This window comes from Protopterus annectens, chromosome 2.part0 (assembly GCF_019279795.1).
Source record: "Protopterus annectens isolate FY-2018-M chromosome 2.part0, PAN1.0, whole genome shotgun sequence".
Classification (NCBI taxonomy): Eukaryota; Metazoa; Chordata; order Ceratodontiformes; family Protopteridae; genus Protopterus; species Protopterus annectens.
The window spans coordinates 752,737,320-752,809,408 of NC_056728.1; positions in this window are offsets into that span (position 1 = coordinate 752,737,320).

Sequence of the window (72,089 nt, forward strand, 5' to 3'; positions counted from 1 at the left end):
GGAAGGCTGGCACAGGTTCTCCAGCTATGCCCCCTTCTGCCCAGATGATACACTAGTACCACCTACCACCAGTCACCCTTATCAGCTACTATAAAGGCCCTTACCAAAGTGTTCCAATTCTACTGTGCAATGTTACTGTTATCCAATTGGTAAGTGTGACTGAGACTTGAAGGCTATTTAGGAGTGGCCTATACATTATCACCAAATACATGCAAGTATTCTAAGAGCTTAAATTATCTCTACACAAAACAGCCACAGTTAAAAGTTTTGAAAATATTCAATAATAAATAATAAAGGCACAAGAAAATACTTATTAACACAGTGACACTAGACAGTTCAGAAATCACAGGAAATACTTTAAAACAACATTGTAGGATAGTCTCACATACATATAGAAGACATCTACACTAATCTTACTATATTTCTATCTATCTGTAAGAGAAATCACTGTTCTAAATAATTTACTTACAGAGCAAGGCAAAGTGCTGGTGGGTTGTCAGCTTCAGAACAAAATACAAAATGCAATCTCTTTCTCTTGAGATAGTTCTTAAAATTAATAATATGTATTACTGCTGAGTCATTTCAGATTGCATTATTGTCACTTCTGCTGAAGTTTCCCAGGCTCACAGAACTTAAATTGTAACATTTATTTGTGATGTTCAGCTGCCAGGAAGTCACAGCAATAAAATACACTTTGCATGTGAAACCTAGTAATTATCTCTGTCTTAAGACAATAGAAAGAACCTCCTAGCCCAGACATCATGTCTCTTAACTTGAGATCATGCACAGTTGTAAAATTCTTTTTTATCACCTTATTTTCTTAGAGTTTGGAAGTTAACTCTATATGTCCCAGTTTTCTACCATGGAAACTTACATTACATAGGCATATGTAATTTATACATATTTTTGCCTTCTTCCAGCAGGGTGGACTGTGATTACATTTTTGAAGCTCAGCACATAACAGTTTTCTTACATTTGTAAAACAAGCCTGTGGATCATATTAATATTTACAATGACAGAGAATTATTTACAAAATTCTATCTAGCTAGGCTGGCAGCCTTCACATTTTATCACATTTATCCCCCCCTCCCCCCGAAGAACTCAAGCCAGTTTTTTAAGGACCCTTGAGAAACATTGCTTGAGAGGGTTAGGTCTATCTCAGTATACCTTACCCCATTCCCTGTCTTGAGAGGCCATCTGTGTTGGCATTGCTAATCCCACTGCAGTCCTGCACTGACATATATGCTTACAACCCTAGGCTCCACCCTAGCAGCTTGGCATTTTGCTGGCTGGCTCAATGTAACCATGTTAGGGAATTGTGATCTGGAACTACAGTGCATTTCCTTCCATACACATAAGGCTTAAGTTTCTGCAGTGCCCACACTATGGCTAGACATTCCTTTTCTACATCTGCATAGCATTTCTGCCTGGGTTGGAGCCTACAACTGAGATAAACCATTGGGTTCTCTTCTCCCTTTGAAGAAATCTGGCTAAGTACAGCCCCCACCCCATGGTTCAAAGCATCCACCTACACAACAAATTATTTGCTGTAATGTGGACTGGCTAACACAGGGGGTCCTCCCAAAGCTTCTTTAAGCTTCTGGAGTCCTGCTGACATGCTGGGGTCCACACTACCTTATCTGGCCTGTTTTTCCTTTGTCAGGTCTGTAAGGGGAGCAGCTATGGTACTATAACTGGAGACAAATGTTCTGTAGTATGCTGCTGTCCCTAAGAATGCCCTCACCTGCTTTTTGGTAACAGGTGCAGGCCATGCCTGAATGGCTTCCACTTTGGTAGGTTCTGGCCTGATCTTACCACTCCCCACTCTATATCCCAAGTAGGAGACCTCTGCCATACCCACCTGACATTTGCTGGGCTTAATGGTCAACCATGCCCTCTGTAGTCTGCCCAGCACCTCACTGACATGCTGAAGGTGCTCTTGCCTGGAATGGCTGTAGATGGCAATATCATCTAGGCAAGCTAAGGCAAAATCTCCTGGTCCTCCTAGGATATGATCTACCAACCTCTGGAAAGTTGCTGGGGCATTTTTCATCCCAAACTGCATCTTTGTGAACTCATACAAGCCAAAAGGAGTCACAAAGGCTGACCTCTCTAGCACTGGGAGTCAAGGGTACCTCCCAGTAACCCTTGGCAAGATCAATGGTGGTAAGACACTTATCCCCATCCAGCTGCTCTAGGGCTTCATCTGTCCTAGGCATGGGGTAAGCATCTGACTCTGTGTGACTATTTAATTTCCTGTAGTCCACACAGAACCTGGTGCTGCCATCCTTCTTGATGACTGTGTATGACTGAGACTTGAAGGCTATTTAGGAGTGACCTATACAGTATCACCAAATACATGCAAGTAGTGTAAGAGCTTAAATTATCTCTACACAAAACAGCCACAGTTAAAAGATTTGAAAATATTTAATAATAAATAATAAAGGCACAAGACAATACTTATTAACACAGTGACAATAGAGAGTTCAGAAATCGCAGAAAATACTTTAAGACAACACTGTAGGATAGTCTCACATAAATATAGAAAACATCTACAATAATCTTACTATATTTTCATCTATCTGTTATAGGAATCACTGTTCTAAATAACTTACTTACAGAGCAAGGCAAAGTGCTGATGAGTTGTCAGCTTCAGAACAAAATACAAAATGCAGTCTCTTTCTCTTGAGATGTTTCTTAAAATTAATAATACGCATTACTGCTGAATCATTTCAGCTTGCATCATTATTGTCACTTCTGCTGAAGTTTCCCAGGCTCACAGAACTTAAATTGAAACATTTCTTTGTGATGTTCAGCTGCCAGGAAGTCACAGCAATAAAATACACTTTACATGTGAAACCTAGTAATTATCTCTGTCTTAAGACAATGGAAAGAAACTCCTAGTCCAGACATCCTGTCTCTTAGCTTGAGATCACTCACAGTTGTAAAATTCTTTTTTATCAGTTTATTTTTCTTAGAAATTGCAAGTTAACTCTATCTGTCCCAGTTTTCTACCATGAAAACATACATTACACAGGCCTAGAGTTTATAAACATTTCTGCTTACTTACAGCAGGGTGCACTGTGGTTACATTTTCGAAGCTCACCACATAACAGTTTTCTTACATTTGTAAAACAAGCCTGTGGATCATATTAATATTTACAATGACAGAATTATTTACAAAATTATATCTAGCTAGGCTGGCAGCCTTCACATTTTATCACACAAGTGATAACCTCTGTCATTACCATGCAACTGTGGTAACCTTTTTTTAGATCGCTGATATGATACCATGTTAACTGGGGCTGAACACTACAATGCCATCCTTATTCCATGGTAACTGTGGTTATCCTACAATGTACTCTGGTACCATGTTAACATGTTCTGAGATCTGTGCTATATTATGCTATGACATGATTGCCTATGCTGAGCCCTGTGATATACCACACTATACTATACTATACTATACTATACTATACTATACTATACTACAGCATAATAAACCATGCTGAACACAAGAATTTATTGTGGAATACCTTAGGTAAATGGATACATGTTAACTGAGAGCACTTTCATCAAGTGCTGAATGATCAATAGAAAAAGAGTCAAACAAGCTTCACCAAACCTTGGAGGTAATGTCCCTGCATCACCTAAGAGGAGGGACAGCCCCCACACCCCTGAACTTAAATATACTTATTCCAAGGTCACACATCAGTGGAGAAAACAGAAAACACAACTGTTGGTAAATCTTGTTTCACTCCTTTTCCATCAATTGCACAGCACTCTAGGGAGGTGCTCTGAAACGATCCAAAGGAAATTATGGTGATCTTCTTCTTCTTTCGGCTTTTCATGGTTAGGGGTCACTGCAGCGGATCACCTGTCCGCTCATGATTGGCAGTGGAGTTTTATAGTGTCGAGTTGCCAGCCAGGCACCCAACCTTCCACAGAAGGCACACACACATGCACTCACACCTAGGGCCAATTTAGAGTGTCCAATCCACCTACTCCATGTCTTTGGGATGTGGGAGGAAACCAGAGCACCCGGAGGAAACTCACACAACCACAGGGAGGACATGCAGACTCCGCACAGAAGGCACCCCAGCCGAGGATTGAACCGGAGAACCTCTTGCTGTGAGTTGACAATGTTAACCACTGCACCATCGTGGCTGCCTTAAGCAAATTATGGTGATATTTATGATGTAATATGGCATAGCATTGTAAGCTATTATGAGTATTGTGATCAACTGTTATACACCATAGTCATATCTGATGAACCTTGTGATGCATTCTCACATTGTAATTACATGTGGTGATCCTCATGATGTGCTATTCTCTATCATGGCCATTTCTGTATAGTACTGTGATGGTTTGTTCTGTATCATCGCAACTTCTGTATAGCACTGTGATGTTCTGTATCATGGTAATCTCTGTACAGCATTATGATGTTCTGTCTGTGTAGTGCTGTCATGCTCTGTTCTGTACAATGATAACCTCTTTATAACACTTTGTCCTGTTCTGTATCACAGTAACATCTGTATAAGCACTGTGATTCTCTGTCATGATGTTATTATGGTAACCTCTGTTGAAACCTGTTTTGTACTGTTGCACAATGACAACTGGTGATGAATCCTATGACATACTCTGAATTCCATGGAAGCTACACTGAAAATGTATTTCTTACATTCCTATTTGTTGACTGTGTAAGTCCAGTGGACAAAACTGTCCCTTTTCAGGGGTGACCCGGGAGCACTGTCTGGTTAAGTGACTTGCTCAGAGTCCCACACTAGGCAAATGAAGGTGGAAGGAATCAAACCCTATACCCTGGGTGAAAGAAGTAGTACATTAACTGCTCAGAGCTTTAGTCTTTTGCATTAACAGACCAAGCCCTTAATTCATTATGGTGTGCTGATTCTTGTGATGTACTATGACACAATGGTTAACTGAGCCCTATGATGTACTTATTCTGCATCATGGTAACCTCTGCTGAGCTCTATAATCTATTTTACAGGTAAGTGAGAGATAGGCCTTGGACCCTTTTTCACTTGATGAGGCTTTGCTTCCCACATAGCTACTTATGGCATACTATAAAAACTTGTGCTTTTTCTTGTGATTAAACCCTAGTGACGCCTATAGGCATCTGTCTAAGATCAGCTTAGTGACATCTACAGGCATCTTTATATTGCTTTCTCCTATTTAAATTAATAACCTCACATCCATGCTATGTACAAGCTATTGAAATATATAATCTTAAAGATTACATGATGGACAGCACAACTCCATTTGCATCTGACCTCTGCCTACTGCAGTTAGTTATATTAAAGTTTGTTCATATTTATTTATTTTGCCATCATTTTTATATTTTTATAAATATCTCAACAACTAAGCAACACAAGCACAACTACATGGACTCATAGGAAAGCTGGAGGAGCAAACTGTACTGAGAATATAGCCTGTGTAGCCTGAGTGTTTACTGAGGTAGTGTAAATAGTTTAGAAAAAATAAAATAATTAGTATTTATTGTGACTTATAAAACACACTTTAAGACCTAAAATGTAATGAATGTCACCTCTACAAGGCTAGCTGGTGGTGAATAGTTTGTAATTTATACTTCTTTAGTAAATATTATGATTCTAGAGATATGAACATTTTTTTTTCATTTTTTTTTGTGCATGTGTATGTTTTTGTGAGTTTTGACATTTCCTTGATTTCTGTGGTTGCACCTTGGGTTTGTCAAAGTCTCAATATGCAACTACCGGGGATCAGAGTGCAAACTTCCACATCTTCACTGAAGGGAGTGTGTTTCTAATGCAGACTTGTAGAGAGCCGTGTGGTATTGTTTGTTTATAACACAGTAGCCAGTACTGAGCCCTGTGATGCAATAGTGTATGTCACGGTAACTGTTGCTAAGTTCTCTAAGTTCTGTGCTGCTGCAATGACTTTTGTAATGGCATGTGATATACTATGGCATCACAGTGATCTTTACTGAGTACAGCAATGTACTCCGTGTTCCATGGTAACTAAACTAATCTTTTTGATATTTTGTATTTCTTGGTATCCTGTGCTGATCCCCGTGATGTGGAATATATTGATTTTTTCAGACTTTTGTTTGTTCATTTGCATATTTTTTCACTATTCTTATCATAATATTTTAATTTTATTGTACAACTCATAGAACTGAGCCTCTTGGATCATTTTTCATTTGGGTTGTTTGGGTAGATTTCAGGGATTAATTAAAAAAAAAAAACAATTCAGGAGGTATTGAAGAAGGAATGAAATTAGTCCCTCTTCACTGTGAGTTATTTAGGGTACATCACAGTAACCTGAGATTGGCTTCACTGATGTAACTGTAGTATGCTATGATGACCTTTGCTGAGATCTGTGATGCATATGATACTATTTTAACCAGTTCTGAGCACAGCGATATACAAAGTATCCAATGGCATTGTCTCTATCATTAATATGCTTTTCTGATAACTTATCCTGAGGTCTGTGATGCATGTGATATGGTGGTAATCAGTGCTGAGTACAGTGATATACTACTAGTATTTCATGATAACTTGTCCTGAGCCCTGTCATTAATATTCTACTGTGATAAACTTTCCAAAGGTCCGTGATGCTTGTGATAACATGCATGGTAACTTGTATTAAGGACTGTGATTTATTGCACTATCCCATGTTAACCTATCCTGAGCCATCTAATTAATATGCTGCTATTGTAGCCTTTGCTGAGATCTTTCATATACTTTGATACCACAGTAAACTGTGCTGAGCACTGTGATCACTACAGTATCCCACAGTAACATCTCCAAAGCTCTACCATTAATATGCTGTAAGGCACCCTTTCCTGATGTATGAGATAATTGTGATACCATGGTAATGTGCTGAGCACTGTCACATACTAAAATATCTCACAGAAACTTCTGCTGAGACCTATCATTAATGTGCTTCTATTGCAACCTTTGCAGTTGTCTATGATGGCAATAGTGGTAACCTGTGCTGAGCAGTGTGACATATTACTAACCTGTGCTGAGCAGTGTGACGTATTACAGTATTCTGTGGTAACCTGGCCTTAGCTCTGTATCTTGGTAAATTTTGCTGATCCCTATACCATTTACTATAGTATGCCACAGTAACCTGTACTAAGCATTGTGATAATATATATATATATATAATGATGTCATGCTGTTACTGAGATAACCTTTGCTGAGTTCTGTACTATAGCATTCTGTGTTGAACATTGTGATCTTCTGCAGTATCCCATGGTAAACCACAATAAGCCTTGTGATTACTATGCAGTTATGATAAAATATGCTGAGGTCTGTGATGTACTACAGTACCATGGAAACTGTTGATGAAAGCTGTGTTTCAAGGTAACTGCATTCCCCTCTGTGATGTAATCTGACACTGTGGTAGGCTTTGATGAGATCTATCATGAGCTATGATGTGCCATGGTAACCTGAGCTAAACCCTGTGATGTATTACTGAGCTAACCCATGTTGAGCATTGCGATGTATTCTGGCATACCATGGGTAAATGTTGGCGGGCTCTGTAATACAGTATGCTATACCATAGTAACCTGCGCTAAGCCTTGTTATGTGCTATGCTGTATAATACTAAGTCATGCTGAACTTTGCAATGTACCATATCATATGATTTACCTGCAGTGTGTCCAGTGATGTACTATTCTGCATCACAATAACTTCAGCTGAGTACTGTGGTATACTATGATGCATCTTAACAATCTCTACTCCTGATGTCATGGCAACCTGGTTTAAGATGCGTGATGCAATCTGATATTCTTCAGTAACTGTTGCTCATCCATATAATGTACTGTTTATTTATTTATTTAAATGAGTCTTTGCTTGTTGTTTGATTACTTATTTGTATGCAAGTATTTATTTATTTTTCAGGTGTTATTTTATTTTAAAGGAAAGTGAACTGAAGCACTTATTCTCTTTTGTCACATGGATAAGTTAAGAGATTATACAGATGTATAAGAAAAATGCATATAGTGAGACTGAGGGAGGAAATTAATTCAGCTTTCACTTTCCACCTAATTGCTTGTCATATACAATGGCAACTTGTGTTTTGATCTGTGAAAATGTGTGCTATATAAAGGAGACCTGTACCCAGACCTGCATGGTTCTTTGCTACACCAAGATATGTTGTGCTTTGCTCGGTGTTATATTTATGGTATGTAAATGTACAAACCCCTGCAGTGTTCTTTGGTTTACCATGGTCACTTATGTATAGCCCTTTTATGTATCACACTATATGTTGGTACACTTTGCTGAAGCCCACAGTGTAATACAGTATACCATAATTATCTTAGCTAAATCTTGTGAGGTACTGTGATGTTTCATGCAACTGTCTCTGATCCCTGTGATGTACTGTGCTATAACATGATAAACTTTATTACATCCTGTGATGAGCTTTGACGCTATGATAGCCTGTGCTAACCACTGTAGGGTATTACAGTATTCAATGATAAACTTTTTTGAGCCCTGTGATTTCTGTGCTACCACGGAAAAACTTCTTGAGGCCTGCGATGTACTGTGGTACAATGTTAACTGGTGTTCAATGCCAGGATATAATTTGCATTCCATGGTAATTGTGTTCAGCTCTGCAATGTACTCTGACACTATGTTCTGCTATCCCAAGATGTGTGATAAGTTGTGGTTTATCTTTGAGTAAACTGTAATGATACCTATGATAAACATTAATTTACAATGAGAATTGTGATATGTTGTACAAGAGTAGCTTTTGGTTTTGACTGCAGGGATGTAGACTCACCCCACTGAAAAAAAAATGTCATCTCGGGTTACCATGGTAGCAAAGTGCATCATGGGACTCGGTAAAGATCATAATGTTGTCTCATAGTACAATACAGGGCTCAGTGCCCATCACACAGATCAGCATAGGTTGTTAGTACATACAAAATGAATTCTTTGTCCAGTGATGTAATTTGATATATACTAGCAACCCAGGCTGATCTGTGCAAGGGACTATTCTTTTTTTATTTGATTATGCTGTATTTTACAGGTAAGTGAACTAAATCACCCAGTCACTTTTTCATTTACTCAGGTTGCATGAATTGCACTCCTTCACTGGGGGAAAATGTGCTCAGTAAGTGCAGAAGAGAGAAGTAAGATAGCCTAAGATAGCCTTTGCTTCCCACTTAACTACTTATGATGTACTATTAAAACTTGTGGTTTACTTTGTGACTAAGTCCCATTCAGGCCTTCAGGCATTTCTCCAGAATCAGTGTGGTTATGTCTGTAGGAATTTTAATACTTCCTGTTCATGTTTACATTTATAACTGCAAAACCACATAACTTACAGGCCATTGAAAGTTATAATTTTAATAAAGTTTACATAATAGGCAAAACAACTCTTAATACCTGACCTTTGTGACTGTCTGATGCACCTAAAGAGATATGAAATGTTGATCATATCCTATATATTTATATTGGCATAATTTTTATATTTGTCTATTTCAACAAACATCATATATAGAAGTTATTAGCCTCATATGAAAGCTCACATCTGGATGAACAAAACATTCCTGAAAGTATATGTATATCCTCATTTACTGAGGTAGTGTAAGTTGTTTGAAAAACTACATAAATTAAAATTTATCGTATTTATTGTGATTTATAAAATCCACTGAATGCTGCCACTATAATACGTAGAAGTAGAGCCAGATCCAGCACTAGGTGACCTAGGCACTTGTCTAGGGCCTGCTGGTTGGGGGGGTGCTGCCAGTACATTTCATTTTAATTAAACAATTAAAAAAAAAATTACTTTTCTTCCTTAAAGGATGCACTCTATATCAATGGACTGTGCATGCATTCTTAGTACAATGCACACACAGCAACACAAGGGATATGATTTCTCAAATGCACATTGGAACTTCCTTTTATGGCTGCCTTGAACAGGAGAACTTGGAACTGTTGCATTTGGAGCACATGGAGTCCTGCCATGAGCCAGGAGACAAATGTTACTTTAGCAGGTATACTCAGTACCCAGTGCATGTTTGTGTGTGTGTGTGTGTGTGTGTGTGTGTGTGTGTGTGTGTGTGTGTGTGTGTGAAATGCCCTAATTAGGGATGACAGGTTAGTTAATTAGCTTGCTCAGGCTGAAACCCTGTACCTTGGCCACAGGAGACAATAACTTAGTCATCAGGATTGATTGAAATGTTCTGAAATGGGTAATGTTGTCTTTTATTGGTTCATATAGTTTGTTTCACTGCTTAGTGGAAAAAATCTTCAGAACTACAGGGTGCATTTTTAATGAATGTGAGTTTCAATGCATTCTCAATGAATGTGAGTTTCAATGCATTCTCAATGAATGCAAAATTCAATGCATTTTCAAGGAATGTGAGTATCAATGCATTTTCAAGGCATGTAAGCCTCAAGGGAAGAGAATTTTACTACTATTATTCATACTGTGTCTGTTTTCAATGTGCAACTGTTTTGTTTAGCAAATGGCTGTCAATGTTTGTATAAACTTGCCAAGCAGTATCGGTAGCACAACAGATAGCACACTTGTTTTTTGTGTGGAAGGTGTGGGTTCTACTCCCACAATATGTGGTTAGATTGCTGATACACTTTCTCCGTGTGTCTTCCTTTAGATGAGATGTTAAACTAAGGCCCCATATGTCTCTGTTAAAAATTTCTCCTAATAGAATAAATACCCCCAACGGTCTCTCCTGAAAGGATGCTACTAGCTTAGTGGGACTAACCTGGTCAACAAAGGATATTTGAATTAAAAGTTTTAAATTAAATCCATGTCTCTGCCTTCATTTGAAAAGTAAAGAAGAAAACAGTAGGCACACTGACACTTTGAGCGGTGTTTATGGTAACTGGGGGAGAGAGACAAGTAGTGGCACACCAGAATGGTTTGGAGGGGCTGGTCCATTCCCCTGCCTAGGGCCTCATTTGACCATGAGCCGACTCTGCCTAGAACCCACTGAATGCTGCCACTATAAAGATTAGCTAGTGCTGAACAATTTGTAATTTACATTTTAGCAGCCCTTAAGGCTCATATGATATGAGCATTTGATTGGGGTCTATATCAGCATTTCAAAATTTTAATAGTTCGACTCACTAAAGGTCGAACTTTAATGATCGAACTATTAAAATTTCAAATGCCTACAAAACCACATCAACACCAAAAAAAAAAACTAAAGGGTGTAGGCAGGGGGGCAAGCCCCCTGCACCCCCACACCCCCCGCTACTTAAATATACCAACTCCGAGACCACACTACATTGAGGTAAATGGAAATCTCCCCTTACTGAGATTTCCGTTTAATCATTCTACATTCTGCATGTTTGCTATTCTCGTGGCAACAATATCGGTTTCAATATTGTCAGCCTTCGAGATGGTGATATAGACCCTTTGATTGAACTGTGACGGTAGAACTCAATTTTGACAGAAGGTTCAGGATGCAAACTTTGGAAGCTACTATAAAACATTGCCAAACTACTTTACAACTGAGTCATGACAAAGATCAAATTATTATCCAATGATTAAAGAGTACAAACTTGCAGAATTTCCTTGAGTTTGAGTTTGATCTGTATGGAGCCCCACAGTGGAGTCTGTTTAACACAGACACCAGTACTGAGCTTCAAGATGTGCTAAGTCATGTCATTGTAACTCTCACTGAGCCATGTGATTTCTGTGCTTCCATGGTAACCTTTGCAGTGGTCTGTGATGTACTGTTGCACTATGGAAATCGTTTTTAAGTGTTGTAATATACTCTATATTCGATGGTAACTGACCTGAGAACTGTGATATAACTTTCTGTTTCTTGACAGCCTGTGCAGATTCCTGTGATGTACTATATATTGAATTGCTCATACTTTTGCTTGCTTGCTTATTTTCTCATTTATTTAATGTATTAATATTATGTTTAATTTTATTTTACATGTAAAATAAGAGATCCACTTGGAAAATGTTTGAATTAGTCTGTTTGTGAGGATTTCATGGATTAGCTAAGAAAAAGCAGTTCAAACAATCAGATCTATAGCTACGGTGAGACAAAGAGGGCAGCTGTCCCAGGTACAAGCTGTCCTCAGGTGCTGATAGCATAGCAGTACAGTACTAGTATTGCTTTATGAAGTTGAGAGGATATTGCAGCATCATAAATTAATGTTGATGCTGTGTTTGTGCTCAGTGTATTGTGATTTAAGCAGCTTGCTACTTTTTTTTGTTTTCATCTTTGAGAAGACTATTTTTTCTTCCTCAGCTTTGTATGGAGAGAGGCAGCAGTTCCTAGCTGTGGTGCTGCAGAAAATATAGAAAAAGGAAAGAACTTAGCCTTCTGTTCCCTGTCATTTACTTAAGGCATACAATGGGAACCAGAGCTTTGGCTCCATGATGTAGGCATGAAATATAAAGGAGAATTGTAGTGAACCCTGCAGAGTACTTTGGTATACCTTGGCAATCTATGCTGACCCTTGGAATGTAGCACAATATATCTTGCTAACCTATGCTGTGCCCTGTTCCGTACTATAGTACACTATGGTCACTTTGAGAAAACTTGCAATGCACTGTGGCATATAATGCTAAATGGCAATGAGCCATATGATGACTATATTCATCTTACTAATCCCTGCTAAGACCTTGTGATTTATTCTGGTACCATGGTAATACATAATAAGTCTTGTGATGTAATATGGGATGTCATGGTAACTGTCAGTGAGCCATGTAATGTACTATTACACAACATGGTAATTTTTATTGAGTCCTGTGATGTAGTTTGATACTGTGGTAACTTCACCTGAGCCTTGTGATTAGTACAGTATCCCATGGTAACCTGTCTCTAGTCCTGTCATTAAATTCCCATCAGTTACTCCTGCCAGCCTGGTCGACATGGGCATACTGAGACAGTGTAGCAATTGCCTCATGTTTACTGACACCCCTCTTCTCCTAGCACATAATTCTTCTACTTGTGAGAAATGCATGTACATCAGTAACCTGGATTCTATGCTCTCTCACACCACAGTCAGTACTCTTGACAAAGAGGAGATTGCCAGTACAAACACCACGCCACCCACATCACATAGCCAAGCACAACACACACCCACCTATGCAGTGGTCCTCAAAAAAAACATACCTAAACAGCAGTGACCTCCAAAACACATACACAAACATTCCACACACAACACTAAACACATCACAGACTGCAGATAACACACCAGTGTCTCACAAACACAGCCCATAAGGCATAACAATAAACCAGCACAGCCTACAAAGCATAACAATAAACCAAACATACTAGTTATTGGCGACTCAGTAGTGAGACACATTGATGTCCCCCTCACCAGGCTTGACAAGGAGAAGGTCACAGTCAGTTGTCTGTCTGGTGCCAGAATCTGCTGCATCACGCACGCACTTAAGTCTCTCCACAACAGGTACAAGTACAACTCTGTCATTGTCCATGTTGGTGTGAATGACTTGAGATGTACCTCCCTAGACTATATGAAGAGAGACATGACTGGAGTCTCAGAGTATGTGTCCCAGGCAGGTATGACCCTAGACCTAAGCAGCATCCTACCTTCACCAAGAATGATACCACAATACCAACAAAAAATAATTGACTTCAACAATTGTCTTGGCTTCTAGTGTCATTCAAAGGGGATCCAGTATCTGTCTGCTTGGGATGACATGGTCAACAGGCCTCGATGCTTTGCCAGAGATGGCCTCCACCTGTTACCACTGGGTTTCCAGATCCTGGCCAAGGCTCTCGCCTCCCCATTTGTGCCTTTTTTAAGAAATGTCCCAAAGACAAATCTTCCAACATAAAAGATCTGTCAAAAAGCAAATTGAAGGGCATGCTGCTTAACGCTAGGAGCCTTAAACTGAAAATGCACTCACTGGAGGCTGTCTTTGCACTGGAAGATGCCGATGTCTGTGCAGTCATGGAAATTGGGTTCAGGGCTGCAGAGAGAACCCCTGCCTTACCAGGCTATACCTCATTCCACACATTCTGACCCCAAAATGAGGTCGGGAAGACTAAGGGTGGTGGAGTTTCTATCTTCATTAAGAACAGATACACCTCCAGACTGGTTTGCCAGCATGATGCACTGGAACTACTCCAGGTGCAACTGACAGTTGGCAAGACACCCATCCAAGTTATAGCCAGCTATAGACCCCCCTCCATAACTCAGGATACCCATTCCTCTTATCAGGATCTACTTGACTCCATTAAGGTACCCCCTAACACCCTGATCCTTGGTAACTTCAACTACCCCACAATAGACTGGGTGAACTGTTCCTGCACTAATGCACTCACTCAACAGTTCCTTGACTTCATCAATTCTAATGAACTAGACCAGCTTGTCTCATCTCCCACAAGGGAAAATAACATTCTGAACTTGGCTCTCACCAACATAGGTGACCGCTGCACCACTCCCATAGTATGTTCTTCCCTGGTGAGATCAGATCATCGGACTGTCTCATTCAAAGTTTCTATTCTATAGAAGGTTCTATGATGGGGGTTCAGTGGTAACCTATACTGGGTACTGTGATCAACTACAGTAACCCATGCTAACCTACCCTGAGCTTTGTCATTAATATACTCCCATGATGCTCTTTTCTGGTGCATATGAGGTATTTAATACAATGATAATCAAGTCTGAACATTGTGATGCATTACAGTATTTCATGGTAAGTGATCATGAGCCTAGTTATTAATATGCTACCATGACATTTCCTGAGGATTGTAATTTCTGTAGTTCACTGGTAACCTGGGCTGAGCACTGAGATGTATTACAGTATTTACTGCTATCCTGTTCTGAACTCTGCCATTAATATGCTACTATGATAATTTTTCCACAGATCCATTGCATATGTGATACCATGGTAACCTGTGCTGAGCACTGAAATGTATTTATTATCCCATGATAAATTGTCCTGAGTCCTGAAAAAAATATATACTACTGTGGCAACCACTCCTTAGGTCTGAGATAAATGTGATACCATGGTAACATGTGCTGAGCATTATGACTTCTTATGGTACAGTGTACATGAGCTCTGATGAGCCCTATGATATGCTATGGCATAACATAGTTACCTGTGTTAGACCTTTGATGTAATGTGACACCAAGGGTACCTGTTCTGAGCCCTGTGGTGTAGTATTGGATTACATACTAACCTGTACTATAACTTAAAATGTTCTGTGACACTGTGTTTACATGTGGTAAGCCTTGAGATTTACTATTCTGCATTGTGGTAACCCATGCCAGGCCCTATGATGTACTATGGTATACCATTGTAAGCTATGCTGAACCTTATTATGCACTGCAAAAATGTGGCTAACTGTGGTGAGCCCTGTGATGTACTATAGCATAACTCAGTAATGTACTAATCCCTTTAATGTACTGTGAGACCATGGTTACCTGCAGTGGGCTCTATGATGTACTAGGGCATGACAAACTAACCTTGCTGAATCTTGTGATGTGGTGTGACACCATGGTTATATGTGGTGAGCCTTGTAATTTACCATTCTGCAACATGCTAACCTCTGCTAATCCCTGTGATGACTGTGCAGCCTGTGCTCAAACTTCTGATTCTTTGTGACAGCAGTTATCTGCAGTGAGCCTCATGCTGTACTACTGCATAACAGAGCAATCTGTGCTGAACCTTATGGTAAAGTGTGACACTATAGCTACCGGTGGTGATTCTGGTGAACCTTGTGTTGTATTGTAGCACAACATAGTCAACTGTTGTGAACCTTGTGATATACTGTCACACCCAGCTTATTTTTGGTGAGTTGTGGTGAGAAATACCCGTGCTGAACTTTGTGATGTACTGTAACATACTGGTTACCTGTACCAACTCAGTGATGTATTATGGCATAGCATACTAACCTGTGGCAAACCCCATGGTGTTGTGTGACACTTTAGTTACCTGCAGTGGGCCTTGTGTTGTATTTTTGTGTGTCATGATAACCTCTACTTAACACATGACTCTACAATAGTGCATTTTGGATATATCTGGTAAGGCCTGTTAACCTGGGCTAAGCCCTGTAATGTGCCAATTATTTACTTACTTGGATTCTTTTGTTTGCTTATTTATATTTTATATGAAAGTGAACTGAATCACATGGCCCCTTTTCACTTAACTATCTGAGATGGATATTACAGATTACCTGGGAAACTCTGCTCAGTAAGAGTCAAACAGGGAATGATGCTACCCTTTGCTTCTGACTTAATTATTTATGGTATGGAATGGTGACCTCTGTTACACCCTGTGACATACTTTTGGTATGTAAAAATGGCCTGTACTGGGCATTGCAGTGTACTTTGATGTATTATTACAAGCTGTGCTGAGTTCTCTGAGGTACCACTGTATACCTGGTTAAGCTGAGCTGAGCTCTTTGATTAGAGACATTGATTTTTAATTTTTCTCAGAAAAGTAAGTCTTGAATTTGCAGGGTCCAAGTATAGGAAAACAATGTTTTTGGTCCTCTCATGCAGTGCTAACTTCAGACTCTCTAACCAGATCTGCTATACTTCCTTCCTCCGAAGTTTCCCCACTGTGGTGGTATAGAGCTGTTCCCACAATGAGGTATCTGAATTCTACATATATAGGTCCTCTGGATTCCTTCTGCCATGTATCTCCATGTGGGATAGAACCAGGAAAAGAGCTGTCATACTCCAGCTTTTATATGGGTTTTACATGTAAGACCGATCTCTCTCTCTGGCCTGCTGGGCCTACATCACCCAGGGAGGCTTTCAATGGTACCTCTCAACTGTCCCTGATTTTCAGGGACGTCCCTGATTTTGACTCAAATTTTAACTCTGTCCCTCTTAATCCCTCCTAAAACTAGTGACTTTTGCAGGAAAGGTGGTGAATTACACTTAATAATGACAATAATTAAGAGTTATAAACTTCTTTTACTTCAGAAAATGTGTATTAATTCATATGTTCTGATTCTGTCAATGTTTCAAGTTAATAGCACTAATATTTTAAAAGTATCCCTGATTGTCCCTGATTTTTTTCTTGACTTGTCCCTGATTCTTTTGAAATTTTTCCCCAATTGGTTGAGAGGTCTTATGGTGCTGTAAAGGAAATGCTTCCACATGCATGGTGACATTTCCCTTGTTTGCCTACCTCCATGCTAAGACAAAGACTTTTATACCCAATTATCACCAGTGGGACTCAAAAAGCTGTCACTAGCCCAGCCCACTCCAGTACCGTCCCCCAGTAAGAAACAGGCAATGCCTCATTATTTCCTTTCCATATGTACCAACACCACCTTAGTTACTTATAGTATGCATTATAATCATTCTGCTTTGTAGTATATCTATATACCTATTCTGTAACTGTCACTGAGCCATGGTACACCATAGTAATGTATGCTGAACAGTGGAATATACTGACATGTCATGTCATGTTAAATGCTCCACTATGTCATCCTCCTCCTCATCATCATCATCAACAACCCTCTTTTTCCCATTTTTACATGGGATCAGGGTGCCATATCAGCAACAGTCAATGTGACAAAAATCACCTTTAGCCAATATTTTGGACTTTTTGGTGTTCACATTCAAAGTGAAAAATGTTGGTATCACTTTTCTTAGATACTTCTTTATGCAAGAATGTGAACAAGGATTGATATGAATCTGACCTGCATAGAAAAAGTAGGTTTTCTAACAGTTATCTGCATTTTGATAGTGCATGTTTGTCCAGAAAAAAAAGTATTTTAAAAGGGCACTATATTTTCTACACAAAATGATCTCCTGATAACAATGTTTGTCAACATAAAGTACTCCCTCAAGCTGCTAGGTGAAATGTCGGTCTTAGGTCAATCTGGTAAGGGTGACAAATATGCACCTATTCTGAGTAAATCACTGGTAGGCAAAATTCAGAATAAGACTGACAACTTTTCCAGAAACATGGTTCGGCAGCATTCTATTGATTCAGGGGGGCTGTGGGACATTATGGTGAGGAACTGGACCTTAGTCATTAATAATAACCTTGATCTCCAGAAACTGGAGCCAACTCTCAGTTTCACTTACAAATCTGCATAGTAGTATCAAAGGCATTTTCTGTGAAACAATACTAAGTACACCAACAATGGGAGAATGGCAAAGTGTGGAGCTCGCACCTACTGCTGCTTTGTATTTAAAGGACCAGATGTGGCTGTGCATAATTATCTTAAAGTAAAAACCTGTGCAGGTAATTTCAATTGTAATACAAGTAGTGCTGTCTGCATTGCCTTCTGTTAAAAATAAATGGTACCCTCTGCAAAAAGTAAAATGTAACAAGCAACATGACTTAAAGTTCTGTTCTAGGCCCTGTCCTATTGTTATCTATTACTCTGAACTAATAACCTCTGGTTTACTAAGCTTGTAGATGACTGGAAGCTAGGAATCGACTTTAACTTCTCTCAGATTCACTAATACTCTCCAAGACCTTGATCACACTACTAAAAGGTATTCTAATCCTGGTCTCACTCTAAATACAAAGAAATGTAGTATAGTCACCTTTAGCTAGTGCTCATAATGTATGTATGGTATAAACATTGAAAGTGGCACTGTGATCTGGAATTTAGGGACTTACACAGACACCAAAGCTGTACTTTAATCATCATATCTTATGCATTGTTGGAAATCCTACTACATCTCTTGTCTTGTCTGTCACAGATTCTCATCCAGATCTCACTTCATCTTAATTCCACCCTTTAACCATTTATTCTGACCTCATTTGCTACATCATAGAATATAGTACTCCATTTCATATGTATAGCTCTGAATACTCTCAGAATAGAAAGACCATGGTGTTTTATAAGAAAAAGAATCCGATGATTATAGAACTACTCTTATTCAAATAAATTAAAATCCCTTTCCTTATTTTCTGTGGCCTGTAGACTCCTGCCTTGCCTTCTCAGCTATATCAAATCCTTCTCTCTGTTGCCTCGTTTTAATTGAAAAGAAAAACTCCTCAGTTAATATTTATTCCAAAGACTTAGGTTTTGCCAAAATATCAAACAGTCCTAATTCAGAGATAAATTAATCTCCTAGTGCCTCTCAAACAAACCTCACCTACAAATTAGACAGCAACCATAGGAACATATAAACTTCAGTTAGATGAATGGATGAAAATCCCTGGAATCACTGGTACAAACTTCTAACTATGCCAAACTAAACACTATCATATGTCGGACCTGTCTATTATTTATTTTTTTCTCTTTAACTCCATTTTGTACAACTTCTTCTTATTTGTTTTCCCTCTAACATAATTCAAGTAAAAATATTTGGTCTATATATCGCAAGTTATCTCTACCTCCTACAAATCATCTTCTTAAAGGACAACAATGGGATATTCAAGCAGATTGCTCAATCTGTTGTCTCTTTTAGTCCCAGTTAGTTGATACAGCCTCAAAAAATCAAAACCACAGCTTTAAAAAGTAATCCACTCAACTGTTTTACCTCTTAGGCTTGCTACCTTTCCATACTGTTTTACTTTCACTTTGAAAACCAAGTTGAAAATCCTCTAGCTGGCTCTTAAATGATGATGATGTCACATCTGCCAGAGCTCTTGCTGTAGTTACAGGGACATTTCCTCCTCCAAAGTGATGTAAGCACTGCCTGATTTGCAAGCTCTGTAGAAGAGCCAGTGGACCTCCCACATTGTGATGTCAGAGCTGCCTTGCCCAGCCCAACAAAAGTCTCACTTCCATTGATTGTATATAACAGATTTATGTGAAATCTTTTGAAAGAGTTGCCAGTTCTGGGATTTGGGAGGCTGCATTTTTGAAGCCAGTAATCATTTTATGATAAATCTCTCTATCAAACTATAATGGCAAGTGCTAAGTAGACGTCTTTGCTGAGCATACATGCATGGCAATAGCTGGGACTGAATCCAAGTTTACATCTTTATAGAGCAAAGGGGTAAGTGTGTTTGTGTGTGTGTGTGTGTGTGTGTGTGTGTGTGTGTGTGTGTGTGTGTGTGTGTGTGTGTGTGTGTGTGTGTGTGTGTGTGCGTGTGTGGGAAAATGCAAGCAAAGGGCAAGTTTGTGTGTGTGTGTGTGTGTGTGTGTGTGTGTGTGTGTGTGTGTGTGTGTGTGTGTGTGTGTGTGTGTGTGTGTGTGTGTGTGTGTGTGTGTGTGTGTGTGTGTGTGTGTGTGTGTGTGTGTGTGTGTGTGTGTGTGTGTGTGTGTGTGTGAATGCAAGCTAGGGGCAAGTGTGTGTGTGGGGGGGGTTATAATGTATCATTTGTTAGCTATTTAACCAAACAGGAAGGAAAAATAAGTGGGGGGGTTTGATGCTTTGCAAAGCAGTGATTATTCCCAGTGCTATGGAGATTGATTCTAAATTTGACAGGAGGAGTGCAACAAAAAAAATTCTCCCACTGTAAGGAAGGAAAGGCTGGCAAGAAAACAGTACATTAGTCTAATCACCTGCTGTGAGCTGTCAATCACATGCAGATAATAGGTCAAATTACCCTTAGCTCTTTGACAGCTAGGGAAAGTAGGTGTGAAGGGGGAGGGGAGATACATTGAAGAACTAGATTTCAGCCTTCACAAAACAAATCAAGTTAGCATTTCTAAGAAGAAAGACCAATAAAATGCACTTTTCAATTCTGTTCTGTAGCATTTGCACTGCTTGTGTTTGAAGTAGTCATTGAAAAAGGATAACATTTTAACCAAAAGTAGGTGACTAGAATGCAGCAGTGAATGCCTGTAAAATCAGTGCACTGACAGGAGCTTTACGGAAAAGTGGCAGACATGATGCAATTTTTTGGAGACAAACAGTGCATTCTGGGATACTTAGAGGCAGACTAAACAATCAGAATTATTTCAAGATGCCAGTTACCACGTGGTCAGAGTCAGAAATTGCATATAAAAGTATCTAAAAAGTGGTGGTGTTAAAATGTAGGAAACACCAAACCATGATGAAATAAACATGTTTTTGAGTCTGTGGGTGTGGTTCTTCTTTAAATACTCTCTCACCTTCAAATGTTCTTCTGTGACATTTTAGGCTAAGTCTACAATAGATGACATGCTTCTGGCTTAATATAAACCTATGAACATTTGAATTTAAAACAGCATATTAAACGGGGGCCTCCATTATATTTTAGATTCGGATGTATATATCGCATAGCTGTCTATTTCAGAATATCCTCCAAATCATATTTTACTTCCATCAGCAAGCAATGATAATCACAATCACTTCTATGAAGTGTCTCCCCAGATAGGCATCTTTGACTTATGAAAATACAGCACAAGCCTTACACATCACAGGTATGCTATAGCATATCATAAGGATCTCTACAGGTAAACATGGTGCTACATTATATCGCAGTGCTTATCACAGGTAGTTACAGTGTCACACTGCATTACAAGGCTCATCATAGGATACTACAGTATGCCATAGCATATCACAAGCCTCAGAAAAACTGACAGGCCAAAAAAGAGCCATAAAAATAATAGGGTGGACTACTGAGGATAAGAAAAGAATTTCCAAAAAGAAGATATACAATAAAATTAAGATAGAAATTAGAAGATAGAAAAATACTTGCACAAGAAAAACTGTCAAAAACTTCAAATCCAAATTTGTGTTCATTAATACAACAGATTCATGAAAACCATTATATTGGCCAAGAACCATGGGACATTTGGAAAAAGGAGCAACTGAGGAAGGGTGAAAACATAAAAAACAAAATCTAGAGATTTTTTAAAGGTATAAAAAAGAAATATGGACATGGGAAAGAAGGAGAGAATGGATACAGTGCAACATTTATGCAAAGTAGAAAGCCAAATTAATTAGTTCAAAAAAGCAGCTCCAAAGATATTCAAAGAGAAATACAAGCAGAGGTACTCAGATATAGAAATTTCACAAGGGGGAATGTAGAACAGAAGATTAGTAGAGTAGAAGTTAAAAAAATTGAAGCTGGTGAAGTTATGGAATACCTGCAAAGTGAAGGTTATATATCACAAAATTATGGAACAATGAGTCTCCCAATTAAGAAGAATCATGAGTAGTGGGATATATCTGAAAAAGAAATATGGATATGGGAAAGAAAAATAGATTTAATATGGTGCAATATTTATGCAAAGGAGAAAGCAAAACTAATCAATACAAAGAAGCAGCACCAAAGATATTAGAAGCAAAAAACAGACAAAGGCATCCAGATATTGAACATTTTACAATAGAAAAAAAAAGAAAACAAAGGAGGAAAGTAGAAAAGAGGATTAGTAATGGAGAAGTTAAAGAAATAGAACCCAAAGTTATGTATTACCTGTGATGTAAAGGATTTAGTGTAGAAAATCTCTCTCTGATAACATCACAGCATGATAGAATAATGAATCCTCAAACTAAGGAGAAACCAGTGGAGCGGAAAGCATCTGATCAGTTGCCATATGAAGATACTTTGGAGCCTTCAGTAGGAAAACAGTACAAGAGTTCAATTGAAGTCATGCAACAATGGAAGGAACAGGAAACTGTGGCAACTCTGATTCAGTCAATGTTGTGGAGTGATAGGCTAATGAGTTTCCATATGAAAGAGCAATGGATGATACACTGTGAAATGGAAGAGAATATGGCACAGGAAGATTTACTGGAACTTTCTGTAGAATGCCCACAGGAAATGGAGAACAAAGAATGCACCCTTAGTTTAGAAGAAAATAATCTAAGGGAAGAATTGCTTGATTTAATATAGATGGATAAACAGATTAAGATCAAAGAAAGAAAGATTACAGAAAAATCAATGAGACCTAAAATGCTAGAAGTTTGATGGAGCAAATGAACACAGTAATCAAGACTGTTCACAGAAATTCATGCAATATAACAGAAGTAAATAGGATATATTACTGTGCAGTTAAATTAATAACAGATAAAGTCTTACCAGAAAAACACAGGGCAGTAGGGGAAAGGAAGGGGAGAAATCAAATGCCATCACTGAACTATCGAACAGAGAAAACTATAAAGCAATGAAGACAAAAACAGTTGCTATTAGAGAACAGAAGAGGGGAAAAAATCAACAAAAATACTCAGAAATATAGATGTGATAAAAGCAACATTCATTATCAGAACAGACCAGGATCTATTGTAGACTTTTGCAAAGAATAAATTAAAGATTTAAGCAGAAGCAGAAAAACTTAGATGATATGTAAATAAATATAAAGGAAAAGTACAAAAAAGCAAGCTATTGATGACCCAAAAAGTTTTATAGAGAAGTAGGAAACAAGGCAAAAGGGATAGAAACACCACCAAAAAGAAGAAATAGACACATTTTGGAGAAATATCTATGAAGATCATGTGGAACATAACAAAGATGCTGAATGGATAGAAAAAGTAAAAGAATGAGTAAGAAGTTCAAAGGTAGAGGATATGAAATGGGATGCAGTAAAGGCAAGAGAAATTGAAACAAAATTAAGAAACGCTCCTAAATGGAAAACTCCAGGCCCAGATGCAGAGGCCTCAGGAAATGTTAGCACATTTACATAACAACTGTTTTATATTATGGTGTTCAGCACATTTGCCTAGTAACATTGTGCATTACATGAGTGGCTACCATTTTATATCATAGTGTATCACTGAGTTCAGTGACAGTTACCCATGATACACCATAGCACATCACAAAGATCAGCACAGATTGCTTATAGTATACCATAGTACATCACAGGGGTCAGGAGAGCTTATCCCACATGAAATAATACATTACAGGGCTCAACATGATGGTCATCACAGTATCAAAGTGCATGACAGGGTTTAAAAAGGAGGTCACCATGGTATCAAATTTATCACAGGACTCAAAGCGTTTACCATGGCATACCAAAGTGTACTGATGTAATGTATAGGCCTTCTTTATATACACCATACGTACTGTATGTTACAGTGAAAAGGACAGGTTACTAATAGTTACACTCTAGAGAAGCAGATCAGTAATGCTGGGTGTTTATTTTCTGCATAAAACCAATGGTGCAGCCTGAACTATTTTTTAGATAATCTATTTTTAAGGCCATATTTGAAACAAATGTTCATAACTACTGGAGTGGAACAGCCAAGCAAAAAGTATAAACATAAAAATTGCTAAGTAGATACTGCTCTTTAAGGTGGTATTAGTCTAACATTCCAACTTATAAATCTGATTTTATAGCCAGCTATTATCTTGAATTTTATGAGTACATTATTTTTGAGTAGTAGTGGTCTCAGGCACATTTTCATTGTATACCACAGTACGTGTAGAGCTCAGCAGAGCCTACCAAGCTGTACTTTAGTGCATCACAATGCCAAGCACATGTTACAAAGATACAATACTGTATATTGCAAGGCAACATGCTGGTATCCTTTATATTCCATTCATACATCACTGAATCACAGCACAGGTTACCACCATATACCATAAGTAACTGAGTGGGAAACAAACTTTCTTCCCTGTTTTGCACTCACTGTATATGTTTTTTCTTATCTAGTTTGTGAAAGCCAGCTGAATTAACCAAGTAAAAAAGGGATTAACTGCTTCAGTCTATTTACCCCTAAAGTAAAATAAAAATAAATTAACAACATAAGTACTTAACAAATAAAAATCTAAACTAATAAACAGTACATCACAGTGATGAACACAGGTTACCATCATATGCTAAGTTTCTGTAGTTCAGCAGTTATTTAAAAATTCTGATGTCATCTTGGGTTGCTGTGTCTGTTTTTGGAGAATAAGAATCATTTTGATTAATGAAAGTAGATTATTCAAGGTAGTACTTGGTGTGCTAATGTCAAAGACATGTTCTGTAGATTGATGATGGAGAAAATGGATAATGCATGACACTACACCAAATCTGAATTTGTTAAAGGAAATTTGTAGTCATGGTAACTGTCAATGAGTCCTGTGATATACTATAGTATGTCATGATAACAGTCAGTGAGTTCTGAGATGTACTATGGTATGTCATGGCAACTCTCTATTGTTCTCAGTCATGCCATGTATGTAACATTGTTTATTCTTCTGAGGAGTTTTCTCCCCGGGCCTACACTGAAAAATGCCTCTAGCACAGTTGGGCTTTCCCGGTTAACAAATGTCAAATAAATAAATAAATAGAAACTGTCAATGAGGCCTAACAAGTATTATAATATGACACAGTAACCTTTATCGAGCTTGGTGGTATAATTTGATACCATAGTAACCTAAACTTAACCTATGGTGTATCATGGTAACTATCACTGAGACATGTGATGTACTGTGCTATAACATGGTAACTTTATTTGATCCCTGTGATGTACTACAGTACCCCATTTAGTAGCCTGTGTAATACATTGACTTGATAATGACATCACCATCACTACATGAGCGGAGCCTTTGTTATCTTCTGAGACATAGCATAGTAAACTGTGCTGAATCTTGTGTTGTAATGTGACATTATGGCCACTGTGTGAAGCCTTTTGATCCATTATTCGACATTGCAGTAACCTGTGAGTACTGTGATCTCTTATACCATATCGTTGTAATCTCACCTATGAACTGTGATATATTCTTGTACTGTGGTAATCTGGCTAGGTTTAGTGATGTAATTGGGTCTATGCTGGTAACCTCCACTGATCCCTCTGATGTGCCATTTATTTTCTTATTTAGATGTTTCTTTATTTATTTATTTTATTTTATTTTACCAGTAAATGAACTGAAGCACTTAATCCCTTTTTCAACTGGTTAGGTTAGGAGTCTTTCACAAATTAGCAAAGAACACAAAAAGAAAAATTTGGCAAAGCTAGACTTTCCACTGTGTGATACCTTAAACCTTTTGTATCAGAAGCAACGTGGGATATATGCAAATTACCCTTTTAGGATATCAGATCTTTTAGCTAAATGGCAATTCTGAATGTCCATGACCTTTTCTTTTATTTTTAAGTCTATTTACGGACAATTCATGCCAATAAAGCCAAACTCCTCTAGCTGTTGACATACATATTTCTGCCTTCTTATAGCATCATCAACACAACACAAGAGGAATGTTTGATTTTTGGAAACACAAGGTTGTCATACCCAACTGATATTCATAAACATTAGGGTGTCTACAAAATATTCCAACTAACAAACTAAAACAATGAGTAAAAAGGTCTCACAGAAAAAAGCAACTGCTTAAAAATGTTCCACTGTGAGATACCTTAAACCTCTTGTATCAGAGGCAACATATGATATATGCAAATGACCCTTTAAGGATATCAGGTGTTTCAGCTAAATGACAATTCTGAATGTCCATGACATTTTCTTTTACTTTTACTTTTGGACAATTTCAGGCCAATAAAGTCAAACCCCTCTAGCTGTGGACATGCATGTTTCTGCCTTCTTATGGCATCATCTCTTTTTACTCATTGTTTTAGAGAGAGAGAGAGAGTAAAACATAAAACAGCAACAACATGCATTTTGTAGTAAAGCTGTATCCCCCCCACACCTCCTTATCTATATATTTAGTAACTCCACAGCCTCACAGTATGGAGAGGTCAGCAACAATATGAGATGCTTTTACAGTCTGTTCTGTATACTGATACAGAAACTGTTCATTGAAACAAGCTTTCAATACTTTCTTTATGACTCCACAGCATTTGAAAATATAGGGTCAAAGCTAAATATTAGGTTAGCTGCCTTTGAAGGCCATTTTAAGCCTAGCTAAATTTCCTTCTAAAGGTGAGAATCAAATCCTGTATCATGTGTCTTTGAGGTAAACACCTTAGCCATTATGCTAACTCACAACATGGCATTCAAGATAATAACATGCTCCCAACAGACAGAGATACAGGCAGGCAGACAGACTGACAGATAAATTGGTGGCTTGATAGATAAATTACATAGATAACAAAGAACACAAAAGCTATGAAAGGTTGCATCATTGAAGAAGGAGCACATCAAATTCATTTTATTTCCCTACCCTGTGGGAAGAGGTCATGTTGGTCTGAGAAAGACAAACAGGCTTTTATCTTTGATCCACATTCTAGATGAGACTAACTGTCAAACAAAAAGACTAAGCAGGTATATTCCGCATGAATATTTTGTATCTCCACAATAAAAATAGTATACTAGAACTGGGGTCAGCAAATCTGTGATCTTTTCATTTCTTCCATAAACAGCAAGCATTAGATGTTTTTAACTATAATTCATCTCTACAATTAAACAGCAAAACAGACCACAAAGATGGGAGGAAGTGCCACAATAGTATCCTGGCTGGCGGGTGCCAAAAAGTTCACAAAAACAAGCGGTGAGGTACCCCCTTGAAAAAACAGTAGAAAGCGCGCTACTCGAAGTAGTAAAAAATAATAGTTTAATAGAAACTGTACCACAATCCAAAGACAGAACAGTATCGTGTGGCAGCTAAAACATAAAATTTTTTTTTTTCAGGTCCTGAACTTCATCAGATCACTCTCAGACAAACTGCAAACAGTCTCACCTTAAATACTCTTCTTCCTTAGGAATAAATTTAAAAACACAGTACATCATTTAAAAGGTAGTACATCGTTTAAAAAGTACGGCAAACACTCAATGTCCAGCCTTGAATGTGTATAGAACTGAACAGATACTACATACAAAGACAAAAAAGCAAAAGAATTGTGTAATGCATTAATAATGTAAAAAATATATATATATAATGTTTGAAATAAATTAAAATTATTAAAAATTATTAAAAATGAAATATCGTATGTAGGTTCATTAATGATGTTTCATGCTTAACAGTTTCAGTTGTTAATGACCTTATAACAAAAAATATATATATAGTTCAGACTAACAATGCCTACCTAACCTGTAATTATACAAAACATGTATATATAAGAAAATTGTATATGATGATTACAAGAATTAATATATTACATATGTACATTTAAATTATTAATTATGAAATTTGATAAAAATGTTGAGTAAGAATTTAGACAAATCAATACCTAAATACAAGTATGAATGTGGTAAGCTATTAAAGTAAATCACCCAACTACACCATATTCAAAAATTGTACAATTCCAATGGGGTGTTGAGGAAAATTACAATAAAGTGTTACAAGAAAGTACTACAAAAGGATACTGCATGAAAATGTGATGGTAAATAACTAAGATTGCAGTAATAGAGACCCTCAAAATAGTTATGTTAACAGGACATGTACCTATCTAAATAAACTGTTCAATTTAAGAATACAAATGATTGAACAGTATTCATTAAGGCCAGGTTCTCTATGTGCTGCTAAACGTAACTGCCAACATAACTCTTTCTTTTCTAATTGTAACCTAAGTAAGTTTTCATTGGGCAAATTGGTATTGGTAGGGCATACTTGATCGATGACCATGAAGTCAAAGCTGTGGTCCACATTAGTGCCACAATGTTTTGCAAGGGCATTTTCATCCTTTCTGTTATTAATCGCATAACCATGCTCATATACCCTATCCCTCAGACGTCTGTCAGTCTTCCCTATGCATTGTTTGCACTGTGCTAGATAAACTACACGCCTACTGTTACAGTTGAAACGTTTCCAAATTCTGAAAGTATGTGAACCCATTGAAAATGAATCTGCTGTATTAATGAAAGCACACTGCCTACATGCCCCACATTTTGAATTTATTTATTTAATTTATTTCAAACATTATATATATATAACATTATATATATATATATTATATATTATATATATATATTTTTTACATTATTAATGCATTATACAATTCTTTTGCTTTTTTGTCTTTGTATGTAGTATCTGTTCAGTTCTATACACATTCAAGGCTGGACATTGAGTGTTTGCCGTACTTTTTAAACGATGTACTACCTTTTAAATGATGTACTGTGTTTTTAAATTTATTCCTAAGGAAGAAGAGTATTTGCAGGGACCTCCTCCCATCTTTGTGGTCTGTTTTGCTGTTTAAAACCTTTCCTCAGTTCTTAGTTTGTCTTAGGAGTTCATCTCTACAATTACACGATTAAAGATGCATTGACAGAAGGATGGCCAGAAGATTTTCTCTGTGCCTTTCCTCCACCTCCACTCATATCAGAATTCCTTTTCAAAATTAGGGGGTCAAAAGCAACAATTATCTTAATTGCCCTTATTGACTATGACAGAACTTGTGCACATGGTTCAGCCTGTCATTCTTACACCTCTGTTTTTTTCCATGATCTCAAATATTTGTTGACTCAAACATCCAAGAAAAGCCATTCAGATATCTATTCACTTAAGCTGCTGACCTGGCTACTTCAACTTCACAAGCTGTTATAGCTGAACAGCTCTCATCTAGAGTGGTTTCACATATTATATCTGCCTAATGGCTTTCTATTAATAAAACTTACAAAAACAGATGGAAATATTTTTTAATATGGACTGCTGCCAGCGTCACTTTCCTTCACCATTGTATTTTGTACTTCAGTACCTTCTGGAGATGTTTGATGCCAGGCTCAGTTATTCCTCCATGGAAGTCCATTTAATTGCTGTGTCTAACATCCACATAAGTGAGGACTCCAAACAGACATCAGATGTATTTTGTACTCCTTTTTCTCAGAATGTTACTTCATTATCATACAAAACAAGGCTACTGCAACACCCCCTGAGCGCTTACCCTTACCAGGTGAATTTTTTCTCTTATTGTCATCCTCCCTTAGAAGCCAGTAAAGGGCTCTTAAATACACAACTTGCACATAGTGAATAATAAAGGGCTAGGAATATACATACCCCCCCTCCAACAGTGCTAATAAAAAGGGCTGATTATTTAATGTTTTAAAGTTGTATATATTGCTGCTGGAAAGTGTCCATAAGTACTTACAAACTCTGATGTAATTAGCTTTTCTAATGTGTTGAATAGAGCAGAATTGCTTTAACTGCTTTATATATTTACTGGTTGATAACTACTGCTTTGCAATCCTGCATCACTGTGCATTGCTTTTTGTTGTTGAGGCTTTACTTTCTGCATGAATGTGTGAATCATTGTCTTTGTGAAGATATGAATCATTTTCTCAGCAAACATGTCAATCACTGACTTTGCAAAAGTGTGAGTCACTGCCTCTAATGTCCCGTTCAGTCATTTGCACACTATATTTTTTCTGAGTCATGTCCATCAATTCACATGCAGACTTTCATAAAATATTACACAGTTGAACTGATAGAAACAACAGGTTTTTACTCTCATTTTTTAAACATACCACAGCAGTATTTGACCCAGATGCTTGAGTTTGTGTGCCCAGAGTAAGTCAGCAATGTACGTTTAGATACAGACAGGGAATTTCTTATTTCCAGCTGATTAAAGAAACTCTCGGTGATAATACAAAACATAGCATTGGTACATTACTTAAATTTGATATATCTCTCATTTATGCTCAGCCTTTTAGTCCAGTCAGTTTTACATTCATGTATTTATTTATTTATTTGACATTTGTTGACTGGGATAGTCCGACTGTGTCAAAGCCCTTTTTCATCCTAGGCCCGGGGTGAAGAGCTCATAGTACAAGTTATGACAGAACAAAATTACAGTTAATGTGCAATACAATGAGAAATACAAAGCTCCAAAGTACAAACAATAATAGATCAAGAATTACAGTAAATGTGCAATACACTGTGATTGCCAGCAGAAGTATTTACAATAATGAAGGGAAGAGAGAGTTAATCACAGTTAATGTTTGAGGGAGATAGTTTTAAAAGTGACATATACTAGAGGGATAGTAGATAGTTCTATGAGAGTAACAAGCTAGAGGGAATAGCATACAGTGTGCTGAACAGCCAGTTAGAAAGGTAATGTACAGGAGGAGCAGTTAGGAGGAATAGGTTTTAAGACATTAACATGTCTTGTGCATTTCTGATCTTTATGTAGAAATTTTGTGCACAGTCTCCATATACAAATCAAGTGCACTCACAAATAGATTGGTGCTTGTCTGTGTGACACTGATCAGTTAGGGTACTGGGCAGATTGCCACTTCAGTTACTATTAGCTCTATTGGCTTCACCTACTTTCTTTTAGATTTCCATGCTTAAGAAAAATAATTAGTTTGACCACATTTGTGAAACTCTCTTTTAAGAGCTGTGCTGTGCTGATTACCATATCTGGAACAAGATGGTTGCAGAATAAGATACCCTTGATTTTAACTGCATAATCCATTGCAAGCATTACTGAAGCTTTCTTTGCTGCAATATAGTTAGGCACATTCCTCAAATTATGCCTTAACTTCATAAGCGTAGCTAGGGTGGGGCAATGGAGGCAGCCATCATAGGAGCAAAGTGTTAGGGGGTACAAAACGCACATGCTTATCAGTCTTAAGTGTATTACCAGCTTTCTGAAATGAAAGTCAGTATTGCAGTTATGGTAAAAGTGAAGCTCATTAGCTCCATGTGAAACTATAGCAGCTGCTTATTACAAATATACCAAGGAGTTTGCTAACATTTAAAAAGAAAGAAGTATCTTTCTTTGTTCCCATGATTTGAAGAACTGACCTGGCTTGCTCCAGATTGAGAAAGGACATTTTTCTTTTTTTGCTCAACCTAAGTTGAGGTGTGGAGCAGATCGGGAGATAGCACCAGGTGTCACAACAGGTTATGTTATCTATTATCAACAAACCAAACGTTTGCTTTGTTTTAGTTGTACACACATCACATTTTCAGTAATGTCTTTCATATGAACTCTAGTTAACTTTTGCTACATTACAGACATTTACAGCTTTTCCCAGTGTCAGCTTTGTTTCACATAGTAGTTTACTTCTTACTCTCTCTTTTGTGAGATGCCACATATAATTCTGTCTCTTAACAATGCAACATACAAATCACCAAACCCAGTCTTTATCCCTGTGCCTTGAATCAGTCACATGTACATCGACAGACCCTAGTGGAACCTGATTCCCATTAAAAAACAAAGGCTGACTGTATGGCAAGGATCACAGTACTGCTGGAAATTAAGTTTTACGGTGTTTAAATCAGAATGTAGCTGTTTAGGTAAGTTAAAAGTATTGAATGCCTTAATCTCATCATCACTTGCCAGATATATAACTGTAGCAATATGAACCTCTTTACTGTCTTCTGATAGACCTAACGTAATGATAATAAAGGTTGAACTTTTGCATCTTTTGCTTTCAGGTTTCTGCCAAGCCATCTTGAAGAACTAATGCTGTTGGTGGAGTGAACCCATAATGAATCTTTAAACTGCTACTTGAAATAAGATAATGGAGTTTGAAAAAGTGTGTAACGCATGTACTGTAAACCATTAAATGATACTGAAAAGTTCCTCTGAAATGTTTGACTGTATCACTGTGATTATGGCATTTTTTTTATTTTTTCATTTTTTTTCTCATCATTTTTAAGACTTTAATCATACTGAGTCAAATAGGTGAATCATTACTGATATCCTTGATATCCTTGCTCTGTGGTGATTGGTAACTTTTTGCAAAAAAATGGCAGCTATTGGCAACTTCACAGTTTCTGCTTTCACATAAAACTGGAGCTAAACTGAGATACATTTTTAACACAACTTTGAATATGGAGGTTCATTAGTCTAGAGGACAACTTACTTGAAAATAGATAATGCTTGTTCGGAAATGTTTCATTGCGTTGCTTAAATCTCTCATGTCTGACAATGAACACGTTTCAGTGGCATTTTATTGACTGGATATTGCAATGGCTTAATCTGTCAAAAACTTGTCTCAGTGGAGTTTTGTGGTGGGTACTATGAAGCGAAGTAGCTCCCCTGGACACTCTTGAACTAAATCAGTATAAAAAAATCATGTTAATTCTTTTAAATGTCATCAGAAGGATTACTGAGTAGTAGCTTGTCTGGCACTCATGAGAAAAGGTGGCAAAGGACTCAAAATAAGCAAATTGTTGCACTAAAAAGTAATGCTGCATCTGTAGTGTTGATTGACCACATGGCAAATGTGGAGAGTGAAACTGCTTGCCTCAAGAAAAATTGGGAAGTAGTTGAAGTCAGCAACTCCACAAATTTCTCCTTATAACAAACATTAGCCAAAATCCAAATGGTAAATACCTATTTGAGCAGTTTTAGACAGGAAGTGTGCAAAAGAGACTGAAGTTAATGAGGTATCACCTTACCATTTCGGCACTTCCTTGACTCCACATCTGGAGAACAAGGAATTGAAATAACAAAGTGTTAACCAGGAGGTAAAGCTGGAAATGTCAGAAAATAAACAAGCTTGCAAAGATGACAGGACACATAGGAAAAACATTTACAGTCATTGGAGTCTCAGAAAAATTAGATAGATGTGAATATGGTGTACATAAAGGAAACGTTGATGGCTTTCACTGGCTTGTGTACATGTCATATTAAAATTGAAAGAGAATACAAAATAATTTTGCCAGGACTAATATCCACAGCTAGGCAATCTCATCATATTTTGATTCGGTTCAAGAATTTTCGGTTGAAGGGTTACATCCTGCCCTTATTCTTGACACCTTGGAAAGTGTACGATATTGCAGAAAAATGTTTAAATGACTTTTCAAACCCATTGGAAGCTAACTCAATTTGTGGCAGTAATGTACTAGTTCTGGTTAAGGAAGTTAAAATTCAGGAATGCTATACCTAGCTCTATTCATGCTGTTTTATTTGCAAAGGGCAAAACTTGTATTAACTCACAAGATGTCCTAAACTGTGTACAAGAGATTGAGTTCAGGGAAGAGAATAGTGGTCTCCCCATGATTCTGAAAAGGTGAGTATTCTACCCCATTATCAAAGAAGAAATAAATAAAAAGATATGCGTGGAGATTCTGTCAAGCAGAATGTTCTATGCACAGATGCAGTTGAGTTAGAAGGTAGAACATCACAGTGGTGATCAGCTGACCAAGAACAGTTTTCCATTTTTTAATGTAGCAAAAGGAAAAATATGTGTTGTAGCATGAAAGCAAATGAAGAAGAATTGATCCTTTATGGTACACATATCCATTCATTCATTCTGTCCAGTTAAACTAAACTTGCACAAGTAGTCATTTCAAACTATCTCATATTGCTGTAGTGAGAGCATTTAAAGTGTATTGTCACACTTTTCTTAGCAAATGTAAATGACCAACCCAAGGTGATGAAAGTAATCTTACCATATCACATTTTATAGTGTTTGATGCAAATGGTGGGACATTTTTGCAATTCATTTCATTGTTAAGCACCACCCCTTTAAATTTTTCTTGAAGTTGAATAATCCTGGCATGACATCATGAAAGACTGTACCCAGAATGTCTCACTACTACATTAATGTGTAAGCTACTATTTTTCCATGCTAATTGCTGAAAAAAGAAGTCTTATATCCTAGTAAGATAATTTGTCAGCTATTTTTCACAGGTGGAACACTCGCGTTTGAAAAGTAACACATTTGATGCTCTATTAGTAAAACCATAATGAAAATAAGTAGTTTCTCCCCTAAATAAATATGGTGTTTTGATTACCCAGTCTTTGCTGAAGTATGTAAATTACTGGCAGTATCTAAATTGACATTATTTTGTGGGTGTGTTCATAAGGAAAAACTGAGTCAACAGTGAAATTAAAACATCAAAAAATATATGTTTCATTTGTTTTCAAGCAACTTACATTTTTACCAGCAGGGTATATCCAGAAATTAAATTAACTGTAAAATGCAGGCTTATGAGAAGTGTAACTATACATTTTAAGCAATGAGTAAGTGACCTGTACCAAGCATAACATTATTGTCTTATTAACTTTTTAGGCATTAGATGTTTTGAAGAACATGCTGTTATTAGTAAATGGAGTATGATATGAGGGAAGATGGGGGGTGGGGGACTACACGTGTAATTGTAGAGGAGTCATATGGTTGATAGTTGTTTTATTACATGGGTCAACAGTGTGTACAGCTGATTAAGATATGAACCAATTTGAGTGAATAGTAGAGGAGCATGTGGATAATACCAAAATCACCTGTTAAAATAATATGAAAGAAACCATAAAATAAGTCCAGAGTAACACAGCAAACACTTTCTTTGCATATCTTCTATCTCCTTGGCTTGTCATGGCCTTAAAAAAGCCTTTAAAGGTATACATTTTATTTATAAGCAATGCCATTTGTAGTACCATAATCTCCCACCAATAATACAATATAATGACATAATTTGAATACATGACTTAGCTAAAAATGTTAGCATGTATAGAGTGCTAAAACACAACTGTTCATAGGTTAGTACTAAGCTAACTGCCCTTGCGAGCCATTTTAAGCCTAGCCAATTATCCCTTGTGAGACTCAAACACTGCATTTTGTGTGTGTAAGGCAAATACCTTAACCATTAAGCCACCCTCCCAAACTTGGTGGATTTCTGTATTTTAGACATTATCTCTGAGCTAACTAGATCAGAAAATATATTTGTGTTCTGTAAGAAAGCAAGCTAGTCAAAATGATTATTTGTGCTTATTTCAAGATTGAGATAAGATAAAATAGTTGAGTTTCTATGCAAAAGTTACAGTGTAACCAAAAGACACTGTCATAAGAGTGTAATTAGACAGACTGCCATTATACTTGAAACCTTGGATATAGCAAGGACTGTGCAAATGGAAATTTACTGCATGAGAAATGTGGGAAACCTGATCAGAGTTTGATAACATTCTAAAATCTAACAGTCTGGGCTGTCACTAGATGATGACTGCATGATGTTGCTGTCAGCTTAAGAATATAAATTATGACTGGAAGAATATTCCAAAATATACCACTTAAGCTGTGAATCTATTGAGCTTTAAGTTAGTCTCCATAATCTACCATCTTTGTTTTGCTTTTTGTATTATTCAGCAGATTCTAATCTATTCTGGAAAATAAAGCTTGTGGCCATGACATGATTAATTGTCTCAATGAATTTACTTTGAGATGGACAGTATTATAAAAATTTATATTTGGCAAAAGCCACCCTTTCATAAAACAACCTAGCATGTTTTCTCATCTGCTTCTAAAATTTATGATGCAGCACAGCAGGTGAAAAAGGTTTTGTGACAATAAGGAAGGAAAAAGATCTGTTACAAATCATTCTAATTGCCAGTCAGTAGAAGAAGCCCTTTTAGAGTGTGCCTGTGGGTCTCACAGGTTTCAACAGGTGTCAAAAGAAAGGAGACTGGAGCGTCTGACCTTCACTTGCAAAAGTATTCATGTGGTAGGTGACAAGTCTGCAGCCTTGATACTAACAAGGCATATTTCATTCTTCTAATTGCATGACTGCAAATAATCACATTAAAAATGTAAACTTAAAAAGTTTTTAAAGGAGGTTTAACTTGCACTAGAAAGTAATAAATTAATGTTTTTTTTTTACTAAGAAGGCATTAATGGAAGCTGTATAGTTCAGTATAGATTCAGTAACATAATCTCTGGTACATGAATGGCAGGAATCTGTAACAGACAGAATGCACAAACAGACTGCCTTTTAATAGACCTGTTTTACACAGACCGGACAAAGCAAAAACAGAGTAAAAAGCAACAATATGCTGTGTTGCCCATAAACTGTTACATCTATTATGGCAAGGGAACTTTGAAGTTTGATTTTTTTGTAGTGCAAAGTTAAACTGGCATATGTACGTATGTTTAAAAATCTTAAGTTAGGAGTACCTCCCTTGGATGCTCTAAATTAAAAATGCAGTTAGACTAATTATCAGGACTTGTGTCATGTGACTATGCATAGTTTTCTGCATATAAAGACTGAACTATGATCAGAGTTCAATGTTGTTTCTTTCGGCTTTTCCCGGTTAGGGGTCACCACAGTGGAACTCTGGTCCACTAATGAGTGGTAGTTGATTTTTATGTGCCGAGTTACCAGCCCTGATGCACAACCTTCAACGAAGGTACGCCCATTCACGCATGTCTCCATGAAGAAGACGATCTAGCTGAGAATCGCACAGTACAGCATCTTACTGTGAGGCAACACTGCAGCACCACCACCATGGGTTTATATGATCAGAGTTCAATAAAATCCAGAAATGTTTTTCTGCCACAATAAGATGGAGTCCATGCTCAGAGAATGACTTTTTAGTGACTCTAAACTGACATACACAAGAGAGCTGTTTTTAAGTGTGATAAGCATGGAAATATATTAACAATTTTACATCTTTCCACAAGTTGCTTGCCAAGCAGAGAGAGAGACAGAGAGACAGACAGAGAGAAATATTTATGGTGAATATGTTATATAAGGAGAGACTCTAATTTATAAAAGTCCTTTTTTAAAATATTTGCTTTTGTAAAAAGTAAATGTGACAAATTAACAAAAGTTTGAATTATTTGTTTTTATTGATTCTCACACATCCAAAACCTTAAATAACTGTTTCAGTTTAATGTAACGGATTACAGATGTTGACTATAAGCCAAATGATTTATGAATTGTAAATATAACAGTTTAAAGTTTTTCTAATGTTTTATAAAGCACAAAAATGACTTACAAAAAAAATAATTTTAGTGGCAGTTAATGTGACATTCCAAAATGCTAGGTTTAATTTCTCCTACTTTTGTATGTTTACATTGTGGACTTTCAGACTTTTAAGTTGTATGTTATTTTTTCTTAATGAAAAATTGAAATAAATGATTGGTGATAATATGCAAATCTACTATCTGTGTTTGAACATAAGCATTTAACCATGAATTGTAGTGGTTTGATCAATAAAGGATTGTTTCTTTCTACAACTGTGAATTGGAGTGGTTTCTACCATTGCTGGAGTCATTTTCTGTGGTCTTTGGCTTCCTGATCAGTTGTTTGTTCTTTGCGTGTATTTCTGTTCCGGGTCCAGGTACTTCTAGTTTTTTTTTTTTTTTTTTGTGGACTGTTTTCATATACAAGGTACTCCAGAATGAAAGATTATATTATCACAGCATGTGAGATAGTATAAATATATATATTATATATATATATATATATATAGAATATAACTATATTTACAGATTTGTACATGGGTAATTATTTATGAGATTGCATGCATGCATGCTGTCAGACACACTTATATGAATACTGACATATCCATAGTCATTATGGTTGAACTGTGAGAAATAATAAACAGAACTTTTTCAGGGTATTTCTCTGTGCTCTCCCACTCCCCATATATTGAGAGTGACAATTTAATGTTCATGCAAATATGTTTTGATTTATTTTATATAGCATATTTTAATGTTTGTGATAATTATGTAAGAATGGGTGCCACAGGATTGTTAGAATTATTTTAACTATTTAGGTATATCAAGATCGGTTTCTTAAGAACCTCATTTACAATGCTATAAAAATAAGATTTCTTGGTATTAAACAGTGAATTAAAATGTGTCTTCCTCAGAAATGCAATAAAGAGGAAGGAATATTGTTTTTTTTATGTCAAAAGGTCCCATGGATTTCATAAAAATTAACACTGTTGTAGAGTTTATTTATTGCCAATTCAGTAAAGACAAAATTGAGAATATTCCGATTTTGGAAAAGTAAAATTCTTATAGGTTGCAATGAATAATTTACAAAAGGAAATAATGGGGCAGATTCCAAACGATTTGTGGAGCTCAGCAAGTGTGCCAAGATCCATGCAAGATTTGTGGAAAAGCCAGTAGTATGCAAATGCCTCTCATTATGAAAAGATGAACGATAAGCAGTAATGTCAGCACAATGACAGTCATAATCTTAAACAGTATGCCAATCAAAACATGTCCAGAAGTAGATATGGTCACATTAGCAAGGCACACATATGATATGTACAGAAAACCAAACATGTCCATAATATATGGAAAAGACTGACAGAATATAAAGTTGCATCAGCAACATCCCCTTTATACTACAAATATCTGCAATATATTGCTGATTCCATTGTTAAATGCATGGAAAAATTAAATAGTTCTACATATTCATTTGCAGAATCCTTTGCAATCCACAAAAAAATTACATGAAAAATATTAATTATGGCAAAGTCTCATACATGGTTACATCACCATCAGTAATGATAGCTAACAAATGGTGCAGGACATGTGTGGGGAACATAAGTAACACACTCACACACTCACATATTCACACACACACACACACACACACACACACACACCAAAGAAATAGGGTGACAGAAAACAGATATAGGGTGATGGTGAAGAAGGCAGCCACACAAGAGGGATGAGAGAAGAGGAAGGTCAGAGGAAGAGCCACATAGACATAAGTATTTTTTATTTATTTACTTATTTATTTTTGAGGAGAATAGGCCCCATTTTTTTATTTCTTCGGAGAATACAAGAAAGTAGTAGCAGGGAAAAGGCTGGGTAAAAACATATAACAGATATCACACTACAAGACAGACAAAGGTTGGTTTTATACATAAAAATATGGGTGAGGTACACAGACAACACACATATGGACTGCACAACGGGGTCAAGGAAAGTTTATGAACAGGGTAGGGATGCACACCAGCCATGATGCACTACAATAATACATTATGTACCGATGTAAACAGCATTGCTGAGATATTACAAACTATGTGACAGTCATACCAAAAGGAGTACAACTGATGGTAGGCATGTGACAAGGGACACTGACTGTGGATCACTGACACTGCAGTACACCACAATGAACAGCAGAGATCAGCATCCATTAGACTGTTGGCAGTGCAAATTTAAACCCATCAACAGCAAGGCTGATCACATCCACAAAACAAATGTAGGAGCATGAAAACAGAGGTCAGATTAGAACCCCTAAACCTGCATTCAAGAGGTAAACAACTATGCAGAGAGCCAAGCAGTAGTCCTGCAGCAAATGTGTTAAGTGGCTGTGTAATAACCAAACAATTTTGAATGGCACATAGTTGGACAGGAAAACTGAAATGCTGTTGTCACAGGAGGCATTCTATGTCAGAGGCAACATAGATGGTCATCAGGTATGCAATGTAGAAATGTTTCATGCAGTTATCGCACACAATTGGAATCTCTGGAGAGATTAGCACGCATCCCTCCATCACTGACATGCAATGTTGAGTTGTCATATGGAAGGTTCATAGTGATACAGATACATAACAAAATATAACAGAATCATGGGAAACTAACATAAGCAAGCAAGCCTGTTCATTCACAAGTATTCTGGAAGGATGGAAAATATGCCATTAGAATACATGAAACACCAGAAAAGATCCCACATAGTTGGAAACATCACATTGACTGCCAATGTGTGTAGATATGAATTGCATTTGCACGACAGTCTATCATTGTAGCAGAGCTGTCATGCAATCACAGTACACTTACAGGCCAATTATGCCACAATACACAAAAGTGCACCTAAACATATGCATATGACATGTAGATGTGTAATGCATATCACAATATATAAGAGAGATGGGAAAATGTCACAATATTTCCCTAGTAATAAGGAAAAGCATGTCTGAAAGAGTTGTCATATACAAACACAGGATATGCATGTTCAATTAAAACTATTACACATGCATGTGACCCCAACACAATACAGACTGCAGGTGTGGCATATAAGATGTTACAAAGTGCATGCAGCAAGGGAACAATGTCTGACATGTACCTAGTGCAAATGTAATGAGATGTAAGGTGTTTGTGTACGAGTGGTACAAATAACATAGTCATTTGGAACAGGAAAACAGCAACTAGCATAAGTACACACAAATATCTGTGTCTACTATCACATACCAATATGTAGTGTCATGCAAACCTATGACAACAGGTGGCAGACTCACAAACAATGCAGGAATTTTAATTTTAACTGAGTATGCTTGACAAATGGTTAATAGGGTGTATACTCCTTTAGCACACCATAAGCAGGAGCAAAACTCAGTGATATAACTAGACAACACAGGTTTATTTGGCAGTGGGTGTTTTTAGGGTCCTACAAAACAATGCAGACATTATGTAGAATGAAGACTACTGAGGAATGTATACATTTTTTACATTATTACAGGTATACACATTACAGACAGTAAGCTGGATGTACAATACAGTGTTCTTGTACAATAAAAACAAGGCTGAACACTGCGGTGATACAGTGCAACTGACATAATATTAGAGAGTAACAACATGACAAAATAATCACTTTACATATCAAGTGAGGCCATAATGCCATATAGCACTGAGACAGGCTGCTCACTAGTGCACAATGTAACTGATGAAAATATAATTGGAGTGGATAATACAAGGGACATAAAGGCACAATGAATAGTTCACACATGGGCAGATTGTGCATGGGAGTCTGACACATCTGTGTCACAAATGTTGCAAATTCTCTGCTGTCTCAAGTATTTCAAAAAACATACACAACACCAACATGACACCAAAGATTTGAGCAAAATAGACAAATATGTCACCCATGTACACATAACATCACAGGAGAATGGCATCACAGTAGGGCATGTGAGACATATTAGTAATGTTAGCAGGTGTAATGTCTCACACACATGGCATATGTCACTACCTGTTACCTGACCAATATCCACCAGGAATGCAGTTCTATGTCTTAGTCCATAGTAGTGTTTGTGGATAAAGATGGGTTACGAGAGTTTCCACAAATCGGTCGCACCAAGCGTGGTTTGTGGATATTCACTGATGCTGAGTCCTACATTGGAAGCTCCAGTGCCATTCAGTGGGACTAGTAGGACATTCATATATTTCAGCCTGTATCCTCTTTCTGTGTTAACATCGAGACATCACATCTGTGATGTATATGTTTGTTTATTCTTAATGTGCTGATGTGCTGTTTGACATTGATGAATACATATGTTGGCCATGTGTACACATTGCACAGTTCTGAAACTCTGTGTGAATTACTGTATTGACATTGGCTCCATATTCCCAATATGAGTAGGTGACATGGTAGGAATATTTGGCTCTGCAGATGAATGTAGGTGCGAATAAAGCTACATACATTGTCACTGAAGTGGTTGTGTAGTGCTAATGTACATGGTAAAAGATTGTGAACAGACCTGGGTTCTAAGCCTGTTGTTGGATGTATGCAATATCCTAAGTTGTGAACTGGGAATTGTGTGTACCCACATATGCTTTACATTTAATGGCATAAGCAGCACTTGCTAGATGTCATGTATGTTTACTATGATTGTCTGTACAGGTTTTCTTTTGCATTGCGGTAAAATGCATACATGTAGCATATAACCATCCCATACTTTTACCGTTGATCTGATGGTAGTATATTACATGTATACACCCTGATTTGTACATGTTTTATTTTAGCAGATATCTAGTAGAAGAAGAGATAACTTTGCCCATAAGGAAAATTAAATAATAACTGAGGCCCTGTGACAACACAGCATGATGGGTGACAGATGGGTGATATTCTGGAAGACTTGGGTACAGAAGAACATAACCAGGATGATGAATACTGTGAGTAGGCACAATCGCTCTCAGGATAAATGTTGTTGCCACTGCCATGACATGATCCTCCATGTAGCCAACAGACTCCACCAACAGGAGAGGAAGGGAGGAGAATGCCAATGGTTGTGGGCTTCCTGTACTTTCCGCAGATAAAGCAACCTTATTCCTGGCCTCCCACCATAACAACTGCCAGGACCATTATATTCCTGGGGGGTGGATAGTGACTGTGTCCGAGACATAGCCATATTTACACTGTTCACATACAGAACAGAACAGTGTGCATGAATTACACACACCTACACTCACATGACTTTTCTGTTATTATGTATTTCACAGTGAAACGCCAGCATCAGAACTGATAAAATAACACAGCTGAGGGAAGCTCTGGTAAGGCCACCTGCATATGTTGTTTATTAAATACAGCTCATGTGACACCATGAGTACCATAAATAATGATTTTCTATTCACATGTACAGGGCATCCCATTCTGGACAACATCCTTGGCCTTCAGGTATGTGTCTCTGTACTCAGATAGTGCTGTGTGTATCCACTGACATACCACTGCTGATGTTAAGAGTGATCTTTACTCATTTGTTTTTCATGTTTCACTTTAATCTACAGCTTCAGCACACCACCAACTGTGAGAGGCCTCACCAGACAATGGCAGACCTGGTAAGGCTGTCTCTATAGATGTTATACTGAGATTCCTTTAAGTGTCATTGTGATCGTATGTGTACTGATGTTCTGTTCACCTTCACACAGCCATCCCATTCTAAGCAATGTCCCTGGCCTTCAGGTATGGATCTCTGTACACAGACAGGTATGTGTGTGTCCACTGACCTGCCACTATTAGATCTTAAAAGTAATCTATACTCATTTGCTGTTCATATTACACTTTAACCTACAGCTTAAGCTCACTGCCAGTGGAGGGTGATCTCCACAGGGGATGACAGACACAGTAAGACTGTAAATGTTGTACTGAGATACCTTCATATGTTACTGTAACCATATGTGTACTGATGCTCTGTTTACTTGTATAGGGCCCTTGCATTCCAGCCACAAACATCAGCCATCAGATATGTGTCTCTCTGCTATGCTTGTGTTGTATGCATCAGTTTACATGCATCCTGATGATGTGTGCACATTTCCCACTGACTTATTGTGCATGTGTCTGTACACTACAGTGACATTTCAGATCTCACCACAGGATTTGGAGTCAGAAGAGGGCATGTTGGGTATGTCAGCATGTATATACAGTTATACATTGCAATTATCATGTGTTTGCTGGTTGACTAATATGGAGTTTAAATGCTCTCTAGGGTATTGTACCACCCACAGCCACACTGCCTAGGTAAGTCAATATCTCCAAAATTAATTTATGGAGTTGGAGAATTGTCAGACTGTTTCACTTATATCCTGACATATTTGCCCACCATCAATGTATATGATGTGTATCATGTCTGCAAATACAGCCAAGATGTGTATCATGTCTGTTTTTGTAGCATATCCACTTCCTGTCTCCTTCACAAGTTCATCCACTGATCCTGAGGGGGGATGTTATGTTTTTCATTCATATAGTACAGCCAATGGGACACAGGACACTATATTGGGGTCAACACTATCATGTCTGGAGGGGTAAGTCCTGTGGTTCATGGTATAGCCTCCAATCAGGGGGATAATGTGGCTGGCCAAAATGATGATGTTGGGGCATTGCATATTGGTCATGATGATGACCTTGGCTCGCTGTCCTCAGATGAGTCTGGGAATGGTGGTGACTCTGCCCCACAATGTTGTGATACTGTCCATAGAACTGCACCTGGAAATGCTACTGATGTGGGTGGACATGTGTCTGATGGTGTACACCAACTCTTACATCTACATGAATGTTCGCAGGAATGTCATGGCATTGACCTGTGTGTACTTGCTCATGCTACTGACCATGTAGTATACCAGCTCTGTGTGTTATATGAAGGTCAGGAGCACAGGCATGGGGAGGTCCTAGCAGTACTACCTGTACAGCATGATATTTCTGTTAAATGCTCTGTTAATAGCCATAATCCAGCAGTACTGGAGCAGTGCCATAGTACAAACCAGGAGTTACATGCTCTGACAGTCATGAGTGGATTACCTCTAGAAGAGACAGACCACCTCTCCCAAGACCCACACATGGCCCCTATACATCAATGTCTGTACTGCAATGTGCATGCACATCTGCTGTTGGTCGTCATGTTCTGAACCCAGCAGTCATGTCCAGATATACACAATGCAGCACTTGTTCATACCCACACTGTGTCCCAACCTGTAAATGTCACCACATCCAGCTCATCAGTATAGCACTGTGGGCATAGTGTTTCTCAACATGGCAGGGGGAGCCAAAACTGTGGTGAGAGCTATCAGCATGGGCACACCCTCAACTACGTTAGTGTAACACTGACAGCTACCCCATTGTGCGTCCTGTTGGTTCATCCAAACACTGTGGCAATGATGATCACTTTGCTGACCACTGCCTGCTCTATATATTAGTGATTTATGACATGTCTGATGCCACAGGCTTTTTCTACTCATGTAGTTGACATGATAGACTACCTACACATTATGATATTTTGTACATATATGTCCTTGCTATACTTTTTGTAGTATACTGACAACTTTACTGCTGAGCATTATATTCACCGTGTTTCCATTTGTCCTGCTCTTGCCTGTTGACAAACACCAACCATATCTTCAGATCATCAGCTTAGCACCTCATAGCTACAGCCTTCATTTCTACACAAACATTCCATTATTGTACCATTACTGCATGCACAGGGGTACTCCATTTTACATACTAATGGTACTTGTGACACTTTATTATGAGACTGCAACTGCCTTCTCCTCAACACAACATGTACCTATGATTTCCCTTCTCACCTTTTTTTTGTTATCCTCTTGATGAGTGGAACTGAGGAGGGATGTGATGTGCCTCATTCAGATAGTATAGCCAGTGGCACATAAGACACTGTATTGAGGTCAGTGTTGTCATGCCTTGAAAGCATTCATATTTACTTATATACACACATATCTATATATATTGTGGCTCATCCAATACACAGATGCATGCTTCAAGGCTGCTCTCCTTGATGCTTTGTTGTATAACATGTATTTGTGCATTTGAATGAGTGATGCTGTTGTACTGACCTGTGCATTATAACATTGCCTTGTGTGTGACAGGTCAGGACAGGCAAGTCACATACTACATGTGGGTCTATATTAATACATCAAAGGTTCAATTCAGCTAACCTTTCTTCATCAAACCCTAACCACTGAACATTCATTTTAGCGAATGTTCGTATCTGTGAAAAATTTTCATAGGAAAAAGAAGCAGTTGGTCAGCAGCACAAATTTTCCCCACTGTAGTGCGATCTCAGAGTTGTTATATATAGTTTGGTGGTGGAGGGGCCGATGCCCCCCACTTGGTGGGTTTTACATACTGTGGTGTCTGTTCTGGTGTTGTTTTGGCCAAGTGCTTTGTGTCCCTATTTAAATTTATGCTCAGTAAGAATGTTCACTGAAATGAAGGTTCGATGGTTATGGTTTGATGAAATAAGGTTTGCTGAATTGAACTCTCAATGAATTAATACAGACCCACTACATGTATGTACCTTGTCAGCTATGTGGCATTGTTGTCACACCTTACTGCATTGTTAATATTACTGATGCTGTCTGCTGTATAAGGTAATGTTCTGTGGTGTTACACATTCCTATGACATATGTACTGCATCTCAGTGTTATCATACAACTTCCCACAATTAAGATATGTTGGTTATGGTACATCCCCCCAGTGCACATTCCTATAGACATGGATATACTGACAGTAATGCTGCTACCTACACACACTAATTATACATATGATGATAGCCTACCTGGCATTTAACACCTTTTGTTGCGTGCACCATAGGTGTACCACATACATGGCAGTACGGTCACCCTTGGCAATGTGCATTTCTTACAGTGGTCCAGAACTGACTGCTATTCTTTATCCACCCAGATGTGTTCATTTCTTTTGACACATATGTGTATAATGTTTAGCAGATTATATTGTTGTTATGGTATGTATAATGCTCCATCAGGGCAACTACTGGTCTTTTTCCTGTGGTTATGTGCTGTGCTTCATTAATAGGGCAACACTGTATTAACATCGCTGTTTTATATGTGTACTTCTGTATGTTTGGCTTGTTATGACTCAAAGTTATGAGACAGATGCTACCATGTCATCTGACCAAGTATACTACGTAGCAGCTTGCATTGCCTATGCCTGGTTGTTGCCCTCATCTTGCTCTGATAACTCCACATAAGACATCTGGGGCTTATGGGGTAGGTCATCTACATCTAGGGCTGGCAGGCCATTGTGTTTTATTGTTAACATGTTGTGCAGCATGGAACACATGATGATCATCTATGAAACCTTTTCCAGTGTGTTTTGCTGTGCATCAACGGATGTGTCTAGACATCTGAATCTTGCTTTCAGCACTCTATACAAATGCCCAATGCTGTTACATGTCACAATGTGCACTCTGTTGTTTGCATCCTCAGAAGGTGTTGATGGGGCTCTGTATGGCATCATGAGCCAAGACTCTAGTGGATCACCATAGTCACTTGTTTACATACCTCAAAACCATACCAAATTCCTTGATAAATACCAGTTTTGAGGGCAAAATATTGGGGTGCCAAGAATTTCCAAGTGGCCTCTTTAATTTCCGAATTTCCTGGGGGGGGTTAAGTTTTTTTTTTTTTTTTTTGGACACATTTGTTTCTGATGTCATCACATGCAGGGCGTGTGCGATGATGTCAGCTTTCATGAGGCAGACACACAGCTTGCCAGAATGCTGAGCCATTCGTTATTACTTAATTTAATTTAACTTGCTGCAGAGTCGGACCAGTCCATATGTTTATTCAGGCAGTACATAGCACATCTTTCTTCCTCTGGCTCCTTCAGGTAAGGCAAAAAAAAGACTGCTGCATGTGTGAGAGAAATGGCAGTCTTTTTTCTATGTGCTGCATTTGTTTACCTGTATTTTTCTTATATGCAGCTTCTTATGTGTGCTCAAGTGTATTGCATTGACTTTCTTTCTTTATGCTCGCTCTTATGTGTAAGAGAAACAGAAGGCATTACTTTGTTAAACTAGGTGTGTGTGTGTGTGTGTGTGTGTGTGTGTGTGTGTGTGTGTGTGTGTGTGTGTGTGTGTGTGTAAAAAGCCCCAGTTAGGTATAACTGGTGGTTAGGGTTACTCATACCCAAGCCCTATATCTTAGGTATACGGAGCTAGGGCCTAAATTCTCTACCCATACCAACACCACTTGCGAGTGAAGGAGTTAAGTCCATAGTTCTCAACTCTCCAAAGTTTTACAGAATGTCTGGAATTTTTAGCTCATACTTTTGGTTTGCTCCTCTTAAAATTTGTGGTTTTATGGCAAATCAGTGAGAAATGAATTTACTAAATGATAGCCATTTAAGTTTCAGTCTTCCTATCTTTCAGGAAAGGCATAGTAACACAAAACATTTTATTCTAGCAACTTTACTAAGATTATACAAGCAATGTTTAAAATGTGTCTCTGGTTTTGCCCCCCCCCAACCAATAAATTCTGGCTTTTTCCAGATTTCTTGTGCTGCATAGTTCTTCAGGGGGAGAGAAGTTTACTGCTGCTTATCTCAAGTCTATTTATTTTGTTAGTAGCACAACAGGTAGAATATTTGCTTTTGATACAGAAGGCTGTGGGTTCTACTCCCACAGGATGTAGATGGATTGCTGATACTGTACTGTGTTGTACTTTTAAAGGGGGTGAATGCTGCAGTCCTGAGAATGTCCTCTTTGGCAGAGATACCTAGTAACAATGAACCAGTTATCAGTTTGCCATCCATTCCCTATTGCAATATTACTAGCTTATCATTTTTTTAATGTAACAATGGCAATTTATTCTTCAAGGGCAACATGACTTTATTTGTAGATGACACAATGAAATATAAAGTTGTTTGCTAGCAGCAACCTCTTCATTAGTTACAGATCTCTTTAATGTGGAATTATTTAGATGACTTTTACTTCTGCAAAGGTTGTACATATTTACTGATACTGATGGATTGTAGAAGTTTGAGTAGACTTTTATGATGGAAATGTTCTGAATTGGGCAGTTTTGTCATTATTGGTTCATGCATGTTATTTCATTGCTTACTGGAAAGGTGTTCAAAACAAATTTAAAATATGCAAGTGTGCTGTATTATACAAGGAATATAATTTAATACAATCAGGAAGGTGTGTCAAATAACACATGTATGTTTCATGTGCAAGGGGCCTATGATTTTAAAATAGCCCAAAGGTAATCTTTATCCACCACTGACTAGATGTATTTTCTTTGAATGTGGGTTTCAATGCTGTTTCAATGAATGTAAGTTTCAAGATCAGAGAAGTTTTAATGCTAAGTCTATTTTCATTGTGAGACTGTATTGCTTTGTTTAGCAGATGTCTGTTAGTGTTTGTGCTATAAAATGTAAAATAAAAGTTTTAAATGAAATCTAAATAATCATTGTAAAAGTAAAGCAGTATGCACTTTACAGTGTTTATGATAAATGGGGCAAAATAGCCAAGTAATGGGACATTGCAATGACTGCAGGGTGGATGGCTGTGTATGGGGGGCCCCATTCGACCATGACTTTGTGAGGGGGGGATGGCAAACTCAAAGACAGCCCCAGGCAGCACAAACTCTAGCTATGCTACTGATCAGTAGTTAATGGAGAATGAATTTTGGAGGTCCTAGCAAACTATAATATTCTTTTGTTAAGATTAGAATATTGCCTCCCATTAAATGCCCTACTTTTATCACAAAACCCACAAGTCACCAAAAACAAAATCCTAAGGCTCATCTTTTTCCTTTCCAGTGAACATAACTGCTACACATTTCAAAAAAATGGTCACCATTTATTTCAGAGTCTGGGGACATATTTTGGTTGTCTGTTCTTCAGTTTGCTTTTGAAAGTTGGTATCCCACGATTCCAAGGGAGTGGGCTGGGTTACATAATTATACATGCAAATTTTATGTTAATCAGCAAGCAGATTTGTACCTATTTTTCATCGGCCTTTGTCCAGATTTTTGATGTTTCCAGGTTGAGAGGTATGATTGTTTGTAAAAGAAAACACATTTAGTCCTCTTGTTCATCTCTGACAGGTGTTTTTTCAGATTACATCATTGCAGTGGTGCTATACTTACCGAGTATGAGCCCCTCAAAAATGTCACCATGTTGGATAACGGCCCTCAGTTTCCCTCCAAATAGTTGCATCATACACATTACTAGGGTGTGTTGCCATAGTACTGATAATGAGACTCTCTGCTGAGCATACTAAATGACAGTTGAGCGATAGCCACCCCTTTCTATTAATAGAACATTCAGCATCATCTGATGCTGGGGTTTTTACTGGTACGTAGCTGCAATCAATTGCATGGAGGACACTGTGGAAATTGGTGATGACAGAGAACTGCAAAATTAGGCTCACATAGCGCCATAGGGAGTATTGGTAAAGTTTTAGAGACATATGTATATTAAATAAAAATGTGAATCACTGCACAAAATACAATGGTTAAACGCTTTCATCAGAACTATTTCATTAACTAAATTAACAGCTTATATAACAAAATTCAAATAAAACATGTGACACATCCATCAGTCTGCTTAAAGGAAAATACCAAACAGAAATCCTAAGATGGCATGATTAAAAAACTTTTAGCACATATTACTGTTCAAGTTTTTTTTAATCATGACATCCTAGTATTATAGAGTTATCTGAGTTTGGTGGGGTTTTGAAGCTTGCTAATGCATTCCTTACAAGTAGGTAGCTTGTCTTGGAGAAATTTTTAAAGGTACCATGGGCAGAATTGGTCCCTACATCCAATTTTATTTCAAAGGAGATGACTTTACAGCCAGACCTAACAAATGATGAAGACACACATGCAGAATGTCCCCATATTGGTAAGGACAGCGTCTAAGATATTATTCCGCCCTAGTAGGTGCTCAGTCTAGTTGTTCCAGGGGATGTGTATTGACAAAGTCCAGGAATCTCTGTGCTTGTGCACTAATGGTGGTATAGGTTTCCCAGTCTATAGCTGAATAGTTTAGATCACTCATGAAATGGTATTAGCTTTAATACTGAGTGACTTTATTTATTGTAGATATGCACTGTGGCTTTCTTGGGTAATAGAGGGAGCTCTATAGCTAGCCAATATATGTCAAGAGGCCTTTCTAATGGTGATTTAAACAAGAACAAGCTCTAGTGCATCATGCTGCTTAACCAGTCTTGTGAGTCTCTTCTGAATGAAGACTGAGACACCTCTGGCTTTTTTCCCTCTTGCACAGTATCTGGTCTAAATCTGTTGAAGGCATTATAGCTGTGCATAGCCAGAGTACTCTCTGCAGTTTTAAACCAGGTGTCAATCACTGCAAAGATGTCTACTTCTTCTAGGGTGAGATGTTTCTTGTTTAGGTTCCTAGTATTATTCAGTAACACCTTTATATTTTTCTTTGCTTGCTTCATTATATTGGCAGGTATATCTGGTTAGCTTTATGAAAAAAGGCACTATGGGGATGGATAATGTCTGAATGCCAATATTTGAAAGTCTAGAGGGGATGGGTGCAAGCCCTCGTACAAGGCAGCTGGGTCTGTTGATCATGTCTTCCCAGGCTAACAAATATTGGATCCCTTCAAATGACACCAAAAACTAAACCAATTATTGAAGTCAGTCATGTTTTGCTCCTATTGCAGCATCATCCTTGGAGAAGGTAGAATGCTGCTCAGTGTTAGGCTGATATCTGCCTGGGGCTCATAATCTCAGAGTGCCATCATGGCTCTCTTCATATAGTCCAAGGAGGTACATCTCAAGTCATTTTACACCTACATGTACTATAACAGTCATACCAGTACTTGTCATTCAAGGACTTGAGTGAGTATGTGATCTCACAGATCCTGGCACCAGGCCATAGCCGGCCTTAGGCATAGGCCAACTAGGCGGCCACCTAGGGTGCCTCTGTAGTAGGGGTGCTTTTCCAGTATTTGTTTGGTGTAGGTAGACAAGAATGGGGACACCGGGTGGTGTGGTGGGGGGGCACCATGGAGCTCTTTTGCCTAGGGCACCAGTTGACCTAAGGCCGCTCCTGCACCAGACAGACAACTAAACTTCACTCTTTCTTTGCTCTGCCTGGTACGAGGTACATCTGCATGTCCTACAGTGGAGTCACCTATAACTGGAATGTTTGGTTTAGTGGATGCCTGCCTTACCTGTATTGCATCCATGACTCTGGGACACTTGCACTAAGTCAGGCAATGCTGCTGAGGATGCTTTGTGCCAATGTTGTGCTTTGGAAGTCTTTGAGGTTTGGGCAGGTCACTCTTCAGCACATCAGCTTGTGAAGGATTATTTGCAGTATGATGGACACTGTGAGGTGTGAGGTGTGGTGTACAGCTGACGACCCTGATGTCTAAGTTGTATATGGGTGAGATTTTAGCCTCCAGTGCCATTATATATATACATCCCTCACACGTTGTGTATGCTGTTTGAGTAATAGATTATTGTCAGACAGAATGAGACAATTCTTACACTGTCTTGAGATACCCATCTCAATCAGGAAGGCTAGAGAAGTTGTGAGGAAGTGCTGGTCTATGCTTTAGACAGAAAGGATTTAGGAGACTGAGTGGACTATAACTGGTTTGAGTTGGACTGGTGTTGGGATGCAGAGGTTAGTTCAGGTAGACTTATTAATGAGCGTCAAGGGGGGTGCTTAATTTCTTAGGCTGGGATGTACAGATATCCCAAGCAGACTCTACTGAAGATCAGAGTGTGATTTATTTCACTTGTTGCAAGTTACTGAAGTCTCAACTTTAGATTGCTAACATTGTATGGATTAGGAAAACTTCCTATAGAGAAAAAGGCTTCTGTGCAGCCAACCCACTATCAAGAGAGTCCAACAGTAACAATGCACTAAGCATAGCTTTTTTTCTTCCCTTCTTCCTTTTTTTGATAAAAAAAATCTCACAGTTCAAGGCTTTCCACACTTCTAAGAGTCTTGAGAAGAAGGCCATAGGTGAGCTCAGCTCAGCGCAGGTTATAGGAGAGAACTTAGAGAGGAAACCAATCCAAAAAGCCAATACATCCAGCCAGTGGAGCTCTGCAATACAGAACTTTAAAAAAAAATCACAGTTTGCTCACCAATTTGACTTTGTGCTACAGGTCTAAGGTGCAATGTAGACTAGAAATTCAGTATTACAGTGCAAGCAGGGGAACCTGTGGTTACTGTAGCAACCAGGAAGTAGCAGTGGAGGAGGTGGGGCTATAACAATGTAACGGTCAAAGAGCAGAGAAATCAGTGGTAGTTGTAACAACAGACAAACCTCTTTTAAGTCTATCTTCAGCAAGCAAATAATTAAACAAAACATCTAACCTTTTCAAATGATTATGAGTACAAACCATTTGTATGGGCACAGATCCTGCAGCAAAACTCACAATACTGCCACTATTATGAAATAAAACTACAAGACTATGGCACCCGGCAAAGCAGCAATTACAAGTAAATGTAGTTATGGCAAAATACAATGAAAGATGTATAACTGTGTAAATAAGGCACAGTATGAAGCAGTTCTTCCACTTTTGTTAAACAAAATAGCTTAAAGGCGCAAAAATAAAAATACAGTAGTAAGTCACACACGACTAATGTGCAATTGAAATTTGCAAGGAAAATTGAAATAATAGTGTTCTTCATCCTATGCCATAAGATAAATATCCCAGGTAGAATGGAATCAGCAGTAGATTTAATTACTCAGTATTACAAGAGGGATAAATGACACAGTGGATAGTGTTGCTGCCTCACAGCAAGAAGTTCCTAGGTTTGATTCTTGGCTGGGACACCTTCTGTGAGGAGTCTGCATGTCCTCCCTGTGCTTGTGTGTGTTTCCCCAGGTGCTCCTGTCTCCTCCCACATTCCAATAACATGCAGTATGTGCAGTGGACACTCTAAGTTAACCACAGGTGTGAGTGTGTTGCGTGGAAGAACTACTGTGGCCACCTGGCGAAGTAAATCTTGGCTCTAGACAATTTTCACTGTTGTAGTGACACACTAATACCATGTACAAAAATGTGATTGTGTGTGTGTGAATATGTGAGTGTGTGAGTGTGTTACTTATGTTCCCCACACATGTCCTGCACCATTTGTTAGCTATCATTACTGATGGTGATGTAACCATGTATGAGACTTTGCCATAATTAATATTTTTCATGTAATTTTTTTGTGGATTGCAAATGATTCTGCAAATGAATATGTAGAACTATACTGTATATAGATATATAGCTACGTGTGTGTTTGTAAATGCAGAGTATAGAAAAAGATTCTCTGACTTAGGTGAAAAATAGTCATGACATATAAAACAGGCAAAAGACAAAAAAGTGCAGATTCTTGTGAAAAAATTGACGTTATGTAAAATCAGAAGATTTAGGGCTAACCAGTAACTGCTAAACTGAAATAAGGGCTTATATATTTAGTGGTGTAAAGTAAGTTCATGTAAAAGTACTTATTCTGTATGAGTAAACCACACATAATTATTTTAAACAATAACCCACAAGTGGGTGGGGGTATATCAGGATTTACCCATGCTTGGAGTGATCTGATCACAAGGGTTTAGCCTGAGTGATTAAATAAAGCCGACCATGGGTAAATCTTCATATATCCACACCCATGAGTAGGTACTCAATATTATTTAACAAAGAAATTGCCTATCTTAAATATTGTCTTTAAATAACAGCTCCGTACTGTTTCTCAATGTTGTTTCCCATTCTTCCATGTTTTCTGATGTACTGAGCATGCCTATGGGATGTATGCATGTATGCGTCCACAGTATATCAGTGCAGTGCAAAGAGAAAAGTGAATCTCTGTTGCTGTTTTTTTTTTTTTTTAATGCAAGAAATCCAGGCAAAACAAGCATAATTTGGGGGTGGGAGACAAAGGAACAAGAATAGTGACAAATTTTATTGCTTTTAGGTTATTTGTTAGTGCATATTTTCTGAAGGATATGAAGCCTAAAGCAGTGTTTTTCAACTATCGGTCCATGGACCATGTCAGGTCCAGCAGAAAGTTCTTGCCGGTCCTTGAAAGTGATCAGGAGACTTATTTTCTAATTTTAAAAAAGTTTTTTGGTTTTTTTTTTTTTTTTGCTTCCAGTCACACAGACATGTCAGGTGTCTGTAACCTGCTGTTTATGTCATCTTCCACGCACATGGAATGGAATTTGAATGCCAGAAGACATTTGAAATGCAGACCATGAATGAATAAGTGAGAGGTAGGTGTGTGTGTGTGTGTGTGTGTGTGTGTGTGTGTGTGTGTGTGCTTGTTTAAGTAGTAGATAGCTAGGTGTGTGTGTATATATGTATGTAAGACGTAGGTAGGTAGATGTGTATATGCATGTGTGTGTGTAAAAAGAGGGAGGGAGGTGTGTCTCAACTGTCCAGATTTTTTCTGTTATATTTTTAGTCTGTTTTCCTCATAAAATTTGTGTTTTTTTGGGGTTTTTGTGGCAAATCCATGAGGACAGAATTGACTAAATAATGACAAACATTTGAGTTTCAGACTTCATATCCTTCCAAAAATTCACAATAACACAATACCTTTTATTCTAGCAACTGTGTAATTTTGTGAGAGTAATATTTAAAGCTTGTCCCTATTTTGGGGGCTTTGTCCCACCATTATTTTTGGGTTTGCCAAGATTTGTTGTGCCAAGAGGTTGAGAGGTATGCTAGGGACTGATTTCTTTATTAAAACAGATTTAATGATTTTCTTATCTTAAAGATAACAGTATCAGGAGCAAGTCTGATAGTTGGTGCAATGGGTTAAAGCTATGAGTTGTAGTTCCTCTAGTTAGGATTTGATTCTCTCGGCTCTCATTTTTCTACTGTGTGACCCTGAGTAAGTCACTTAGATATTATTCTCAGATTGCTCTGAAAAGGTACTGGATATCCAGTGGGCCCCCATGGTTAACAAATGGGTGTTATATTTAGAGCACAAGATATTTTTAGAATATTATCATCACTGTATAGTCATCCCCTTTGGCAAAAACAAAGTGCCCACAAATTACCACATAGGTGGTAATCCATTAAGTACAGAGGAAGTAATTAGGGACCTGGGGACCCAAGTTGATAGCAATCTCTCATTTGACAACCACGTGGCCAAAGTGGTTAGAAAAACATTTTATATAGCCCACCTAATCATGAAGGGATTCACATCTAGATCAGGGGAGGTCATCGTGCCTCTTTACTCATCCCTCATCAGGTCCATAATTGAGTACAATGCCCCTTTTGGGATGTACCTTACCAGACACCTGCAGCAACTGGAAAGACCCCAAAAGTACCTCACCAAGAGGATCAAAGGGCTCAAAAAGATGCCATATGCTGCCCGGTTAAAGAAACTCCAGCTCTACTCAGTGGTATACCACCTGTTCAGAGGTGATCTGTGCCTGACGTATAAAGCCATGTCCAACCCAGAATTAATGGACATGCTGCACCTCAGAAAATCCAAATCCCATCGAGCTATGTGCTCGAGAGACTTGAACCTCAGCACTGAAATAAATAGGACATGCTGGAGGGACAGATTCATAACCCAGAGGCTCCCTTCACTCTGGAATAAAATCCCAGTCCAGGTTAGGCGAAGTCCCTCATTGACTCTATTCAAGAGGAATCTTGATGAGTGGATGGGAGATCGTAGGTTTACCCCGGGTATCACTTCTGTGTCACTGTTAGACAGAGGCACAGTATACTAACCTCGAAAAAGGGCATAGCAAAATAAATTTAAAATGGGTGGCGAAAGCCAAACACATTCTGGCTAGGCTTATAAATGCCCTAGGGCAGATAGCCTAGTATGAACCTATGAACCTATGAACCTATTAGGAAATATGGTTATTTCAATGCTCACTATATGTTTACATTTACCAGACAGTTTTTACAATATGCACTGTATGTTGCGATATCCACAGCATGTGTTTATGATCAGTTTTTGCAGTCTAGCATCACAACTGACACTTTTCAGGCATTAGATTGAAAAGTGCAGTGACAGGTTCTTTGTGACATGTTTGTTAAAATGAGTCATATTATCACCTGAGGAATCAAGTACTAAAGTTTACGTAATTAAATTTAGAATACAAAAAAAATCAGACTATGAATATCTGAGTTAGTTAACAATCAATTATCACGGAATATGGGAAATCAAAGGAAAATAACAGGGTGTTTCACTGAGAGAAACAATAGTCACAAAAGACATGATTTTAGTGCATCTCAGGACAAACAGAGGAAAAATGTAAGTTGTGAATTAGGTGTGTAGTTATATATCAGGTAAATGCAAATGGATATTATATGGAGCAGAATTCCTAGAGGTTAAATCTTAACCTTTTATTTATTTATTTATTTATTTATTTGCATTTGTTTACCGGGAGGTCTACTGGGCCAGGGTGAGTCCATTTTTCAGTAGAGGCCTGGGGAGAAAAGTCCAAAAACAAACAACATGATAAAAAGTAAAGTTGATTACACTTACCATAAATGTAGATGTTTGAGTGTATTCACTGTTGCAGTCATCACCTGTGGGCTATCCCTGCTGTGGTAGCCCTCGGTCGGCCCGAATATCAGAGTCAATGTTTTTTTTTTGCGTTGGCTACCGTCGCCTGTAGTCTGACGTCAGGTTATCAGTGCTATAAGGCAAGGCAGACGATGTCATTACATCAGTTTTTCTTGCCCTAACCCATCAGAAGCACAAGGAAATAAGGAAAAGTGGTCCTGGTGGCCAAAAGCCACCATGGTAATGTTATGTCCCCCTAGGGGAAGATGCTAAATAGGGGATGGAGGGAGGGAAAGCAGGACTGCAACAGTGAATACACTCAAACATCTACATTTATGGTAAGTGTACACAACTGTACTATGTTCTTCGTGTTTCACTGTTGCAGTCATCACCTGTGGGAGGATTCCCAAAGCTGAGGAGAGGGTTGGAAGGAAAGGTTAGAGTCCTAGACATGGGTCAACAGGCCCTGCAGAACTGCAGAGGTAAACCCTGCCCTAGGCTTAGAAAAAAGAGGTAGGTGGTAATACTTTGTAAAGGTGTGGACAGAGGTCCAGGTGGCAGCTTCCAAGATGTCCCTGGTGGGGACTTCACTAAGGAAGGCTGTGGAAGTGGAGGCTGCATTAGTGGAATGGGTATGGATAGACTTGGGGGGGTTCCCATGTAGTCTGTAGCAAGAAGGGATACAGTGTGATATCCATTTGAAAATGGTTTGTTTGGAAATGGGCTTCCCCTCTGCCCCAGGTTTCCAAGCTGACAAGTAGTTGGTCTGTTTTTCTGAAAGGTTTAGTACTGTCCAAATAGTATTTAAGTTGTCTGTGCACGTCTAGCGAGTGTAGAATTCTTTCCCCCTTGTTCTGAGAGTTGGGAAAGAAGGTGGGTAGGTGTATGGCCTGGCTGAGGGTCATATCAGATACCACCTTGGGCATAAATGAGGGGTTCGTCCTCAAGGAGACCCTGTCTGCATGGAAAATGATGAAAATAGCCATAAGAGCCTAAAGCTCTGAGACTCTTCTGGCTGAGGTAATAGCTAGGAGGAAGGCAGTCTTCCAGGAGAGGTATTTCAATTCTGCAGAAGCAGCAGGTTCGAAAGGAGGCAAGGTTAGTTTTTCTAGAACACAATGCAGATCCCAGGGTGGCATGGGAATCCTTCTGGAAGGTCTGATATCAGAAGCCCCTCTGAGGAATTGCTTAATCAAAGGATGAGAGAAGAGGGGTGGGTCTGAATCATAACTGGCAGAAATGGCTGAGGCATGGATTTTAATACAGGAGAAAGAGAGGAACTATTGAGCAACTCGGCTAGGTAATCCAAGATAAGAGGAATGGAAGGATGGGAGGTACTGGCCCCTTTGGACTGGCTCCAGGAGCAGAATCTTTTCCATTTCCCTTCATATGATTTTCTGGCACTGGGCCTTCTGGACTCTTTGATGATGTCTAGGACCTGTTTGCTTAACAGGGATTCCTTATTAGCTTTTAAGGTATAAGCCATGCTGAAAGATAGAGAGTCTGTAAGTCTGGGTGCAGTATTCTCCCCCTCCCCTGTGTCAAGAGGTCTGAGATCAGGGGAAGCTGCTTGGGGGGCTGTAAGGTCAGGCTGCGCAGTAAGGGGTACCAATGCTGTGTGGGCCAATCTGGAGCAATGAGGATGGCCTTTGGTCTCTCCTCCTTTATTTTGATCAGTACCTTGGGACTAAGGGGGCAGAGGAGGGAAAGCATACACAAAGAGGGAGTTCCAGGGGAAGGTCAAGGCATCTACCTTCCACGCTAGGAGATGATACTCCCTGGTACAGAACTTTTGCAGCTGATGGTGAGGTGCGAGGCAAAAAAATCCACTTCTGGAGTCCCCCACTCCTGAGTGATTTGCAAAAAGGTTTCCCTGTAGAGCTGCCATATGTGGAGGTCCAGTAAGTTTCTGTTTGGGTGGTCTGCCAAGGTGTTGTTAACCCCTGATAGGTATTGGGCAATTAGGAGTAGACCCATGGCAGTGGCTGTAAGCCAGAAACTCATGGCTAGCCTGCAGAGGGGGTAAGATTGTGTTCCTTCCCCCAGTTTGTTGATATACCACATTACTGTGGTGTTGTCTGTTTTTATAAGAAGAACCCCTGGCCTGAGATGGGGGTTGAAAGATGTCAGAGCCTTTTGTACTGCCATCATTTCCTTCTGGTTGATGTGCAAGTGAAGTTGCTGGGCATACCAAACACCTTGGCTGCACCTGCCTGCTAGGTGAGCACCCCAAGCAAAGTCTGAGGTGTCGGTCTTGACGGTCTGGCATGTAGGGCGGAGGATGAAGGGAAGACCCTTGTTCCTGGTACAGGCCTCTGCCCACCAGAGGAACTCATCCCTTATACAAGGGATCAGAGGGACAGAAGTCTCTAGGGACTGAGAGTGCTGGTACCAAAAGTTCTTTAAGTACCACTGAAGTTTTCTCATGTGAAGCCTGGCCAGAGGAATGAGAAGGATGCAAGATGCCATGTATCCCAGGGCTTGCAGGAACTTATCCTAGGCCTTGCAGGAACTTCCTCATGGTGAGGTAACTTCTTGAAGCCAGCTGGGTAAAATAGAGAGGCAGGAAGCTCTGCTTTTCTGGGGATAGAAAGGCCATTTGGGATGCTGTGTCTAGCAGAGCTCCCAAGAAAATGGTCTTCCTGGTTGGATTTTGCTTTGATTTCTTCTCGTTGATGGTGAACCCTAGGGAAGTTAGGAGTGACTTGACAAAGAGAAGGTCTTGGAGCAGCTTTTCTTTGCACTCTGCCTGAATGAGGCAGTCGTCCAGGTAAGGGTAAATCTGTATATTTCGTTGTCTGCAAAATGCTATGGCCGGGCCCAAGCATTTGGTGAATACTCTGGGTGCAGTAGATAAGGTAAAGGGCAGCACAGAGAACTGAAAGTGTTGTGAGCCTGCTCTGAAGTGCAGGAATTTCCTGCACGATTCCCTGATGGGGATGTGGAGGTAGGCATCTTTTAGGTCTAGGGTCACTTACCAGACATTTTTTAGGATAGGCAGCAGCTGCTGCAAAGTTAGCATTTTGAATCTGGGGACCACCAGGGAGGTGTTCAGAATGGATAGATCCAGGATGGGGCGCCAAGTGCCCTCTTTTCTGGGAACAAGGAATAGTCTGGAATAAAATCCTTTGCCTGTTTGATCTGAGGGGACAGGTTCCACTGCCCCCTGGGATATGAGTTTGTACCTGTTTCAATGCCTCTGCCCACTGATTTGGAGGTAAGTCTGGGTACCCCTCTTGGAACTGGGAGTTCACTGAAAGAGAATTTGTATCCCTAAAAAGGATCTGTACGACCCATTGGTCCTTTGTTACAGAAAGCCAATTGTCTTTGATGAGGGAGAGCCTTCCTCCGAGTTTTTGGCGAGGGAAGGGAGGGCAGAGGGGGAGGGGGAGTCATTGGGAGTGTTTGCCATAGAAGTTTGGCTTAGAACTCCCTGCCTTAGAGACAGAAGTGATCCATTGTTTGCGTCTCTGCTGGCCCTGGGATAGAGGCCTGGATGGTCTGTCTCTACTAGGTGCAGGGAAGGCCCAGTGCTTAGAGGGAAAGTTCCTGCTGAACCTGGGAGGTTGAACCTGAAAAAATCTTTTACTCTTTGCATAGATTTTGCTTTGTCTTCCATCTTTTTAAGCACCTCTTCTGCTTTTACTCCAAACAAGTGGTCCTTATTCAGGGGTGCATCATTAAGCTTAGACTTGACATGATCAGGGAGAGGTTATTCCTTCAGCCATGCATGTCTCCTAATAACACATCCTGTCACTGCTGCCCGGATGAAGGCTACTAGGGTATCATATCCACATTGTAATGAACGTTTGGAAAATTGACAAGCAGAGTGCAGTAAAACTGCTAACTCTTTTGAATTGGCACAGCCAGGAAAGGAAGCAATTTTCTCTTTTAATAGTTCCAAAGTATGTTGTTGATATTTCAACATATGGAACTGACAATTGAGTGCTCTGATAGATAAGGTTGCAGAGGTGTATACCTTTTTGCCCCACCTGTGAAGAGGTCTGGAGTCCTTGTCAGAAGGAAGAGAATTCTTGGCAGAACTAGTCTTAGCTCTTTTAGGTCCCTGTGTAATGACCTCTGAGTCTGCAGCAGGATTTCTGTACAGGTATTTGTCAGAATCCAGTACTCTGTAGTACCTGTCAGGTTTACTGGGCACAGGAGGGAGGGCATCAGGGGCTAAGCTGGATTCATGGAAAACATCATCCACCACTTCTAAGGTCCAGAAACTCTCTAAGCCTTTTCTTAGACTGTGAGAAGTCCTGAGATTCCCATTGGAAATGTTCCCTGAGTGAGTGAAGGGTTTCCCCAAAGGAAAAGTCCTCTGGAGGGGAGGCAGAAGGGATGGATTCCTCTGCATCTTAATCCTCATAAGCAGTTAAGGGATGCTGTTCTTCTTTAAAAACTGAATAGTCAGATTCCGCAGAATCCTGTTCTGTCACAATTTCTGAAGAAGGTGCCTTTTCCTTTTAGAAGTTGTGGCCTGAGTACCCCGGATAAGGGAAATAACATCCTCCACCATTTTCAGCATTTGTGCTTGGGGTGGTGGAACAGTAGAAAGATGGTGGCTAGAACCAAATTTCTTAGGAGTGGCCTGGCTTCTAGGCCTGAGAGAATCCATCGGCCTGAGAGAAATGGTAGTCGGAAGAGAGGACATCTGTTTCTGTCTAGATTCGGTAGTGTGAAAGGCCTCCTCAGAAGCCAGTGGCTGCTTTGCGGCTCCGGACCCAACCAAAGCAGAGACAGCCAGAGGCTTGGAAGATGAAGAAGATTTCTGCAGCATACCAGACTCCAAATGGCTCTCAGTAGAGGCCTGCATAGATATTGAATCGGGCATCAGCTCGCCTCACTGAATTCCAGAGAACTGATGACCTGCTTAGCGGTACCATTGTCAGAAGGCTTAGCCTTGAGTGGTCTATCTCTATCTTTATCTCTATGTTTTTTCAGTGTCCACAGATTGTTGGCTGATGGATGCTATATCAGAATGTGAAGACGGAACATGAAAATAACTGTCTACAAAAAGAGCTCTACGGCGAATGGTTCTCGCATTAAAGAGGGCACAGAACCGGCAATGGGGACATCATGGTCTGGGCCTAAACAAGTGACACAGTAAGAATGGAAGTTTTGGTGTGGGATCTGCTTTCCACAGGCAAGACAATTGTTAACTTTTTGGGACATCGGTTAGTGCAATAAAAAAGGATCCCCAACGGGGTACTTAGCTTTAGACATTTTCATCTGAAATTCAACTTCTGGTAGCGAGCAACCGGCACTCATGCGAACTGCTACTTCTACAGGCTCCACGGCAAAAAAGACTGATGTAATGATGTTGGCTGCCTTGCTTTATAGCACTGATGACTTGATGTCAGACTACAGGCAATGGCAGCCAACACAAAAAAGAACATTGACTGGTATTCGGGCCGACCAAGGGCTACCACAGCAGGTGATGACCGCAACAGTGAAACATGAAGAACATCTACAGAATCAAAATACAGAAATCAAGCAGTTATGGTACAGAACACTACATTACAGAATAGGTGATATAATAAAATAGATAATACTAGTTATACAGATGTTAGATTTTAAGTATGTAAGCCAAACAAAAATATAATTGATGACATGGGATAATAGCGAATGTGTGAACAACACAGTATTGCAGTTTTGCAGTAGAGAGGGAAAGATGGAGGGCAGCAGATTAAAGATTCTGAGAGTAAGGTACAGCCTTAGCGCTATTGCTATACAGACATCAAGAATGAATAGAAGATATGGTAGGTAACTGATATAGTAGATTCTGTGTGGCTGGGTAGCACGTTGGACTTAGTAAGTTGGAATCACTGAATGTATATATGAGGAGTCTGAACCATAAGTGAGATTGGGAGGAAAAGTAGGAAGGCTAAGACTATTGTTTTTTTCATAGTCAGTGCTGGTACATGTACATAGTCAATGGGAGAACAGGTGTTGTTTCAGTGAAGTCTTAAAGCATTCAGGGTTGCTAGTAGACCTAATTGAAGGAGGAAGAACATTCCATAGTTTTGATATAGCATATGAGTAATGCATTTGACTGGTGGAAAGGTTAGGTTTTGCTACATTAAGGAGCATCTGACTGAATGCAAAGGTCTATTTGAGTGATACATGGTGAACAGAGAGGAAAGGGCAGGACAACTAGAAGGCTTATAGATTAGCTTATGAGCTGTGGTTAATTGCATGTATGTTAGATGCTGGGGAAGTTCTAGCCAGTTTAGATGTATGAGTGATACGCAGTGGTGGGAGGAGTGTTTGGTACTGGTTACAAATTTTGCGATTTTATTGTAGCATAAGTCCAGTTTGGATTTAAGAGAGGATTGCATTATTAGTATTGAGAGGTGTACCACAGAGCAAAGATAGAAGTAGAACGGAATAGGCAAGGGATACTCTTGCTGCATAAGTGAGGAAGTGTTTGTGCCTGTACAAGGTGCCTAGTTTCTGCTTTTTTTTTTTTTTTGATGTTTGTGTTAATATGATGGTCAAAAGTTACGTGTTCCTCTATGATTACCCCTAGAAGTTTGGTATATGGGAGTATTTCGAGGCAAGTGCTGTTGAGTGAGTTGGTGGTAAATTCATTTTTGATTAAGGGTGTTGTTTGTTTGGGGATGAATAACATGAGTTTGGTTTTATTCGCATTTAGGGCTAAATTGTTATTATACATCCAGGTTTCAGTGGAGGTGAAGGCATTCTGACATAAGGTTAACCAGCAGGCAAGTATTTCAAAAGTTAGCACAAGTAAATGAGGGATGATTTGAGAAAAGAGAGAATGTGTGAGATACAAATACTGCACAATCGTTCCAGGTAGTGAAATGAAATTTTAAATCATTTGGGTATATTTCAAAAGGATGCAGATTTTTCACATGCCAAAGGAGATAGCTGAATGTGGGTACAGATAACCAATCTGTCTCAGGGTTGGGGAAGATTTTTGAAATGTTCTTGGCTATAGCATTTATAATTCTAGTTTTGCGTCATGCGTAGGACCTTAATGGTGAAAATAGTACAACATAAATACTGCTAAATTAGTGGTGATAATATAATATATATATGCATATAAATACATAGAGTGCGTAATCAAGCCAGTAGGTACATTTCTAATTTAGTGTTCTTTTTCCATGAACTTCATTCTCTGTCTTATTGACTTACTTCTCAGTGTTGATCTGAAGATGAGAAAAATCAGATGGTTGTCTGACATATCTCTGGCTCAGATCTCCTGTACCCTCTTTCATGAGTAAAATATAGTTTAATTTTAGACACTGCCTCTGAGCAAAGTAGGCCAGAAAATATATTTGTGTTCTGTTTCAAATAAAATCATACCAAAAAGGGATATTTGTACTAATTTCAAGACTGAGATAAGAGAAAATAGTTGTGCTTTGTACCTATAAATTACAGTGTGAACAAAAGACTGTTAAAAGAGTGCAAGTGGATATACTGCCTTTGCACTTGTAACCCTGGATATAATAAAGACTGCTAAGTCTGAGAGCATTTTGAAATGTAAGTATGCGGACTGTCACTAGATGATGATTGCATGATGTTGCTGTCAGCTTAAGAATATAAGGTTATGCTGTTTTTCCATCTGATAAATGGTTAAGGAATTACTTACAGCTTCACAGCAATTTTTGGTCAGTTCTGATTCTTTTTATTAAACACAAACTTGCCTTTTCTTGGATCTTGGCTCATTAGCAGCAGTACAAAAGAACTGCCAGCCCACACTCTTGTTTCCCCCTCCCCCTTCCCTGTTTATTACCTTAAGCCAATCCCAAAGTTAATAAATATTACATGTGGCAGGCACCATTTTTAAAACTATAACCACCCTGCTACAAGCCCCAAGACGTTCTCAGTGTCTCTCCAGTAAGTGTTTTACAACTGTCTATGCTTATTGCTTACTTATGTTGAATTGTGTTTCACAGAGATCTAATATGATTTATGCTGTATTAATGGAGCTTATTATGGCATGCTAGCATGTGTTTGCCTTCACCAAGTTGTTTAGTATATTAGTATGTGCTATTTGCATAGTTGCACCTTAACTAATAGTATTCATGGATATGTGTTGTGCATAGATTGCTCATACTGGTGTCTAATTATATCGATATAATTGTGGTATAAGTGGTGCATAGACATACATTACAGACCCAGAACACAGTGCTTTACGCTATATTTTTAATTGTAACTGCATACCTGTCAGCTGAGGTCCCTTCTTACTAATGTGTTATCCAATTGGCTCAGTATCTGCATATACTAGTAGTTGACTCAAGACATATTTTCCTGTATGCAGTAGCTATTTGCACATTTTGATTTGTAGTCTTTACAATGTATCTTTACAATCCCAACAGTGTGTACTCCTCTCTGTACTCTTCTTTTCTAGACCTAACACCACTCTAAGTAATAGGTTGCAATAACACCTTTATCTTTCACCCGACCGGTGGATACATTGTTATATGAAAAGCGTAGTCCGGGTCTGAACTGTCTGCAAACACAAACAGCTCAAGTTAACTTTGTGTATGTGTCTACCTGTTTGAGGTAATATTCGTTATCCCCTGAATAGCACTCTGCTTTGGCTTGTAAGTAGCCCCCTCCCCCCACCCACACATACACACACACTTCTTCCATTTTTCTTTTATTCCCTTCAGTTAGCAAATAGTAGCCATAATTGATCAAATACTGTGTGTGTTTGTTAATTTAATTGAGAGCACAGTAGCCTACAGATACACAGTTATGCTGTTTTCCCATCTGATAAATGGTTAAGAAATGACTTACAGCATCACAGCAGTTTTTGGTCAGTTCTGATTCTTTTTCTTAAACACAAACTTGCCTTTGCTTGGATCTTGGCTCATTAGCAGCAGTACAAAAGAACTGCCAGCCCACACTCTTGTTTCTCCTTCCCTGTTTATTACCTTAAGCCAATCCCAAAGTTAATAAATATTACCTGTGGCAGGCACCATTTTAGATTTTACATAGTTGGACTAGGTCTAAAGCACTATTAGCTCCCTTCCAATCAATATCTTAGAAAACCTTTTATTACCTTATTTGGCTTACTTAGTCCCTTACTACCCAGTAAAGAGTACCTCAGTAGAAAACTGCTCAAGAAAGCTTAATGCTTTGTGTGAGCCCTTGAACACTAAGTGCCCTACCAGTGCATACAAGTGAAATTTACTCTCATAGCCATAAAACTATAAAATGCAAAAAACACAACTGTAGATCAAATTGTTATAAAAAGTAGAAGAACCTAATACAACGTTTCAGAAAAACCTATATTTAGCTCCAGTGCACTTATGCAGTATACACAGACCCTTACTACCTCATGGTCTAGTTCAGCCCTGCTCCGCTCACCCTCGCTGCACTCGGGCTTGCTCTGCACCCTACCCTGCCCCCAATTTCCACCCTCCCCCTTCCCTGTTTATTACATTAAGCCAATCCCAAAGTTAATAAATATTACCTGTGGCAGGCACCATTTTAGATTTTATATAGCTTGACTAGGTCTAAAGCACTATTATCTCCCTTCCAATCAATATCTTAGGAAACCTTTATTACCTTATTTGGCCTACTAAGTCCCTTACTACCCATTAAAGAGTACCTCAGTAGAAAACTGCTCAAGAAAGCTTAATGCTTTGTGTATGCCCTTGAACACTAAGTGCCATACCAGTGCATACAAGGGAAATTTACTCTCATAGCCATAAAACTATAAAATGCAAAAAAACACAACTGTAGACCAAATTGTTATAAAAATTAGAAGACCCTAATACAAAGTTACAAAAAAACCTACTTTTAGCTCCAGTGCACTCACGCAGTATACACAGACCCTTACTACCTCATGGTCAAGTTCAGCCCTGTTCCGCTTGCCCTCGCTGCGCTCAGGCTTGCTCTGCACCCTGCCCTGTCCCCAATTCCCATCCTTCCCCCTTCCCTGTTTATTACCTTAAGCCACTCCCTAAGTTAATATATATTACCTGTGGCAGGCACCATTTTTAATTTTACATAGCTGGACTAGGTCTAAAGCACTAATAGCTCCTTTTCAATCAATATCTTAGAAAACCTTTATTACCTTATTTGGCTTACTAAGTCCCTTACTACCCATTAAAGAGTACCTCAGTGAAAAACTGCTCAAGAAAGCTTAATGCTTTGTGTGGGCTCTTGAATGCTAAGTGTCTTACCAGTACACTCTCATAGCTATAAAATGCAAAAAATGCGACTCGGTAGACCAAATTGTTATAAAAAGTAGAAGAACCTAACACAAAGTTCCAAAAAAACTACTTTTAGCTCCAGTGCACTCATGCAGTATACACAGACCCTTACTACCTTGTGGTCTAGTTCAGCCCTGCTCTGTTTGCCCTCGCTTTGCTTGGGCTTGCTCCACACCCTGCCCTGCCCCCAATTCCGACCCGCTCCCAGTACAGCTAAATATATAGTGCTACAACCACACCCCCTCTTTCTGCAACCAATCAGCCATATCCAAGTCATCAATAGATTCTCCAGTACTTAACCACTCTATCCTATCTTAGTTTAAACTGGGGAAAAGTTAACATCAATAATCCCAATGTTACTTGCAATGAAACAAATTAAAATACTACCACTATACTTTCTGCTTGTCCCATATCTTCTTATTACCTATGAATATAATACATACCCAGGTTTCCACTACCCAAAAGGCCAAACCTCCACCTATATAGCTACACACAAGCTTGAACACTTAATACATCCCCTCCCATCTAACTCCTTACTTACTAGGTATCAGCATCTCATTAGAACAAGATATGGCAACCCTAAAACCAAAAGATATGAAAGTCTATTAATTAAAATCTGGAAGCTCACAATCAGATTACAATGCAACGTGACAATGGATGGAGATATCCACCCAAATCCTGGCCCATCCTCATCCACTGCCTGTAGGTCCTGTACTAACTGTCCCAATACTACACAAATTTTAGATAAATCCCCAAACTCACTACTGATCAGTCACCTAAATATCAGAAGTGTAAACAATAAGATTCAACACATATATGCCCTCTTAGATGCTCTTGCCACAGACATACTATGTCTAACTGAAACCTGGCTAAAACCTTCTACTTCAGATAATGAAATTATACCACCAGGCTATAACATCATAAGGCTTGATCGAACCAATAGGAAGGGAGGTGGGGTAGCTGTTCTGTACAAATCCATGCTTGAAGTGTCCAATAATGCCCTGCAAACATCCCTACTTGGCAATGCTGAAATGCTTATCACTAAGCTCCACATTAATAAGAACAAATGTATAACTCATCTGCGTGTATATTCCCCCAGGCAATAACATAAATACCCTCGAAGATATCCTATATTGGTTAGCCAGCAACTACCCCCAAGAACCCATTGTACTTGGGGACTTCAACATAGACTGGAACATGTGTTCCTCTGAACCCCCCACTCAGCAGATAAACCTTTATGGATTTTCACAGGACATATCTTCCCCCACTAGGATCAGTAAACCCAACAATAAAGTAAGTTTTCTGGATTAGATTCTTGTTAACACCCATCCCCTCAAATACAAGAGTGGGACCTTGCCTGATGATGTAAGCGATCACCTCCTCACCTATTTAATCAGGCAAAAAGCTGATATCCACAACCAGTCCAATTTTAAAACAGTAAGGAACAATAAGAATTTCAACTGCACGAATTTCCAAAATGAAATCAAATCTTGCAATTGGTCAGTTCTGAAACAATTACCACTTGAAGAAGCAGTAAATTACTTTAATACCAAATTCCTATCCATCCTTGACACCCATGCACCAGCACGGACTATTAGAACCAAAGCAAAAGTTGCTTCTTAGCTCTCAAAAGAAACCAGACAAAAAATGCTACTTAGAAATAGGGCTTGTGCCACTTCGCGGACCACAAAAAAACCCATAGATCAACTTAAATACAGACAGCTAAGAAATGAAAAAAAAAGCCACCACATTAGACAAAAAAAACTATTACTGTCATCTACAAGAAAAACACTAAAAACAAGCCACAAACGTTTTGGGTAGGTATAACAAACTCCTTATTCCAGGACAATCCTCCACTCCTGTCCCCTTGGATTCTAACCAAACCCCCCAGAAGAAATTTCCAAAACCTTTAACAATTTCTTTACAACAACCATCCAGAACCTAGCTAACCAATTATCCCCCAGATGCCCATATTCTCCAGCCACTACACCCAGTTTCCAACTCTCCTTTAACTTCAAACCAGATTGCACATCTTTTGTCCAAAAATTACTTAAGAAACTAAAGCCTACCACCCTGTCAGCTGATCTACTCCCTGCAGAATATCTACAAAAAGCTGCAGACGCCATAGCATACCCCATTACTATCCTGATCAATAGACCTGTAAATGAAGCATTCATCCCCTCTGTCTGGAAGATATCCCATGTCATCCCAGTCCATAAAAGGGGCAGCTCTACTGACCTGTCATACTATAGAACCATAGCTATTCTGTCACCCTTGGCTAAAATTATGGAAAAATGCATCCATAATCAACTCCTGAACTATCTTACCATAATAATCTTCTAGCCAACACCCAACATGGCTTTAGACCATTCCATAGTACAACCTCAGCCCTCCTCTCCTTCTCTAATGTCATTAACCAACACCGAAACAATAATAAACTTTCCTCTGCTATCTTTCTCAATCTTTCGAAAGCCTTTGATATGGTAAACCACCAAATACTCATAAATACTTTGAAATCCATTTCCCTAGGGGACCAGGCCATGCATTGGTTTTATTACCTTAAGCCAATCCCTAAGTTAATAAATATTACCTGTGGCAGGCACCATTTTAAATTTTACATAGCTGGACTAGGTCTGAAGCACTAATAGCTCCTTTTCAATCAATATCTTAGAAAACCTTTATTACCTTATTTGGCTTACTAAGTCCCTTACTACCCATTAAAGAGTACCTCAGTGAAAAACTGCTCAAGAAAGCTTAATGCTTTGTGTGGGCTCTTGAACGCTAAGTGTCTTACCAGTACACTCTCATAGCCATAAAGCTATAAAATGCAAAAAATGCGACTCGGTAGACCAAATTGTCATAAAAAGTAGAAGAACTTAACACAAAGTTACAAAAAAACTACTTTTAGCTCCAGTGCACTCACGCAGTATACACAGACCCTTACTACCTTGTGGTCTAGTTCAGCCCTGCTCTGTTTGCCCTCGCTTTGCTTGGGCTTGCTCCACACCCTGCCCTGCCCCCAATTCCGACCCGCTCCCAGTACAGCTAAATATATAGCGCTACAACCACACCCCCTCTTTCTGCAACCAATCAGCCATATCCAAGTCATCAATAGATTCTCCAGTACTTAACCCCTCTATCCTATCTTAGTTTAAACTGGGGAAAAGTTAACATCAATAATCCCAATGTTACTTGCAATGAAACAAATTAAAATACTACCACTATACTTTCTGCTTGTCCCATATCTTCTTACTGTCTATGAATATAATACATACCCAGGTTTCCACTACCCAAAAGGCCAAACCTCCACCTATATAGCTACACACAAGCTTGAACACTTAATACATCCCCTCCCATCTAACTCCTTACTTACTAGGTATCAGCATCTCATTAGAACAAGATATGGCAACCCTAAAACCAAAAGATATGAAAGTCTATTAATTAAAATCTGGAAGCTCACAATCAGATTACAATGCAACGTGACAATGGATGGAGATATCCACCCAAATCCTGGCCCATCCTCATCCACTGCCTGTAGGTCCTGTACTAACTGTCCCAATACTACACAAATTTTAGATAAATCCCCAAACTCACTATTGATCAGTCACCTAAATATCAGAAGTGTAAACAATAAGATTCAACACCTACATGCCCTCTTAGATGCTCTTGCCACAGACATACTATGTCTAACTGAAACCTGGCTAAAACCTTCTACTTCAGATAATGAAATTATACCACCAGGCTATAACATCATAAGGCTTGATCAAACCAATAGGAAGGGAGGTGGGGTAGCTTTTCTGTACAAATCCATGCTTGAAGTGTCCAATAATGCCATGCAAACATCCCTACTTGGCAATGCTGAAATGCTTATCACTAAGCTCCACATTAATAAGAACAAATGTATAACTCATCTGTGTGTATATTCCCCCAGGCAATAACATAAATACCCTCGAAGATATCCTATATTGGTTAGCCAGCAACTACCCCCAAGAACCCATTGTACTTGGGGACTTCAACATAGACTGGAACATGTGTTCCTCTGAACCTCCCACTCACCAGATATACCTTTATGGATTTTCACAGGACATATCTTCCCCCACTAGGATCAGTAAACCCAACAATAAAGTAAGTTTTCTGGATTAGATTCTTGTTAACACCCATCCCCTCAAATACAAGAGTGGGACCTTGCCTGATGATGTAAGTGATCACCTCCTCACCTATTTAATCAGGCAAAAAGCTGATATCCACAACCAGTCCATTTTTAAAACAGTAAGGAACAATAAGAATTTCAACTGCACGAATTTCCAAAATGAAATCAAATCTTGCAATTGGTCAGTTCTGAAACAATTACCACTTGAAGAAGCAGTAAATTACTTCAATACCAAATTGCTATCCATCCTTGACACCCATGCATCAGCACGGACTATTAGAACCAAAGCAAAAGTTGCTTCTTAGCTCTCAAAAGAAACCAGACAAAAAATGCTACTTAGAAATAGGGCTTGTGCCACTTCGCGGACCACAAAAAAACCCATAGATCAACTTAGATACAGACAGCTAAGAAATGAAAAAAAAAGCCACCACATTAGACAAAAAAAACTATTACTGTCATCTACAAGAAAAACACCAAAAACAAGCCACAAACGTTTTGGGTAGGTATAACAAACTCCTTATTCCAGGACAATCCTCCACTCCTGTCCCCTTGGATTCTAACCAAACCCCCAAGAAGAAATTGCCAAAACCTTTAACAATTTCTTTACAACAACCATCCAGAACCTAGCTAACCAATTATCCCCCAGATGCCCATATTCTCCAGCCACTACACCCAGTTTCCAACTCTCCTTTAACTTCAGACCAGTTTGCACATCTTTTGTCCAAAAATTACTTAAGAAACTAAAGCCTACCACCCTGTCAGCTGATCTATTCCCTGCAGAATATCTACAAAAAGCTGCAGACGCCATAGCATACTCCATTACTATCCTGATCAATAGACCTGTAAATGAAGCGTTCATCCCCTCTGTCTGGAAGATATCCCATGTCATCCCAGTCCATAAAAGGGGCAG